The following is a 69,223-nucleotide window of genomic DNA, read 5'->3' as shown; positions in this document are numbered from 1 at the left end:
GCTAGGCAAGCTCTTTCTTGTGCATTATCATATTCATATTTTGTATTTTGCTGAATTAACTCCATCTATTGTATCTGCAATGTGAGTGCCTGCTGATGCTGTTACTAATTAATATGATGATCAGTGCCAAAATGATTCAGAAATGTGCCTTTTCACAAATAACCTTGAACTGTAACTGTTAGTGTTGACGTGTCCTTCAGTGCTGTGTCAACACGCTGAAAAGGTTTTAGACGTGTTTTCCGTAATGCGTTTACGGTGTTGCCGGGTTTATGAATCGTCTGGTTCTTTACCTACAGCTTGTGAAGTGCAGGGCTTTTTACAGTCTCCCTCTCTAGCCCGTTTCTCTCCTCACTCCTCCTGCTCCCTCAGGAGAATGCGCGGGTCATGGTTTTTCACGCGCTCCTCTCCTCACTCCTCTCATCTCCAGCCGCCCGTTTCAGCCTCGAGACCCCGTGCGATGCTTGAGAACTCGGGAGTGTTAAACTCCCCCCCCCCGCTCAGTAAACGGATAAGACAGCTGAATAAGGCTCTTTATTTTATTTTTACATTTTGGGTGAGAAAGCAAGTACCCGCTACAGGGTGAGATAAGGGATTCGTCTCCAGTGAACAGCCCGTTCCTGGGCTGTCTGATACCGTGCTCCTGAAACGATAAAGGTCAGCACAGAGAGGCTGCTCCACTGGATAAGAGTGATATACTGAACAAATATAACACGCCACACGTAAGCAGGCATTCAAACACACACGCACGCACCCCCTCCACACCCAGGCACACACACACACGTACACGTACACGTACACGTACACGTACACGCACACACACATTCACATGCATGCACACATCTCAAACCCACAAACTCCAACACATATGCCCACAACTGGAGATTTATTGGACTTGACTAGATTTTAAATACATTTATATATATATATATATATATATATATATATGGTGTTTTTATTTTAAATACACATATAACTGCTCTGTCCTGCCTCACAAAACGCCTTATCCTCCATTTGAAGCAGAAAATGAAAGCCTTTCATTTATTTTTTTGCCTGCTGGCATGGCCTTCTATAGATAAGGCAGATAGTGTTTGGTTCCTAGGGACTCATTAATGTTCCTGGTCCAGACTGGTCGGAGCAGAGCAGGCCCACTGGACTCTGGGGCAGACATTTCCTCACTTCCCCCGAGTCTTCAGCCCGAACAAAACAAACACGCGGGGAAGGTGCTGAAGTGGCCTTCCTGCTCCCATCACTGCACTCCAGGGTAATGTGCCAAGTTTATGGCAAGCATTGCACCAAAGTTTGCACTCTAATACTGATTCCACAGCGATGATAGGAAAGAGGAATTATGCTCTTGCGTTTACAATTCAGCTGGGATCCACTTAATGGTGCAAGTAACGATGCAAATTAATTTATAAAGTTATGGCATTATTCAAAATGTCATACCATCTGCTCGTGGTATAAACTGCAAATTTCCTTTGATTAGCTTGTAGTTTTAGTTTATTTTTGAATAATGAAATGTCAAAGAGTTGCTTGCCCCTCTCAAAATATTTACTCTGCACACAGAAGCTCATGTCAGCCAAAAATCAAATCCTCTAGTTCTTTGCCTGGCTGAGCATATGTTTACCTTCATTTTTAATCATATCCAAGCAAGTGTAAACATAACAGTAATTCCAAGACCACCTTCAGTCTTGGCAATTAATAGACTGTGACTTATGGACTGCTTTTACGCCTTTGTTACCTTGTATAACCTGGGAGTGCGTGTGTGTGTGTGTAGGCACGTATGTGTGTGGGTTGTAACAACTTGTAAATTAAAACAAACATCTGCTGCCACTTGAAAATGTTTGTGATTACCCCCCCCCCCCCCCCCCCACAATCAAAGTGCATGTGAGATTTCTCTTTTCAGACTCGAGATGTAATAATGGAGGGAAGTGTCTATGCTCTGGCTTCAACTTGGTCTCCGTTCAGTGTTATTTTCCCTGTGACCTCTGCATGACCTCACAGCTGTGCGCTGCCCGTTTGCTGGATACCTGTCAGACCCTGTCGAAGGGCTTGAGTAGCACACCAAGTCTCTCTGTAACCGGATTGGTTTCCTCTGAGAGGAACTCGTATCAAACCCTTTCTCGCTTGCTGTTGTGTGCTGTGGGCACTTCATTGGCCCCATTCGCAGAATAAACTTGGTTGAGAAAAATGCATTATGTGCATTTTTATGACCTGTTTAAGTACTGTGTTCTGGGATTGGCTGAAAGGGGACTTAGGAGGGGCATTTATTATTGGCTGTATCATACTTTTTACAACACACTTACTTTTTCCTTTGGCTTACAACAGCTGAAATGCAGCCCCACTCTGCACTCAAATTTCACAATGCACACCCCTCTTTAACTGCTCATAGTCTTTTACCTTATTGCCTTGGAATTGTCAGCTTTGAAAAATCATTAGACATCAGACATCATAACTGGGAGCAGTAAGGAGAAATGGCTTGATGGCGCTCATGGTTGATGTTGTATTGCGTGCAGTCTCAATGTTGTCACTAGAGGGAGCATGAGACTCCAGCCACCAATAAAGCTACCTCTCTTGAACAGTGTTATTAATACATGGTTAACTTATTTTACCTCTGACATCTGAGACAGCACAAGTATTATTTCATCTTCATCCTGTGGTATTCACTGGAGGGGCCAGCCTGATGCTGTTCTGGGCTGCTGGTTTAGTGTACAGATGTCCTGCCTAAGACACCTTTCTCATACAGTTTAATTTTACAAACTGCGTGTGTGTCTGTGCACATGTATGCAAAGGTGTGTATGTGTGTCTGCGTGTGTGAGTGTGCATGTTTGTGTGTAACCATACATGTCTGTGGGTCTATGTATGTGTGTGGGTGAGTGAGCGTGTGTGTGTGTGTGTGTGTGTGTGTGTGTGAGTACATAATCTTTAGAATTCATGCTCATTTGTCATCTCGTGTTGCTCATCTTGATGGCTGAGAAACAGTCTCTCTCCCCATCAGAGGAACCCTCGCCTGGCTAATCAGATTTATGCAGATCATTGGCTGTGCATCTGTTTGCGTTGCTTCTCATCAGCACTGGTGCTGTGCAGCCACCCGTTCAAGCGGATAAATAATCTCCTAAAATAAAGAAAGGCTCTTCCCTGGGTATAAAGGGGGGGAAAAACTCCTTTAAAGAGTCTATAGGTGTCTGAGCTGAAGCGGTGGTGTGGAGGGTCATTATAACTGAAGGGTGAAATTGAAGCTTCTCTGTTATGTGTTCTGTCTGAAGGACACGTCACTGTTGACAGGCCAGAAATATGTTTGGGGTTTCAAAGATTAAGAATCTTTATAACAGTCTCAGGCTGACGCCGGTTTATGGTCAACAAAATGGGCTCCCCCTGAAAAATGTACTTTCCTGTGTCTGTTGCATAACCCACTTTAGCAATGTGAACACTCCTGTGAAGGTAAGAGCCTGTTTCTAATACACAGGTCTTAAATCTTTCAGCATGATAAAAAAAAACTGTGCTGTCTTCTCTGTGGTGATGAAGGCACGAGTGTGAAAAATACAGGAATAGCTTCCCCTGATTTATGGTTGTCATCCCATCCCTGGACATCGCATTACAGCATGCCGCAGATGCTGTTATCCTGATGACTTGCACAGATTAGTTTTACATACAATCCTTTTATACAGTGGGGTATTTTACTGAGGAAATTCAGGTTAAGTGCCCTACTCAAGGGTGCAGCTGCAGCTGAGAATTAAACCTTTAAGTTACGAGCCCGGCTCCCTAGCTGTCTGCTGCCCCATCTCCCCGCACCTGGATCACAGCTGACAGGGTGTGTTCTGTTGCCAGCAGCACGGAATTAACTGCACCCAAAGGGTCAGGTCTGCCCTGAATCCCCGAATACTCCCAGCGAGCCGCTCTAATGACCCCGGATGGGAAAGAGGAGGGCGGCGCGCAATGCGGATCCGTGGCGTCATAAACAAAACCTGCTGGGAACGGCCGCTTTACGTCCGAGCTCGTTACAAAGCGGGAAGCGGCCGGCCGTTGCGGTTTCAGAAAGTTCGCCTTTTCCCCAGTCCCCCGGGACCAGAACATCGTGGCCCACAGGCCACTGTGTCTAACTTTGCTGCAAGTGGGTCACGGCACACTTTGTAACTTCTGACTTTAGCCGTGTTCACTTCTATTGCGTGCCAGGGCAAATGCTGGATTTAAAAATAGAAAATAATGAGTTAATAATTTGTGGCTCCGGGCTGCTCTTTGTTGAGGGACTTGTGTTGTGCAGACGTATGGCGGTCGTGCTCAGATGTGTGCTTTGTGCGCTGTTCTGTCAGTCCTGTGTGCTGGCTCAGGCCTCAGTCCCGTCTCATCTCCCTAATTAGATGGCCGAATAAGTCGTCTTTCCGTTTTCTATTTTACTTTTCTAATGAGGAAACATTTAGGCTGGTGAGATACCATATGGCGAGAGATCTCAGTTTACCTTCTTGTTTGTGTGTGTGTGAGAGAGGGAGAGAGAGGGAGCGAGAGGGAGAGAGAGAGAGAGAGGGAGAGAATGGGAGGGAGAGAGCGGGAGAGAGAGGGAGAGAGGGTTATTATAATTTATGTTCTTGTGCTTGGGAGGGAGAGAGAGAAGTTCAGCTGCTTAAGAACGGTGGCCCTTTCTTCTTAACTACAGGGACACGGGCATAAAAAGAGCGGTGTTTAATAATTTAGTTTTTATGATCCTCTCTCCTGCTGCTTTAAAGGTATATTCAGGATAAAGGATTGCCCTGTTAACGCAGGATGATCCTGCCGGAGTTTGGAGGCACAAGGTGGAACTGAGACTCTGCCCCCACAAACAGCCGCGGTCATAGAGACGCAATAATTATGGAACTGCAGCTCCACATGTCCACTCCTACCTGTGCTTATGCTGTGAAGATATATGTGCAATATTGTGAGTGTCAGTTTCTCCCTAACATACAATCTAGTATAGTCACGGTGAAATCAATAGCCATGCCTCAATTCAAAGTAAAAGAATGCGGATTACTTTATAATGTAACTTCAGATACCTTACATAACATCGTCATGTGCATGCTATCTAAGAATATTGAAAGAATATGCAAGCAACTGAGCTGTTTTAAAGAAGCTGTCGTAGTTGCATCTTGCCAGTAACATAAGATAATTATATTGTATCACATTTAAAACCTTTATGAAAGGTTTAAAATATTTGCTTCTAAATGGTTTACACTATGATTATACCCATGAAGGCACTATAAATGATGTACAACTGTTCTATGGTGTTCCACTTGACAATGTGTGACCTAATTTAGCCTCTGTAGCTACTGCCAGGGTCTTCCATACCATCTGAGCCAAGAGGCAGTTAATCCCTTGTACAACCCAGCTGCATCGCGCATGCAACCCTTTTAGACATTTTTGAACTATGCACTGGGATACCGGAGTTATTTCAGGGTCCACGTAAGGAGCAGATGTACTCTGATCAGTTGTCTCTTGACCTGCCACTAGGGGGCACTCCTGTGCCCAAAGCTGGGTGAGAGGAGGATTTGGTGCATGCTTATATATTAGCATTGCTATTTTATTAGCTTGGTGCTTCATCTGTGATGTTTTACTGTGTCTAGTTCCCTTTTTATGCCACTCTTATGTCCTGCGATGCCTGTAATTTTCAATTGTGGCCTTTAATGTGTTAGTTTAATATATTTAATATGCACACTAGCCAAAGTAAATGCATTACAATGTAGTCATTTGGCAAGTGCTTCTAGACAATGTAACTGTACAGATATGCAATTTTCATGGGAAGCAAGGAGCACAAAGTTACTATCAAATAAGTGCTACTTTCAATGTGTTAGCATCAAGACCCAGGAAACAGATGGTGACGGTTTTTTAAATAGAAACATTGTGTGTTTGTGTGTGTGTGTGTGTGTGTGTGTGTGTAAGTAAGAGACATCAAGGCCTGGTCTTACAGGCAGAGTCTTGGCCTGCTTTCTAGTGGGTGAATATGTCAGAACGCAGACCCTGAAGGAATCTGCCGTATGTGCATGAGTTGCAGTGAGCCTGAGTTGCACAAGCTAAGTTGGGTAATGAAGGCACGTTGGCTGCGTGGATGCACAAGGTGATGTGACTCCCACCCTGGGCCTTGTTAAGGCTGCTCTGATATTTCTTAATCAGTGGCAAAGCCCAAGAGCCCACTTAGTGCTCAGATGTTGAGCAGACTACCATCACTTGACATCACTTGGAAAAGCATTTTTTTCCCCCTTGGCTTCCAGCTGCAAGGTTATTGATGTTAACACAGGTTCCTCACATAGGAGGGGGTGTGTACACTTCTATTACTAAGACATAACGGTCACACGCATGAAGGCCTTTCTGTGCGTTGGGCTTTAATTGGCTGGCTGTGGGCAGAGGCTGTCATTCAGGAGCTCAGGTTGTAGATTCATCCGCATATTCACTGTGTGTGAGTGTGTGCCTGCATGCCTGTGTGTGTGTGTGCATGTCTGTGTGTGCGCATGTCTGTGTGTGCATTCGTGTATCTGTGTGTGTGTAAATGGTAAACGGTTGGCATTTATATAGCGCCTTTATCCAAAACGCTGTACAATTGATGCTTCTCATTCACCCATTCATACACACAATCATACACCAACGCCGATTGACAGCCATGCAAGGCACCGACCAGCTCGTCAGGAGCATTTGGGGGTTAGGTGTCTTGCTCAGGGACACTTCGACACAGCCCGGGCGGGGAACGAACCGGCAACCCTCCGACTGCCAGACGACTGCTCTTTTCTGCCTGAGCCATGTCGCCCCATGTCGTGTGTGTGCATGTCTGTGTGTGAATTCGTGTATCTGTGTGTGTGTGCATGTCTGTGTGTTTGTGCTTGTGTGTCTTGGGTGTCTGTGTGTGTGTTGTAAGTTGTGTCTCTGAACTGCCTGTGCTTGAGTTACTCTTCGGCTTGGGTTTCTTGCAGGCAGCATTTCATTGCGATATCATTATGCTTCACCTTTAGTTCAGATATTTAAATACTCTTCTAACTCCTCTCATCTCCATACAAGTTCAGTATTGTATGGATTCCCCTGAGTCTGCCTTTGGCAAACCCTGTAGTGCCATCAATACTGTACTGACACAACAATAACCCATCTGACGCAGTTTATTTACCCACTGACAGTTAAAAGTGATTCAGGATAGGACTTCTGTGAGTTGGTGACAATCGGGCATAATTTAGTTCTCAAGGATACTGATGTAAAATGTATTTCTGCCAACACTTTACCTTAGAGTGGCCTTGTGCCTGTGTAGTTATATTTGTTTGTCATTTGGGACATTGACTATTGAAAACCCTCAATGCTGAATATAATTCCATGTGTTGCAGTGATTTCTACTAGCGGGAACAATATGATTTTATAGTGACGTGCAGTCCTGCAAAGCAGAGTTCGCTAATATTCCTCCACAGCAATGTGAAAGACTGATAACAAATTATTAGAAGCGTTTTGCATCACCACACAGATGCAATGTCACTGTAATGTTAAGTACTGGCTCTTATATTTCTGTTCTGTCATAGCTGTCAGGTTGGGGTTTGACAAAATTGGCATCCTATGGCTTTTAACTCTTGACTTGTCTATTTGTTTTTAATGGTTGCTGTGAGGATAGTTGGGGTCCCGCCAAGGGATGGGGAACCTCTTTTAAGCATCAAGATAAACATTTTGCTTTTAGTAGAGCATGCCAAACATGCTCAAACAACTCATTTAAAGAGGGCATTGGAGGAAATCAGAGAAAACACGTCCGAGATGACATATGAGATGTCAGAGCCAATCAGGTGAAAGGAACATCTCACCGGAGGGAGGAGCTATTGACACAGGCCGAAATGAAGGTTGAAGTTTTGAGCCAGATCTCAACTGATATTAATTCACATTCTCTGGCTTATGCTCCAAGGGGATGTCTCTCTTAATGAAAGCAAGAATGAAAGACGGGGAGAGAGGAAGGGGGAGATTAGGGATGGAGAGAGCAAGGGAGAAAGAGGGAGGACGAGAGCGAGGGAGAGGGAGCGAAAAAGAACAAGGGAAAGGCAGTGAGAGTGAAAAAAAAGAGGGCTGCTTTGTTACATTGACTTCCCTTTGTGCTCCTAGCTGTGGCAGTGCTGTTTACAGTATGTGTCATGGGTTTGTTTGACGCGTACAATGCAAGTTTTTGTTTTGCAGCCGAATAATCAGTCTGGGGCCCGAGCTCTGGGCACTGAAGGAGAGGAGAAGAACTCCAGAATTCCAGCTGACACATTTAATCGGAATGCAAATAGACATGCCAGGAGCCGCCAGGAGCCTGGGATGGGGGGACTGCAAGGGGTGGGAGAGTAGGGTGGAATCAGAGCAAGGTCGTACACAGACCAGCACAATATGCCAAGGGCCAGGGCCTGGGGCCCGGGGCCATCTCTGTGTGTGATACGTGCACGTGACAGCCACTATGTTGGGAGTCCAACTGCCATACTCTATGCAAGATACAGCTTTACGTCTTAGTATCCAATTATGTTCTTCATATACAGTGCAGCCTTTAAGTATTTGGACAGTGGTAGATTTTATGTTCTTTTGGCTCTGTACTCACAGCACTTTGGATTTAAAATTAAACAATGAATATGAGATTAAAGTGCAGTGACTCACCTTTAACTTGAGGGTATTAACATCCATATGAGGTGATCCGTGTAAGAATTGCATCCCTTTTTATACATCGTCTTCCCATTTTAGGGGACCAAAATAACAGTTGGCTTCTCAGCTGTTTCTGTTTAGTCAGGTGTATTCTATCGCTTCCTTAGTGCAGATATATGAAAGCTCAGTACTGAGCTAATAAATACAGTCAGAGACCAAGGCCGAATGGTAAGTTCACCAAAATAAACCGTTTGGGACATCTTTAAGAAGAAAGAGAGCACTGGTCAGGTCAGTAATTCCAATAGGGCAAGGAAGACCTCTACAGTTGATGACTGAAGGATTCTTGGCATGATGAAGAGAAATCCCCAAACACCTGTCTGACAGCTCACAGATACTCTTCAGGAGACGGACGTGGATGTGTCAGGGACTCTGCAGCAGACTTCACAAACAGATCTACAGAGACAACAAGCAAGCTGCAAACCCAGGGTGGCCAGGTTATATCTTGCTAAATAGTGTCTCAAAGAGCCTGCAGAATTCCGGAAAAAAGGTATTCCACTTGTATCAGATAGATGGCAAGAGCAAAGTGTGGAGGCTAAAATAAATTATACATGGCTGCCACAGGTGCGGGTTCACTTGCCTTCATTGACAGCAGCAGCAGAATTAATTCTGAAGGCTACAGAAGCATCTGCTCAAGTTCAGTCAAATGCCTCCGAACTCATTGGACAGTGCTTCATCCCACAGCTGGGCAATGACCCCTTTCTTCTTAATGATGTCCAAACAGTTTATTTTGATGAGCATATTGTTAGGCCAATGTTTGTGTTTTATTTTTCTAATTTCTCAGCCTCATAATCACTTCTTTGACTGTCATTGGCTGAACTCTGGTCCTCATGTTGACAAATGCCAATAACTCCAAAGGCAATCAAAAGCCAACAGTTACTGAAACCTTTCTTATACCTCCATGAAAGACGTGATTGAATACACCTGATTAATCAGAAATATCTGGGAAGCCAACTGTCCAATTACTTTTGCTTTACCTAAATTGGGAGGACTCTATATAAAAAGGGAAATAATTCCTACACGGATCACCCGATATGGATGTTAATAACCTCAAGTTAAAGTCTGGACCTCATATGCATTATTTCATTTTAAATCCAATGTGTTGGAGGGCAGAGCCAAAAGAACAGACATTCTACCACTGTCCAAATACTTACGGATTGCACTGTACATTTGCCATGTATTGTCATTTCCCATACAAGCACCCACACACAGTGCTCTTAGCTGTTACTGAACTTTGTAATTCATTGTTTGATTGAAGTGATAACTGCCTTGAAGGAATATCAGCTTCAATTCTACAGATTTTATAATAATGATTATTACCTAAATATGTTTTTTTTATGATTGTTTAGAGACATAATGTAACTGTGTCTTGTACTACGACCTTCACATTAATACAATATGTTGCATGAAATGCATAACATGCAGACTTGAATGCCGAGGAATTCTGCCACTCTCGCTCTCTGTTGTGACCTCTGTCAATCCGGCTGCTGTGCTGTCATGCGCTTCAGATTCAAAGGGAACAGTTTACTTTGAAGTCACCAAATTCTCATCCACCCCCCGTGGGGCACTGTGTGGGAAGCAACAGACTCGTACCCCCTGAGGGTGAGAGCCGGGAAACCGAAACGCACAAACACTCCCACCCCTCATCTACAGAGAGACACGGTGATTAACGACATGAGGAGGACTCATCCCTGCAAGTGGCAGGCTGAGGCCACTGCTCAGATTGTCCCGGGCTGTACATGGACCGTATGGGGAAGCATAGGGCTCCAGACCAGTCAAAACCACACCAGAGAGAATGTGTCACGTGCTGAACCGAAGCAAAGTAAAATGTTATGATCAGAAGAAAGTGTTATGTGATGTGGTCGGTGGATATGCAGGTGTGAGAGACTAGGTTAACGTAAGTGTTGCGAAGAAACAAATATGTTTCACCGGCGGTGCATTCGAACGCCATGACACTTTGACATGCATTTTGCTCTTGAGTGGGGTGTGTAATAAAAAAGGTTTGCCTGTCAACATGAGTGTTGGCCTTGGCAGTGGAGGTTTGTCTTTAATGGTGTATTTAATGGTGTATTTTCATGCTTTGGAGTTGTTGCTGAGTTGTTTTCAGTGGGCAGGTGGATTTCATTTGGTCAAGAGGGAATGGTGCTCCCTGCTGGCTCACCAGCACCAACTCAGCAGTCCCAGGTCTAACACCAAGGCACAAAGCAGGCATAACACTGCATAGCTTCAGCAGTTTGACAAACGGGGTGTATGTTAAAAGTAGGTATAACCTGTTTGTAGATTTGATTGTTTGTCGCGGGTTGTATGTGCCACCTTCTCCACTGCAGTGCATTTTCTATCACCCTGTCACATCCTAAGGAAAGCTGTCAGTGCGGAGGGAACGATCGTGGCGTACAGGCATGGCGTACTCTGCGTGTTCAGGGAGGTGTGAGCAGAGTGCCCGGCGGCGTTGTCATGGTTACAGGCTGCGGCGGCCCTCTGACTCATCCGCGCGTTCCGTTTCTGGATCCCCCCGCCGGGGCTCAGAACCCGTTCAGGTTCCACTGCTTCATGGGAAATGAAAGGAGGGGGGGGGGGAGAGGCAAGGTGTCGTTCCAAATATCGTTCTGCTGACTCGTGCGGTTTGAGCTGTTCCGCTGCAGGCACTGACTGCAGTGTCCAAACCTATTAGTCAGTCCTGTTATACTAAACCACCGCTTTAGGGCAACAAGTTTCGCACATTCACTTTGCTCTCGCTACCACCGCGATTCAAAGGCTTTTCTGGCTGTGCAACTGCCCACTTCCATTTGACTGATTCAGAGACCTAAAAAAAAAAACAGCAGCTCTGAGCTCACATTTCCATTTAAAGCAGAACCATTTATTAAATACAAGAATATCAAACAAAAAGGGGAAAAAAAGGAAATGGAAGTTTCACAAGTTTGGCTGCAGTAACCTGCATCGCTTTTCACGTACAGCACAGAGGATAACTACTCGGCCTTCCACTCTGCCAAGCTCATGTCTCTCCATTTAATACAAAACTGTCCCGTTGACATAAGGGCATTAAAGGCATTTTTAAGAAGAATTGGGGCTGTCGATTGTAAAGTGCTTCTCCCCCCCCAAACTCCCAGCGACCCCTGCTGCCCCCCTCCCCCCCCAGGGAAGGGACAACATTACACGGTATCCCGCAGCTTCCCAATTACCCCCAGTCCACAGACCGGGCTGAGCCACCCTAGGGCCAGTCAAAGGAGCGCTTGACCATCCTGTAGAAGTTGTGGTTGTGGTCCTGGAAGTAGGAGCGCAGCTGCTGCAGGATGGTGCCGTTCACCACGGGGTGGGGCCGGCCCTTGGACTCGTGCAGGCAGCGCTCCCGCCCCTCGCTGCGGATGCAGTAGAACCCCTTGGTCTGGTTGAAGTAGAAGTTGGAGGCCGTTATCCTGGGCGGCAGCCGGAGGAAGCGCTCCACCTTCTGGAGCTCGGGCAGCGGGTCTCGGATCAGCGTGTCCCCGTCCACCAGGTGGATCTGCTCCAGGGGGAAGTGGCGCAGCCATCCGCGCATGTGCACGTCGTACAGGCTGCGGTGGATGGCCTTGTAGCGCGTGTTGAGGGCGCCGTTGCGCACCAGGACGTCCTCGATGACCTGCACGGGCTTGCGGCTCTCCAGGCGGTTGTAGTAGACCTGGGTGTAGTCGGAGATGACACGCTCCGTGGGGTCCCGCAGGATGAGGAGCAGCTTGGCCGAGCCGTTCATCTGACGGATCCGCTCCGGCGCCAGCGGAGACGTGAAGTACCCCGGGGTCTTCTCCACTGTGATCTGGTGCTCGAACGAGAAGGGCATCAGGTTGCGGTACCAGTCCAGGCCCTTGGCGTAGTTCTCGTCCCAGTCGAAGAAGTGCACCTCGGTGGCGGCCACCGCGATGTCGGGGTGGATGTCCAGCATCTCCAGCAGGGCCCTTGTGCCGCCCTTGCGGACCCCGATGATGATGCTCTGGGGGACCCGTTTGCTGGTCCCGGGGGGCCCCACCAGCGGAGAGTAATCTTCCGTCTCGTTGGCCAGGAGGTTCAGGGGCTCGGACCCCGGCCCTTCCCCCCCGGGGGTGTGGTCTGGGGGTGGGGGGGCCGCCTGTGTCCGCAGAACCAGGAAGAACACAGACGCGAGGAGGCAGGCCATGAGAGAGCGAGAGAAAAGAGAGAGAGAGAGGGACAGAAACAGACTGAGAGAGAGATGGATAGAGTGAGTAAGGGGGGGGAGCAATAGAGAGAGAGATGGAGAGAGGGAAAGAGAGAGAGAGGGGGAGATGGAGGGAGGGTGAGAGAGAGGGAGAGAGAGGAGAGACCAGACAATAGAGAAGATAGAAAGGGGTACAGAGTAGAGCTATAAAGAGAAACCCAGCAGAAGAAGGCGAGGATAGTGTGATAGGTTGCGCAGGCCACTGAGAGTAAAGGTGGGGGTTAGACAGGGAACAGGTGCTCCTGTGTGGATGCCGATTCCCTGAGATCAGACCAGGTGCGCAGGCCGTGTGGAGCCAGAGGCCACAGGTACAGCCGAGGAAGAGGAGGAACTGGGTGAGGAAGAGAGGCGGCCCATCCGAAGGACATCTGAAAGAAGACGGAAAGAACAAATGAATTTCTGATATCCCACTCTTTCCACAGTGACTGAAGACAAGGGGATGTGTTTCCCTCTTTAGCAAGTCACAGACAAGACCAGGCTCCCAGACACAGAGAGAGCTCCTCCAGAGATAAAGGAGGGATGTCAATCACAGTGTCAGCCTTCTTTCCTACTGAGCACTGGGCACGAGGGTCGACAGTGACTGACAGCTCTTACACCACGCTCCTCATGCAGGTGCAATTTAAAGTGCATTAGAGATGGTTACCTGTCTGGCACTGGGAGGTAATTGTGAAACCTGGGTTCATGGGGGCAGAGAGGCAGAGAGGACAAGCTGCACTGCCTCATTTAAAAAAGTTCAAGATCCTCATTGAAATAAGAAACTCAATCAGTCATCACACAAAAGACCCTTTATAACATCATAATGAAGGATCTGGCGACTAAGAAGAAAAAGAGAAGCTTTTATTTCTCATGCGCATACGTCACTGTGTCCTTATTTAACTATCAATCCATGGGGTTTATCCATCCATGGTAATATAAAGGACATTTGTTAGAGGTGTTTATGGGGTCTATAAAATATATTATTGAGAAGATCATGTTCTCCTTGACAATATAAGACAATACAAACGTGTTATGCTGTCATATATTACAGAAATTGGGTCGTATTTAGGCAGCAAGCATTGTCTTGGACCCAAACCAATTTACTACAAACGATGTAATATAAATGGCGGCAGTTTAAGGTAATGGTTGTGGAATTGTTCTTGTAGTTCAAAGGTTTGGTGTTTCATTCCCAGCTCGGACCCTGCCGCTGTACCCTTGAGCAAGGAACTTAACCTGAGCTGCTACAGTGGAACTCCAGCTGTAAAAATGAATTGTAACTAAAAAATGCAATCTGTGTAAGTCAATGTATAAGACCAGCTGCTAAATGTCAAAATGTAATGCAATGCAGTTAAAGTGACTAATAAAACAAGAATGATAACTAGCCAAGGTTGCTTTCTTGTTGTGAGGCACAGAACTGTTGTTTCAGTCTGATGAAATTAAATCCCCATAGTAGCCACAGGAGGCGCTGTAGAGGAGACCCAGGGTGAGTGCTCTCTTTGCTGAGCTGCAGAGAAATAAAATGGCTTTGGGCAACTGCAGCTCACCACAAAAGCAAGTGTGTAATATAAATAAATAAATCAAATTCAGCAAACACTGCATTATTATCTGCCTGTTTGTCACATCCCCCCTCCACCCCCCTATTTAATTAAAGGAATTTAAATGACAAGTAGCCACCTCTAAACCAGTCAAAACTCTGTTTACTGTTCAGTAAATACTACACAAAAGCCCCATAGGTCATTTTAATAATTAATGATATCTCATATTTTGCTTTAATCAAGCTGATTAAAACATATTTCCCTGTGGCAGCAGAGGATGCTGTGACCAGCTGGGCATCTCGTCTTCACTCTAGGGCCTGGAGAGTCATTTTGCTGCTAACTAATTTATGAAAGGGGCTTTGAAGGGAAATTCATTTGCAGCTCAGGTAAACGCAAGTAAGAGCGCGGGGTTACTTCCCTTCATCCCTTACGGACTACCAGACTGGATGCTTTATGAGAACAAGAACAGTGCCGGTGTGTATTCTATCAGAGCTGTGTGTGTTTTATGCTCTAACGCGGAATTAGCAGTGTGTGTTCTATCAGAGCTTTCTGTCTCCTATGACTGTTTCACCTGTGTGTGTCTTATTGAGAGTATTACCTGTGTGTGTCTTATTGAGAGCTTTACCAGTGTGTGTCTTATTGAGAGCTTTACCTGTGTGTGTCTTATTGAGAGTATTACCTGTGTGTGTCTTATTGAGAGCATTACCAGTGTGTGTCTTATTGAGAGTATTACCTGTGTGTGTCTTATTGAGAGCTTTACCTGTGTGTGTCTTATTGAGAGCATTACCAGTGTGTGTCTTATTGAGAGCATTACCAGTGTGTGTCTTATTGAGAGCATTACCAGTGTGTGCCTTATTGAGAGCATTACCAGTGTGTGTCTTATTGAGAGCATTACCAGTGTGTGTCTTATTGAGAGTAGTACCAGTGTGTGTCTTATTGAGAGCATTACCAGTGTGTGTCTTATTGAGAGCATTACCAGTATGTGGTCTATTGGGAGCATTACCAGTGTGTGTCTTACATTACATTACATTACATTAATGGCATTTGGCAGATGCTCTTATCCAGAGCGACGTACAACAAAGTGCATACGTGCGCTGAAAGACCCTAGAGGGAAGTACAATTTCAACTGCTACCTGCACAACAAAGATAAGGACCGGGGCCTATTTGAATTTTTATTTTTTATTTTTTTATAAACAAACAAATAAACAAACCAAAAACGAATAAACAAACAAACATTTGATGTTCGTTTGTTTTATTGAGAGCATTACCAGTGTGTGTCTTATTGGGAGTATTACCAGTGTGTGTCTTATTGAGAGCAGTACCAGTGTGTGTCTTATTGAGAGCATTACCAGTGTGGTCTAGTGAGAGCAGTACCAGTGTGTGTCTTATTGAGAGCATTACCAGTGTGTGTCTTATTGAGAGCATTACCTGTGTGTGTCTTATTGAGAGCTTTACCTGTGTGTGTCTTATTGAGAGCATTACCAGTGTGTGTCTTATTGAGAGCAGTACCAGTGTGTGTCTTATTGAGAGCATTACCAGTGTGTGTCTTATTGAGAGCTTTACCTGTGTGTGTCTTATTGAGAGCATTACCAGTGTGTGTCTTATTGGGAGTATTACCAGTGTGTGTCTTATTGAGAGCATTACCAGTGTGGTCTATTGAGAGCAGTACCAGTGTGTGTTCTGATGAGTATTTATTTCACTCCTTTTTATGCCTTTTGGGATTGGCAGCTCACACACCACCATTATGCCAGCAACCTCAATGCAAGGAGCAGGGCAGCTGAGGCATGTGTGCAGTACTCCCAGGATAGATCAATGACTGCTCTCCAGCCTCTCTGTTGCTAGACAGAGGAGCTGCTAATCTCTCACTGATGTCGGCTGGTTATCTGCAGGTGTCTGATGAGTGGCTAGGCGACTGCCGTCTTAAGTTCCCCCTCAAGCAACAAAGATATTGTTCTGTTTAATGAATTTAAAATTATGTAGTCCCACATTGTGCTTTAACAACGAAAGCTCTCAGTTTATGCGATAGCCTATAACCTCTGCTGCTTGGATGGCAATGACTCTTTTTAAAACTGGATGCTGAGCGGAACATTCCACTTGTGAGAATGGTGCACACTAAAAATCGGCAGAAAAAAATCTCAGGTTCCTGTCAGTGTGGTAGAAACAGGAAGCTACCGCATACAGTGCTAACATCAAGGTGCCACTTTAAATTACCGTTGGCTCTTAGCATCGCGATTACTCTGATTGGCCAATTATTTCTCATTTCTAAGGCCTCATTTCATGCAATCAGATGGAGTAACTATCCAGCCCTGATGTGGAGACATGGGGGAAAACTGGCTGGGAGAAGACGATGATTGGATGATTCAGGTGGTGACGGGGTGCCACAGCCAAGCATGGAAATGGGCTACAGGCCCACAGGTCCAGGTCTCTGTGATCTTCAGCGATCCTCTGAGATGGATCCTAAACTGAGTGTCAGGGGGTCATAGGATCATATAAATATCTTGCTGTACTCTCGACTCATTGAAAATCGTACCAGCCATGTCCAGCAATGCACCTTACCTATACTGCATACTAACATGCAAACTGAGTGTATGTTCAGTTGTTTAGACGTGCTAAATACTTTTGAATTCCATATATAAACATACACTCAGTGAACACTTTATTAGGTATTTATTAGACATACTGGTCTTCTGCTGCTGTAGTCTATACACTTAGAGGTTTGACGCATTGTATGTTCAGAGATGCTTCTGCATACCACTGTTGTAATTTGTGGTTATTTGAGTTACTGTCACCTTCCTGTCAGCTTCGACCAGTCTGGCCCTTCTCTCTGACCTCTCACATTAACAATGTGTTTTTTCCTGCAGAACTGCTGCTCACTGGATGTTTTTTGTATTTTGCACCATTCTCTGTCTAGAGACTGTTGTGTGTGAAAATCACAGGGGATCAGCCATTTCTGAGATACTCAAACCACCCTGTCTGGCACCAACAATCATTCCATGGTCAAAGTCACTAAGATCACATTTCTTCCCCCTTTTGGTCCGAACAATAGCTGAACTTCTTGACCACGACTGCATGTTATTCTGCATTTATTTGCTGCCACATGATTGGCTGATTAAATATTTGCATTAACACGCTGGTGTGCAGGTCTACCTTATGAATTGCTCTCTGAGTGTACTTCAGGTTCTGTTTTCCGTAAGGGGTACGTGACAGAAGATTCATTTGCTCATTACCCTGCTCGTGGACTCAGAAAGGTTAGGAAATGCTGATACAGAGGGATCAAGTGCTGTGTTTTAACTGTCCAGGGCAACCCTGTCCCAATAAGCCTTTCTGTCTCACACAACGGGGTGCTGTCAGTCACGGATCGAGGCGCCCGGCATTCTTCCACCATTGATAGATATCGGCCAATGACAGTCTCCCGTCTGCTCTCTCCCCGTTGGCCCGCGCGATCAGATTCATCTTCATCAGCCGGTGAGTCACAGGGTTCCCGGCCCCACTGGAGACCAGACGGGTCCAATTACTCAAGCGCACCTTTTCTCCTCTCCTGTTTTTAATATCGCTGAGCGGAGACAAAGGCTCGTTAATGAGGAGCAGCAGGTATCTCAATGCATTCTGCTTACCAGACCTCATTAGAGACACATTAACACAGAATAATTATGAAATTAACCAAGCTTGTTATGATAATCTGCTATCGCCCCGCTGTCCATTTATTTTTTTTAGAAAAGGCCAACCTACTTTGTTTACCGTGTACGACATTGTTTGTTTCTGCGCTGCACGCACGTACACGCACACGCACACGCACACACACACACACACGCTGACTCGTTATTCAGTGTAGGGTAATAGCAGTTCCACTCGGGACCATCCTGCGGGTTCTTGTTAGGGCGAGAGGTGCACGGGTTTAGCGTTATTGGAGCAGAGAGCTATTTGCAGAGGAGGGAGGATGCATGTTTGGATGCCCTGGAGCCAGGCTCCAGAGTCTTGTTACCACAGCAAATGAGCGGCAGCCGGAGCGGACACAGCCCCATTGCCATGATAGATTATACCAGAGCAGTGAAGTCAGGAGCCCAGTCATTTACACAGACACTGCTGCTGGTGAGCTGGAGAAATATTAATGGAAATCAACTGATGAGAGGCCTCTGAGTACAAGCATTCTCACAGTCTCACTCCCTCTCTCCCTCCCTCTCTCGCTCTCTCTCTCCCTCTCTTCTTCCCTCTCTCTCTCCCTCTTCCTCCCTCTCTTGCTCTCTCTTTCCCTCCCTCTCTTGCTCTCTCTCCCTCTCTCCCGCCCTCTCTCACTCTCTCTCTCTCTCTCCACTTCTCCATTCTGTCTGCTCCCCACCGTTCTTGCAGTCTGACAGCAGCTGGCAGAGGGAAGCTCTCTTTCTCACACTGATGGTCAGATGTGCAGCTTAAGGTGCTTGCCTCTCATTGCTTTATCACTTTCACACATCACCCCGTGTCTCCTTAACACCCCTGACTCATTCTTTCTTTCCTTCCCCGTCTACTTTTCTATCCGTCTGTCTCCCTCTCCCTTTCTTTCCCTCACTCTGTGTCTCTAAATCCACTTCCTTTCATTCGGTTTTATTGGCATGACAATCATTTGTTCATGTTGCCAAAGCAACAGAATTGAGAACTACCACTTATAATTTGTAAGGATAACTAGCCATTTTTTAAAAATAAGTACAATGCAAAAAACACTCATTCAATTCATTAATAATGTGGCAAAACCGTCCAACTCTCAAGAAAGTTTTCGGAATGTATGCAACATTAAGGCATTCTGGGCCAACTTAATGGGTTGTTTACATATGGAAAATGCAGAATAAAAACTAATTGGACAAAAAACTGTCATATATTTTTAGCATGATGCAGTAATGGGGGAAATAATTGTTATGTATTTTTGATAATATACGGACAGAGTTCCACACTGTGGAACATGAGCTTGTATAATAAACCTGTGTGTATGCATGTCATGATGGGACAAAAAAATTAATTGGTGCCCTGATATTGCAGCCAGGTTCCCTTTGTTGATGAAGCTTCCCTTTCAGAGGGACCTGACCCTGGCACTGTGAGCTGCCAGGTTATCTGAAGCAGTACACATGCCCAGCCTATGGGCCTGAAGCTTCCAGAGAGACCCATTCTCCAGAACTCATCAGCATTCCTGTCAGCGTTGGCCAAGCCTGGGCACCTCGCTCCATAGCGTTTTACCCAGCTCGCTCGGGGTGGGAGGAGAAGCACTCTGTAAGACCGTGGAGCCAGTCCCTCACTGTACAGGTACAGATCATTCTACTCAGAGCCAAAGCAGGGAATTATTCATCAGCTTATTGACTATTCATTCATTTATATATTTTTTTATATTGTTTTCCTTCCAATTGCAAATTGCTCATTGCTCTATGCTCTTATATCATTTTTACGAATAGTATTTTTTTAAAACTAGGAACATAACCATATTAGCTTACTATTTTATTGTGTTTTGAGTATTTTTTCCATCAGTTCATTGAGAGAATGGTGGAATGCCTGCCACGGTGCTTGCAGACAGAAGCAAACATGAATGAATTAATGGTTATACAGGTTTTGGTCACTGGTTATTTAAGATACTACCTACAGTAGTTTTTCCATCTCAGCCATGACTATAAGGTGTACCAGAGCTGGCAGTGTTCCTGAAGCCAGACTCTCCTTGGCAAGAGCTGGATTAATACACTGCAGCTGGAGAAGAGTCAGGGTTTGACTGGCTTATCCTCACAGACTCAGGAATCATTCTCACATCATTTCACCAGCAGAGAAGCAAATATAGCAGATGCATATCAAATACCCTGCACAGCAGCTTCTCTGCAAACACAGGGCCGATATTAAACTGCTTTTCAAACTCGCTGGATCAGCTGAATAAACTCATGACAGTGCTTTGTTCTACACACTGATGGACTGTGTGGGCTTAGGTCCTTTGTAAATGGTCTGCATTTATATAGCGCCTTTATCCAAACTCCTGTACTTTATCCAAACTCCTAAATGCTTCTCATTCACCCCGTTACACACGGCTACCATGCAACCAGCTCGTCAGGAGCATTTGGGGGTTAAATCTTGCTCAGCGACACCCAGTGCAGGATCGAACCGGCAACCCTCCGACTCCCAGGTGACTGCTCTTACCTACGGAGCCAATGTTGCCCCACGGACCATACCTGGCAGCTCATTTCTGCGCATCAGCCTTCTTTTGCTCAACCTCTGTCGGACAAATACGAATTTTCTTGGCTTGGCACTTTTGAAGGTGTCAGCTAATGGGTGGTCTAGCAACAAAATCTAATAGGTCATGAAGGAGGAGACTGTTATTTTTAGGTTTGTAAATTGGGGAATGTTTCACAGACCTATCTTGTAACTAGCTCGCTTGTCAGACTTTGCTGTCTATCTAGCAACTTGAGGGAGATATCTAGCTAATTAGCTAGCTGATAGGCCACAAGACCAGATTTTCCAAAAGGGATCACATTATGTTATGAAGTTGTTATGAAGTTATGAAGTTATGAATGATTGTTTCATTGTTTGTCCTTTTTCTTTGTCTTCCAGTGCAGCATGCGTGTTCAAAAACTGTGTATATATCTGTCATCGGCATTCTCAGCCACAACAGCTGGGTGTTAAAATGTCAGTGTTGCGATGATGAGTCAGCATACAGGATATAAGAAATACTAGAATTTGGAACATTTATCATTTACCTTCATTCATATTCACTTCACAGGTTTCTCCATGCAGAAGCTGAAGTGTATCCAAGCAAAAATGCAAATTTCTTACTTTGACTGGCTGAGCACTTTAAAAACTTTTTGCTAACCCAGCCGGCCCCCATTGCACCACAAGATACTCCATTTAGAACTGGGAGAGGTCTGGACTGTGTCTGCTCAGAGCCAAGTCCCATGTTATACCAGGCGGTATGTCTGGAGCAACCATCTGCTCTCCTGTAGTTGGCTCTATTTGCCCTGGCCTTAAGAACACCCTGTAGGACTGTCTGGCATTGAGTGCCACTACGCCCCAAAATACTGACTGAATTGCCACTTTTTCTTATATATATTGCAAAATAAAACTGTACTCTAATCTAATTTCTGCTACTTTGCTATGGATATGCTTTAATGATGAAGAATATATTCTTCATTAGGCTGGGAATTGATCTCCGTCTCAGAGTAAAGGCTTTTTCATTTAGATACAAATGTCCTTATTTTATGTTTAACTGCAGAATGAAAAAAAGACGAATGATGGAAATGAGGCTGTGCAATCAAAAAGACTACTTTTCATTTTCAATTCTTTGTGGGGCCCTGACCTCCACAATTTGTATTCAGCGTATTCATAAATCTATCGCCTCCTGGTGGCGCTGACTGCAAATTGCTATAAACAACTGCCGATCGGACACAAACGGCATAACACTGCCTTAACTCGGTGCAAGGTGATCCAGGAGGTCAGAATGCCTTGTAAACACAAGATAAAACACACACACACAAGCACACCACACCTCTTCAATGTTTCAATGTGTTAAAATATTAACAAGCCGAGTGGTGAGCTCCCACTGATGTCAAAAGGTTAAATAGCACCCGACTGAACGCAGATGAACACAGATTCCTCCATGTCAGGCCGTCTGTAGACTTCAGAAAAGGCCTCTTCCGTGACTGCCTCTTCAGGAGGCACGCTCCTGAAGATGAACTGCTCAATTGCGTTAATTATGGTACTACAGCGTGGTATCAGCAGGTGTTTTCGATACAGGCTGAAAGAGCTTCCAGAAGGCAGCTGGCAATGGGAAAGCGAAGAGGGTGATATGGAGACTATTTTCGGAGCAAATGAATTAGACCTAATCTGTGCCCACATCTCATCCAAAGCATTCATTATCTCTGTCGAGCCTTTCAGGCAATCTGGGTAATCTGCCATTAACTGCTATGGTCTAACGCGCGTGCAGACAGCACTCAGACACTGATTGTAGGGTTTTAACTTAAATCCTTTCTGTCCTGCTGGGGTGATGTCAGAGGAACGGAAATGACATTTTGGGCGAGGTTGCGCCTTTCTCTGAAGAGGTCTCCAAGTCAGGAAGTCCATGCCGCCCCCCAGTAAGTGTCTGAATGCTGAAGGCTTTGAGGTTTTGGAGTGTTTGGAGATGTTAGGCTTGGACCACCTACGCACCCCGTGTATGAATGCCTTGTTACATCTCGCTCCTTTCTTTCGGCCCAGGCTGCCGCACGTGCAAATGCGGTGAGTGGCTTTAACTGAGAGTGGACAAGGTGAAGAGGGTTTTCAATAGGGCTAAAATCGGTTGGTTCTTTTGAAAAACGGTTCGCCCAGGCCCTAGGCTGTTTAGGGAGACTAAACCGTGCGTGGTAGAGGTCACTCCAGAGTGGTGCTGTCGTTCGGATATGTTCACCTTCATCCGTTTGATTTTATCAAAAAGTTTGTTTCTTTTGTTTCATTCTGAATGCTTCCTACCCTCGCATGACTTCTGCTGTGTTTCTGAGCCTATCTGCTCTGCTTGGGTGCATTTATTCTCTTTTACCAAGTAAATAACAAACACAGACTACAAGCAAAGCACCACATCACCCACCCACCAGGAGGCCTGACAACTAGACTGGCCCCTCTGTGGAAGTGTATCTACAAAGAAAACCTCACACTGTAAACTGCACTTGTCCTCAGTACAAAGTTGTCAGATGGTAGAGCAGGGTAATTAGGTATCATTATATTGTGTGTTAATGCCAAGGAAATCTCAGGTTTGATGAGTGTCAGGTACTTTTTCCTGCTGCAGGAGAGCGGAAGGGATTATATACTCTGCATCGAGCTGTGGACTGTGAGCGGCGTGAAGCTCTGTGAAGTTTGACATCCTCTGCAGCAGAGCCGTCACCCTACCCATCACAGCCTAAATAAAGCTGTGGATGCAGAAAGGCTGTTTGTAGCAGTGTTTGCTTCTTCCTGCTCCCGAGTTTTGCTCTGTTTCTGTGGTCAGGGTTGGTGCACTTCCTGTACCTGCCACCCATCATCCAAACAGCACTGGCAGTGCAAACACTGTTTTGATGTAGGTGATTTTAGGCACAATGGTTCGCCTCATGGACCTGGCTTGTCACAAACTCAAAACTCCACTCACTCACAGTGTAATACATACACTGAGTGACCACTTTATTAGGTAGACCTGTACACCAGCTTGTTAATGCAAATATTTAATCAGCAAATCATGAGGCAGCAACTAAATGCAGACGTGGTCAAGAGGTTCAGCTGTTTTTCAGACCAAATATCAGAATGGGGAAGAAATGTGATCTAGGTGAAACTGCTGATCTCATGGATTTTCTCGAGAGTTCACAGAGAATGTCAAAAACAGAAAACATAAAGTGAGCAGCATTTCTGTGGGCAGACACGCATTGTTAATGAGAGAGGTCAGAGGAGAAGGGCCTAACTGGTCGAAGCTGACAGGAAGGTGACAGTAATGCAAATAACCACACATTACAACAGTTGTATGCAGAAGAGCATCTCTGAACACACAACGCATCAAACCTCTAAGTGGATAGACTACAGCAAACTTAATAAGTCTAAAAAATAAGTGTAATAGATACCTAATAAAGTGGTCACGCAAGCACACACACACACACACACACACACGCACGTGCGTGCACTCACACACACACACTCACACACACACACACTAAATGCAGCTGCAGTCTGACCAGAGGCTCGGTGCTGGATCTTTTTTGGGGCAGATTCAGCACAGCTCTGCAGAACTGCCAGATCTGAAGTCTGACATTTCTCAAGGGCATGAACTCAAGGGGAACTGGGGGGCACTGAACTGGCACGGCGTTTACGAAATGCAGCCTGCACACTAAGTACAACAAAAGAAAACCTCACTGCCTTACTGCCTGAGAAGACCCTGTCTTAATAATAAGGACAATAAAAATCTAAATGCATCCATGCTCTTGTGTAATACAAATGTCGCTTGATAAAAAGGCAGTCAACTCGGTAAGAGTTGGTCAGCACTCAGAAATGTACTATATGGAGTGGGGCTTTCTGACCTTTTTGCATTGCATTACATTACATGTTATTTGGCTGATATTGTTATCCAAAGTGACTTACAGTTGATTAGACTAAGCAGCTGGCGATGAGCAGAACTGCTTTGAATCCTTTTCTGAGATTAGGGCTAGTGGCAGAGCATTTTAAAGGAATATGCTGTGATGAAAGAACTGGTCATTGGTGTCTCATGAGCAGAAATTACAGCAGTATATTTTTATCATATAAGACATATGGTGAAAATGGTGAAAATAATTGAGGCATGCAAATGAAATGCGGACCCTTGCATTTTGTATTTACAAAGTTTTAAGGTTTAGTGAACAACTAACAAATCCAATAAAAAAAGTATTTGTTTTTTAAGCTAAAAAGAAACTTATGATGCCACTTGAAGGCACAAATGCATTCAGAAAAAATATGCAGAAAATTACCATACTAGACAATGTTTTATGATTCATGGTTATGCATGACTGTAGAAAATACAGAACACACCTTACAGCCAGAACAGCCAATAAATATGAAATATGCCTGGTGAGAGCATGTATTTGTATAAAAAATGTGCAAAGTTGCCTTCATAGATGTAGCAGAAAATGAACAGCACAGGGACAATGGTTAATTAAAACCTTGTCAGCACATTAAACAATTGATTTCCTTTTTAATTAGAGCAGATTATATTAGAAAAAGGAAGGAATGTTACTTAAAATAATATTTATTTAAAAATGCATGATGGGAAATGTCCTTCTGCTGAACGACATTCAATTTCCTCTCCCCTCCAAGAGGTTCTGTGACATTAATTTAAGAAAATGAGTAAAACATTAAAAAAACATAATTTTACACATTATCTCGCTCATCCCATACCGTCTTATGTGTATAGCTATTTGTTTTCAGCGGAAAAAAATGGTTTATGTAAGTCACTGGATTTAATTCCTGTCATCGCTTGCTTAGATTAGTATGGCATTGAATTTTACATCCTGGTAAAAAAAAAAAAAGTACTAGGAAGAAAAAGAACTCCTACATCCTGAGTCTTACAGAAATCCCTGGTGGTTTTGCCTCCCTTGCGACTGGTTATTTCAGTCAAACACACCCTGAAGAGCCTCAAAATTTTCGTATCGTTCTGTTTCAGCTCTAAAGTTCCATTACCTGTCCTGCTGTCAAATTGCCAAATACAACTCAGCACATTCATTTTATATAGTTATGTTTGCATTTTCTTTCTTGCTATTTATATATAGCCAAACACGGTGAGCTACGCTCTAGTGTATTTATCCCATCTACAGTAATTGATGTTAAAATGGAGAAAAGCCTCAATCGTGTATCTGTGTGAGCAGTGTGTCATTTTGCATATGGTGTGTCATTAACTTATTGCATTAAAGTAGCAATCTAAGATGTCCTTGGTTTTGTTTGATTTAGCGGCCACCCATGGCGACTGGAGGTCATAACAGGTCTATTCTATACTCCAATTCCCATAGTTCCCCCGCTACATGGAGACACACTCTGAAACACAGCGGCATAGTTTGCCTTGCGAGCGCAAACCAAACAACAGAAACAAAGAAAACGGAAGACAGAGACAGTAAGAGAAGATCATGATAATAACAGAGAAGCAAGAAAAGAACTGAAGAGAGACAATAAGCGATGTCGTCGACACGGAAACACTGGAAGTACTGGAAACAAAGACGGCTGTGGTGAAACTCCTCCTCCTCTTGTGTTTATGCGGCTCAAACTCTCCCGTGTCACTGCCAGAAGTACGTGTCAGGCAAACTACGCCTCTCCACACTCGCAACACTCCTTTCTCCTTTCTCCTGTAGCTTTCCTTTCTGAGCGTATTTTTGTGCCATACAGGCGTGAATGGCGGTCCCTCCACTAGGCTAAAATGTCAATTTACAGAAATGAAATTAAACAATGTTAATGGTCTTAATAGTTATTGCTCTAGAAATGCCAGTGGGAATATGTTTCAGATATGGTATTTGCTCATATGAAAGAAATCGCAGCCACTTTAAAAAAACACTAATACACACAAAATGTGATACGCACAATACCTCCCCACCATTGGCTGAGATAACAGCCAAGTATGGCTCAAACTGCCCACCAAGAGAAACAGCCAAGTAGACTGCTAACTGGTCTAACTGTCACTGTTTCTGCTTTTCATCCCAACCTTTGGCCTGAATTATTTAATTGGCCCTATGTCATCTGATATTTTGGCTACATTTCTAAAATGACAGCCAGACTGTCCTGATATGTAGTAGTGATCTAATCTACAAGTGAACCAGTGTTGGTGTGTACAGCCAATGAACTCATTTAGCCTGGGTAATTGGCGGAAAGAAAAACCTGCATACACACCAGCCCTCCAGGACTGGAATTGGGCCCCCCCCCTGAATTAGACAATAAGCCAATTCGTTCAGCAGGGGTGTGAGGCGTGGACAGCCAATCAGAAAAGCACACCCGCTGACCTCAATTCTAAGTCTGACAGTGTTCCAATATTGCGAATACGATAAGACCCATTTACGCTGTGGAATTAAAATAAAGATTTATGCAAAAGGAAAATGATTCAACATTTTCGGCATGTTCAGAGTTTCCTTTTCTCCATATTATTTCTAATCATTCCAAAGCAAACATAATAGGCCTATGTGGTCCTGACAATTGGACTTTTTGTGCAGATGAAGGCAGAAGACTACATAACCGCAGGCCACTAATGAGGTTTTAACACATTTAAAAGTCAGTGCAAATCAAATGCAAAAAACATCTCATTTCTTTCCCCTCCATTAAAGGAAATTAATCTTTTTTCGCTTTTGTTTTTTACACAAATTCAAAACGCGCTTATACGTAACGGATGGATGATATTAAATAAGGATAGAATATCTTGAGGAATCGGGGAGATGTGATATTATGATTATTAATGTGCTTGTATGTAATAGTTTAATGATGAGCTAGAAGGCCTGTTTGTTGATCTGGCTCAGATATGCCCGATCCTACTGTTTGGCATAACACGCTCCCTCCGACCATAGTGCCAAGTGTAATGTAGCTACACTCAGAAGCATAACAGTGTTAAATTGCGGCAATGTTATGAATTTGTTTTTTTCTTTGAAGCCACCAGAGATGCCATCTCCCACAGCTTGTGTTTACGTGCTATTCACCACCGGGCTCCGGCAATCATCCTTGTACGTCTGCCAGGAAACGCAACACACTACCGCAAATCCGGCTGCTATTTCTTTACGAGGATAAATATGTGTTTATGAAACTGTGCTTGTTGCCTTCTGCAAAGGGCTGATCTGCCAAGTGCTGGAACACTCAGATGGTGTTGTCGCGGTGCCCGTTGCTACGCCAACACTTCGGGCATCTGACAACTTATTTCAGAAATACAAAACTTGATGCATCTGTCGCTCCTGTCCAAAGGCAGTTTTGGGCGGGGGACGTGGAGGGGGTGTTGGGATTATGTGGGTGTTTTTCAGAGGTGGAAGCTGCTAATTTGACTATTTCATATATACTGTTCATTTGTCAGGGCTCTTTAATCACAATGTTATCACTGTGTTGACTGCCCCCAAATCTACGCCTGGTGCCCACAGCCCCCTGTTGCTGTGGATGAGAGATATGCCTCTTCTCTTATCGGCGCCAAGTCTACTGTAGTCCTGTGTGAAATGCACAATGGTCACAGGCACTCGGGTGAGAGATTGGAGGTGTGCATGTGCTCATGATCAAAAGGAAATAATACAAATATAAACATAATTTGCATGTCACTACGTACAATGTTGCATATTTTATTAATTCTGCATTTATATGCAATCTGGCATAAGCAGTAAAAGCACCATCTGTGCATGAAGAAACAGGAGACAGCCACAGTCTTCTCTGAAAATCAGGATGGAAAATCATCAAGGAAATCAGGCAGGTTATTTTAAGGAGTTGTGGAATAAAAGCGGGATGCCTTCTGAAGTGTAAATTCCCTCTTTGTCACATTAAAAGTGATGTGCAGGGGCCCCAGAAGCAGAGACGGGGGGTAATCCGGCGGTGCGTGGGGCCTACCTGTCCCAACATCTCTCCTGACCTCCCACATCCCACAATCCTCCAGCCCCCCTGGATGAGCTCCTTCTGCGCACCTGAATGGACGGCTGTCGGATTGACTCTGCGAACACCCGCATCCCCACGGAGCTAACTAACGGTGACTAAAAGTGCTCTGTGCTTAACCTGCATGAGACGGTTATGTGATAGATTTACCTCTCCAAACGCGTGCTCCACTTTGTCATCCTGAGAGTACCAGAGTGAATATGCATGAGAGGGACATCTGCTCAAACTCACAGAGCCAAGAGTGAGAGACCAGCCTCCACACACTGCCCTCAATCATAGACACGCACACACACACATATTCACAACCCCACAATTACACCTTCACCCTAACTCACCCACGTACCACTTACATAGAACACTTTACATCTGCTGTCTGTGGCTCTTAAATTATTTGTGTATATTCATTTATATATGTATATGCTATACAGAAATTATTTATATAGTGAGCTTGTCTGATTGCATGCTACAAATAATTGGAAAATTATTTCAAAACCAAGCCGCTTGTCATCCACATAAATGTGTAATAACCTCTGAATTTCAAACCTAAATCATACCTACAAATACAAAAAAAAAAAGTACAACACAGCAAAACTGCCAGCGGAATAAAGACATGAAGATGGCTTTGTGCTGCTGAAAAGAACTGGGTCATGTCTGTGATGAGAACATAAGAAGAGGCTGTCCTCCTGTTTTCTTCCAACAGACAGGTCTTCCTGTCAGAGTCCTCCTCTGGGATCAGCATACAGTAGGGGTAAGGAGTGCGCCTATCACAAAGTGCTTTTTTGTCAGCTTGGAGCCAGACTCCATTTTACAGAGGGTGGAAAATCTGTCTCGGTTTCACAGTGCCAGGTCAGTTTTAAAGCTGAAGCAAAATGGGGCCATGCCTGCAAGGGAGATCTTTAGGGAACCAGACTGGTGCTTAAAGTAGTGCTGGAAGGGCAGTCTTCCCTCTGAACCAACCACAATCCCTGGCCCTCAGCTGCCAAAAGGCACAGTGCTAGAGGACATGGTTATGAAGGGTCAGATTACATTTGTAAATCTAATTTGTTGTCAGACTGTAGGATGTTAATTCCAGTCTTGCTAAGATTAAATTCCTGTTTGAATCTTCCTTTTCAGATTTCTAGCTACACGACAACTTAAAAGCAGCCCCTGAAAAGGAGAAATTAATTGTGACTCACCTTCCTATTAAAAAAAAGATCAAAATAAACACACAAAGGTCTATGTGCACACTAATGATGGGGTTGTATAGAGACATTCACTCACCCACACACACACACAAACACACCATGAAGTTATGAAGCCTCTGAGCCAATTATGGGATTAAATGTCGCTCCGCTCACGAAGGTGCGACACCACGGCAAATCTCAACTTCTGTTCATGGGTTTTAATCAGCCCGCCATTACCGCGCACTTAAAAAGCGCAATTATCAAACGCGTTATATACTCCTGCCTTCACTTTTATCTGCTAGCACTTCCTCCGTGGGTTCATGAATAACCCATCAGGCTCGCCGGGCCCCACCAGCTCCTGCCCTGCTCCTCTCCTCTGCCTCCGTCTCTGGGTAAACTTGAGCAAAGTGTTTATGGGAGATAAGAAGCAATCAAGGCTGCTGTCCCAATAACACTTTTTATCGGCCCACATTTCCGGCCAGGAGCGCTTTACGAGTGACGCCGGCGAGGATGAATGGCTAATTAAGGGAAGTTTGTAGACTGTACATCAGCGGTGTAACACCAGGATAATAACGCTTTTCTCAGTGTGCTTGTCTGTGGTCTGAACGAGGCTGTCTGCAGCCGCTGCGTGGAGACCTGAGTTCTGGCCTCTGCGTCAGCAAGGCCTTGTCACGTGTCAGAGTCTTTCCATATGAGTGTGTGCTGCTCACGTTGAGACTCTATTCTCTATTGCTTTACAATCTCAGAGAAAACGCGTCTTTGGCTCATCCTCATGGATGACCCCTTCTTTTTTTTATGAAACCCTCTATCAGAGGAAGTGTGAAAGCTCCCAGACAAAGAACCGTTTCTCCCTAACAATGAACGTTCAAACTAGACGGAGTTTTTCTATGGAATCAAAGGGTTCATTTTGGAACCATTTCTCTGAGAGTCTACTGTGGGAATGAGAACCCCCCCCCCCCCTCCCCTGCCTCCTCACCAATACCTCCTACAATGTTTGGAGCTTTTCATAGCGTAAGGAGGTTTTTCGAATTCATCTGAAAAATGGAGTTAATGGCTGGCTGTGGGTGACTGAACTCTGACCCAACAGTGAGTGGAGAAAGTGGAGTGCTGAACCAATGCCACAGAGCCTCTCTCTGAATGTCAACAGGTGAAATATTTGCATGTAAAATAAAATTTAAAAAAAACCTTCCGCGCAAAGTGGCACCGTGCTGGGAGTGTAATAACTTCTATTATCAGACTGAGTGCAGTAATTTGCCCCTAACTGTGGGCTTGTGAGAAAGTAAATCAAACGTCTGTTTGTTTTGGGCGGTTTGATGGGGAGTGAAGAGAAAATGGCTGCCCCCAGCTGTGTATGGGAACTGGCATCCCATGGGGATGAATCTACAGGTGAACCATTCCCAGGAATTGGCTTCCCTAGGGGAATTGAAAATGGCTCCCCCTATTGGTTAGACACAGATGGGGAACTGCCGTCACAGGGTAACAGAGGTTCGAGTAGGGAATGGCTCCCACCGGTGTTGACGTTTTTGAACAGTGAAAAACAAGGAGTGGCACTGAACCTGCATGATTTTGTTGTAGAATCCACACAATTATCTTTGTGATTACAGGCTATATTTTGCCCTGTCAACAAAATAAGCAGGAAGGAATTACACACAGACTGGTGAGCTGTCAATGAAATATAATAATCTTGATTCCATTTTTGCAAGATTCTTACTTGCTTTGTTGATCTTGTATTCATCTTTGGGTGTTTCATGTTGTAGCAGAGCGCTAAATATACTGCAGCTTGTCACAAAGACTTTTTGCTTTTCATATTCTGCACTGTAAAACTATCATAATGTGCACTGTCTTTGAACCTGCGAGAAGAGAGCACTAGGGATTCGCTATGTGACGTTCAGTTCACTGAAACATGCTTACATGCCACATCAGTTTATCATATTTTCTATGGCGAAGCCCATCTCCTGTCTCAAGCCTGTGTGATGATGCAACCTTGAAGCCTGAAGGCGTCACCTCCCCTCTCCCAATCTGCATATTAATACACATTTTGTTGCTTTTACTTTTTATTTCTCCAGCTTCGGGCTACCACTGCCTGACCAGTGCATCTGCTTGCTCCGATAGGCTCCATATTTGCTGTAAATGACCATTTAGCTTATCTATGACTGTTGACACCAAGGCAGCCAGTGGACCATGGTCTCCCCCGTCCATACCCAGGTTCGTCCTGAGCTCTCTTCCCACCGGGGAGTTTCTCCTCACCGCTGAGTGCTTTTTCACCCCCGCAGGGATTTCATAAATTCACTTGCTGGTTTTTTTAATTTTTGGGTGTTGAGGCTCTGTCTCGCCTAATTGCTCCCGTTGCTGTTCTGTGTCTCAGTTAAAATCAGTATGCAAATGAAATTTAATTGAACTCAATTGAATATGGAACAGAAATACTTGAGCATTACAGCTGTTTACACTTTAGCGTGCGGGAGGTAATGACACCACTCAGAACCGCGCATGCGTTCACCGCCGACTGCACTGTGCTGGGTCACCAAGCATACTTTACTTGTCAGTACTGTCAAACCCATTACTGATCCCGAGAAGATAAACACACACATCAAACAAACACAGACTGCCCTCCTGCACCAAAAAATAACAAAAAAATCCATTCAGGCTGTGGCTTTGGAAAAGCCCCAAATCACGCACAGGCTTGGGGCCAGAGGCTCCCACTGCGGAACATTCCAGAGCAGTCGAGTGTGGGATGACACAATTATTGTCCGGTTCAGATCCAAAGCGCCAAGATTTTTGGCCGAGCCAATCATGCGTGCGCAGCTGGGCTTTAACGCAACCCACAATCCCCCCAGGACACTGCTTCGTGCTCGTATAACACGCCGGAACGGCGTCTAGAAGGGCAGGGCAAAACTTTAGGAGATACTGAGTGACATGAGTGATGTCTTCACTCATGTCTTCATGATGCCAATCATAAATCAAGGTTAATTTCAGAAGCATACACTCACCCGCTTATGACAGATTATGTTGATGCTGTAGGGCATGCAACATCATAATTTGTCCTGCTGTGCCTCGTTGTTAGAACCTGATGCCCAGACCCTTAGTAATGTCGCTACAAAGTTTTCAATTGCAGTTAGGTCTGTAAATGATCTCTTGAAAATGTTAGTCCGTTGCATCAACCAAATGAAGTGGCAAGGCATTCATGCAGACCAGATTACTTCCCTTTCGTACTGAACAAAAAGCAATTCTCATTTTCTTGCAAGACCACCCAATCGTATTTCTTATTTGTTTTTCGGATTGTTCCAGTCTCCCCTCCCCTTTATCCCCCAATTGTGTGTGGCTGTTATGTGCTAAATCCACTTTCCACTACTTTCTGGATGAATACTGTATTACTGCTTACAATTTGTTTGTAGAGCAATACCAGTCAAGCAAGGAGTTACTTACCTCCTGGCTACAGTTTTTCGTCAATGATAATGAAAACAATAAATACGACATATGGATAATTATGAATATTGAATTACGAATATGTTATCTCGTGCAGTTTGTGGAAGGTCACAATCATGATGAACATAGCATTCATCTAGCCAAAGCATGTACGTATATAATACTGAATAAACAATATATACCAATTAATAACTCATTGTGTGAGTGACAGAAAATAAATAATGAGTGACAGAATTAAAGCATTAGATAAAAAATAAATTAAATATTATGAAATGGAATAATTAATATGACATCGTCTTTCTTAAATCATGAGTTCCAAAGTGATTAAGATGTAATGTGCTTGCTGTCCCCAGTGGACTCCCAGTATCTCTCTTTCTTTATCTTTCTCCCTTCTTTCTCTCTCCCTCTCTCTCCTCTCTCTCCCTGTCTGCCTACCTCTCACCCTCCTTCCTTCTGTCTCTCTCCCTCTGTCTTCCCTCTTTCCTCTTTCTGTCTCTCCCTCTGTTTTTCTCTCTCTGTCCCTGTCTGCCCCCTTTCCCCTCCTTCCCTCTTTCTCTCTCTCCCTTTCTCCATGTCTCCCTCTTTCCCTCCTTCTGTCTCTCTCCCTCACTCCTCTCTCTCCCTGTCTACCTCCCTTGCTCCCTCCTTCCCTCTTTCTCTGTCTGTCTCTCTCTCCCTCCCTCTGGGTCCAGAATTGGTGTTGTGGGCTGCAGCCATAAGAGGCACCAGCTGAGAATGGGAGTAACTACAAGAGACACAGCGGGTGAGAAAGCCTGACAGATGATTTAAACATGGCCCCTGTGAGTCACACTCCCTCCTCTGCCTTCACATCATCCGCAGATTGAGCTCGCGCAGCCCAGCAACTCTCCACACTGCAGCCCAGTTACTCTCCACACTGCAGCCCAGCCACTCTCCACACCGCAGCCCAGCCACTCTCCACACTGCAGCCCAGCCACTCTCCACATTGTAGCCTAGCCACTCTCCACACCACAGCCACTCTGAACACCACAGCCCAGCCACTCTCCACGCCATAGCTCAGCCACTCTCCACACTGCAGCCTAGCCACTCTCCACGCCACAGCCACTCTGAACACCACAGCACAGCCACTCTCCACACTGCAGCCCAGCCACTCTCCACACCACAGCTCAGCCACTCTGAACACCACAGCACAGCCACTCTCCACACTGCAGCCCAGCCACTCTCCACACCACAGCTCAGCCACTCTGAACACCACAGCCTAGCCACTCTCCACGCCACAGCTCAGCCACTCTCCACACTGCAGCCCAGCCGCTCTCCACACCGCTCCTCATTACGCCCCTGTCTGCCTGCTCCGCCAACCAAAGGGCAAAGAGGATCAGCCGTTTTCACAACTCACCGCACATCAAAGGGAGGAATCCAAATCTCCCCTTTTTAGTTTTCCTCTATGAAAACCTGCAGGTCGTAAATGAGTGCTAGCTGGAGGTCTGTGGGAGTGGGGATGGGGCGGGGGGTGGGGGGGTGTGATCTATATCCTTGAGCAGATAGTTTTTAACAAATGGTCACAACAAATATTGATTTGATGAAGTTTTTAACAGCTCGCTGCTCTTTATCATACTGTACATTTTTCCATATATAAAACTGCTCATATCATTATTTTTGTAAGCGTATGGATTTTTTGTGCCTTTGCACAGTACTGTAGACATTGCACAGCAAGTCTGGCCAGGAAACCCATACAGTACCTTCCCCCTGTTGAGAACTCAGGCCCTAAAGCAACAGAACAGCCAGACAGAATATTCCTTCCATTCCTTCATCCGCACCATCATCATCATCAGTCAGTCCAGTGGTCGGGTTGTGTCTAAGGGCTAAAGCTCTGTTACGCTGGGTGTTATCCTTTGTCACTCGAGTCGTCTGGGTAAAAGCCTCCTCAGTCACCTCAGCAGCAGGCTTAGCACACCCATTCTCCCTGCCCTGTAACAAGGTCAGAGTGGAGGCTGAGTAACAGTGTCCCACACCAGGTCTGTACTGCCCTGCTTTAGCCTGTCTCAGCCACAGTGTGACATCACCAAGGCTTACGCCATCACCCGGCCTGTGCAGTGGGACTGTTCGGGGTTTGACAGCCACTAAACACAGCCTCTCTGGTGTAACTATGGGCCCTTGTTTTCGCTCCAGGCCCCGGAAGCGTTGTGTATCACCGTCCTGGGTTCTGGAGGGATGAGGTCCCTTGAAGGCGCGGTCCACTCTAGCCCTGAAGTTAAGTGCTGAAGTTGTCCTTTCAGTAGTTGCAAAGTTTAGAATGCTTGGTTCACATTAGTGATATTGGCTCAGGCGGTAGGAGCAGTTGTCTGGCAGTCGGAGGGTTGTCAGTTCAAAGTGTGCCTGAGCAAGACACCTAACTCCTAAATGCTCTTGACGAGCTGGTTGGTGCCTTGCATGGCAGCCAATCGCCGTTGGTGTGTGAGTATGTGTGTGAATGGGTGAATGAGAAGCATCAATTGTACAGCCATTTACCATTCATATTCCTAGATGGACTGGTTTAATCATCACACGTATCACTCCTGAAATGCTACAATTTTGTGTCTAAAAGTGCTATTATTCGCTCGCTATTTTCCTCTTAACAGTGAAGGGACTAGGAATAATTTTCTTGTATTTCCCCCGATTTTCCGATTCTGGTTGTAAAGTGCCACAAGTGGAGCCGTGACAAGAAAGGCCTGATTGATCGGTTCTGTGCAGCGAAAGTTTCAGCTTTCCGTGTGTGAACTTTTACCTCCATTTTGTGTCCTTTCAGCACATCTTGGCACAGTGCTGAAGTGACAGGACTTGCCTGATGACTAATCGCAGAAAAGCTGCCGCACCATCATGCAAGGGTAATTAACCTCAAATGCTTCACTAAATATCCAGCTACTTATATAAATAGATCCCATGTGAAATCTAAGCAGGGAAAATTGCTTTGATTCTGCTTGATTTCCAATGGGCTTACTTCTTCATTTTCAGTAACCAAGATACTGTAAATATGCAGATGCTTTTTTTCAATGTTTGCTTCTTAGTCAACAACGCTTATCATCAGATCTGCAGACACCGTGATACTGTGTATCAAGCTAAAAAAAATAGATTATTGTAGGGACCAATCGATCATTTATTTATTTAGCACATTTTACGAAAGATACTCTTCAAAGTTTACCTTGGCCTTAAGCAAAGCAAAGCTAGAGGTGACAGTGGCAAGAGAGAACATTGGGGGGACACGGACCCATTGGGGGGGGTCCACTGGCACTGTTACTGATGTGATTACAGAGACTAGATTGGAACCGAATGCATTAATAGGGTCACCCAGGTACCAGGTTCTATCAGCATTTCATCTCAAGTCCGTAATCAATTTAAAAGTCATGATTAACCCCTGTAATCTGGCGGGCACACTGAGAATAGCGCTTTTGTCTTTTGTGCTGCGGTTCGCTGAAGCCGAAAAATCCAGCTTTAATGTGCACTGAGACTTTATGGCTGGAAGTAAATTAGGCAGTTTTATCAGACACTGTGAGTAATGAAAATATATTTCAAGAACTGGGACTCTTATTAATAAAACTGAGCGGGTGGGGGAGGGGGAGCAGAGAGAAAGACAGAGTGAGAGAGAGATGGAGAGAGAGAAGGAGACAGAGACAGAGTGTGTGAGAGTATGTTAGAGTTAGAGATGGGAAGTGGGAGCTTTTGTATCTTTTAATACACTTTTGGTTCCTACAGATCATCACATTTGCATGGCCCCACTGCAAATTGAGCCTCATGGAATGAGAGAACAATGGAATTAAAAAGAGGAAGCCCGGCACTGCCGTTGTTTACGGCTGCATTAAAAAGTAATCAAACCTTAAATGAGTCATTTCTTCAGCTTTAACTCTGGCTGCGGAACTAAGGGTTTAATTTGCTGGGTGACGGCTTTCCCTGGAGGGTCTCCTCTGCTCCCGCTGGTTCAGTAAATCCCACAGCCACCGAGGATCTGTGTGAGTCCTTTACAATGTCTGTCCCACACCACGCATCCAAACACAGGAGTCTGGAGTGTGTGCCTGCGTGTGTGCGTAGGTGTGTGTGTGTGTGTGTGTGTGTGTGTGTGTGTGAGGGTGTGTGTGTGTGTGTGTGTGTGCGTGTGTGTGTGAGTGCGTGTGTGTGTGCCTGTGCATGTGTGTGTGTGCGCGTGGGAGCGTGTGAGTGCGTGTATGTGTGCCTGTGTGTGTGTGCGTGGGAGCGTGTGTGACTGCGTGTGTGTGTGTGAGTGCGCGTGTGTGTGCGTGTGTCCATGTGTGTGTGTGTGAATGTGTGCGTGTGTTTGTGTCCGTGTGTGTATGTGCGTGTGTGCTTGTGTGTGCGTGTGCATGTGTGTGTATGTTTGTGTGTGTGTATGTGTGGGTGTTTGTGTGTACGTGTGGGTGTGTGTATGTGTGTGAAAGTCTGAGGTGTAGGTGTGGGTGTGAGTGTGCAAGTGTATGTGTGACAATTACATTTTTGGTGTTATTGCATAAACCTTTGATAATAAATAAATAAATAATTTGAGAAGATCTGCCAAACTTCCAGATTTTAGTATTTGCTATATATAGCATGATGTTGGAAAAACAAAACATTACGCTCAAATATAATATTAAATCTAAATATAATTAAATAATAAGATTTACATAAACTTTTGGTAATGATTCTGTAGTGTAAGTTGGGGGCGGCCTGTAGTAGCTAAAATACACAACTGAGAATGAGAAGGTTGGTGGTTCAAGCCCCAGTTTAGCCACGATAAGATCCACAGCTGTTGGGCCTTGAGCAAGGCCCTTAACCCTGCATTGCTCCAGGGGGGATTGTCCCCTGCTTAGTCTAATCAACTATGAGTAGCTTTGGATAAAAGCATCAGCTAAATAACAAATTATAAATGTATACATATATAACTATAGTTTATATGCACGCTAGTATGCAATTTTCATCCCCCCAAGTATCTGCAAATGCATCTGGGGAAATTACTGTATATACTGTACATATTAGAGATGCATTTCAGAATGGTACTGAACTCAGTGCTGCTGTGTATCTAATTACTGGGCCAATAGTTATTCCCTTTTTAAATATAATTTTATATGTTTACAGTTCAGTCAAATTGTGAAGACATAATTACATAATTGAAATAGCTAAAAGATTTGCAGTTACCTAGGGAGAATTACACTGTTTACATGATTTGTTTGTTTGTTTGTAAGTCAAATCTGCTAAAGCAATGAAGTTTCCTGCTAAAAGAACAATAGTATTTCACGCTGCTGATGAGGATGATGATACTTTGTCCCCAAGGCGGGTCCATGGTATGGGGGGGTAACATTTTTGATTTGTTATAAATTATATTTGGGGAGGGGGAGAGGGGGTCCCAATATATTTCCTCACGGGCCTGAGAATTCATAGCTGCGGCCGTGGAACTTCACTATTAAAGGTTCAAAAATGTTCTCTAATCATATCTCCCCTCCGTCTTTCAGAAGGTTGCAGGTTCAAAATCCAATGCATATCCCAGCATATCATGCATATCCCAGCATATCACGCATTTCCAACAGCGTACCTTGCATGGCAGTGTTTGTAGACAGGAAATGTTTCATATGTAGATGAATGAGAATACATTGACAGAACAGGAAGGTGTGGAGTGACAAAAACTATTCAAATGTTCTGTTATGAGAAGGAACGGAGTCTGATGGGCCATACACAAGAAGTCTTTTAAAAATGGCCAATGAGGGCCAATTCTCTTGAATTTAGAATGCACATTTGTTTGAGAGCATCTTACAGTATTTGCATGAATGTGCAAAAATAAAACCCCAACAAAACTCCAATTCCCATGCAGCAATATCTTTCCTGATACCAAATCAAGTCAATCAGATAAATACTGCCCTCGTTATCTTAAAATCTGCTTGGAGCATGAATCAAAGAAAAAACAACATTTGTACTGAGCCTCGTTTCAATGAAATTTAAATGAATACAACCTTTAAAAATATATTGCTTAAAATTATACTTGGAGATCTGGAGATGGAAGAGGGGCATATTAAATAAACATGAGTCAAATCTAATCTCAGTGTATCATGCATGTTTAAACCAGCTTCATTTACACTAATTTACAAGATTTCAGGATACATCTCAGCGAGACTATCTACACGCACAAACACGTGCAGAAATACACACACACACACATATAAAAATAGCATAAACTGGAGGTACATGAACGAGCAGCAGCTGCACACACACACACACACACACACACACACACACGCATGCTGCACTACACCCTCAAACTCAATCGGTTTTGAACACAAAGGTAATGGTGCCGTTTATGACGGGCAGGACCTCTCAAAGACAACTCCCTGGGCTGGGCCACACCAGTGTGCACACAGCTCATCGACAAACAGGTGCCGCACACCGAGGGCTCTTCCCAATAGGAGCCAGCTTAACCACTGCTAATGAGAAATAAGAGTGGTGAATAAATTACCAGCTTTTCGTTAAACCGCAATATTAGCATGACATCAACTTATTCACATTCACATTCGCTTGGAACAAATAAAAAAATGCCCACACATCCAATCCTGCATTAGATGTCTCCTGCCATTCCAAAATGACACTAAATTCAGCAGAACTGAGTGACGCTCTTGTCACCGAGCGGGGAACATCTAGGAAGCTCGTCGGAATGGGAGCGCCACTCATTCCGTCTCCTCAGGCACATTTCACATCCACGCCTTTGATGCCACGCGGCGTTCCCAAGCCTCGGGAAGAGCCGGAATCAATGCGCCTTTTCCGCACCTCTCCCCGATTCACCGTGCGGCGGGCGGCCTGGTCCTTCCTGCAAAAACAGCCTTGTACACGGCAGAGCCCTACCACGCTCATAAATAATGGAGCCAGGCATAAATATGCAAATCTGGGTATTAGCCTAGTTATGCCCTGTACTGTAAGTTACAGTGGCTTATCTATTATGTATGAACCTATGAGAAAGAAGAAAGAGTCATAACCAGCCAAGTGTTGAGTGTGACTTTAAAGTCAGCCCTAAAAGAAATAGAGGGGGGGGGGGGGGCAATAACATGGGAAAATGCTCCAAAATGCAAGCAATACGATCATGAATGAGATCTCTCGAGAATGACTGTGCAAGCTGAGGCTCTAAGTGGCCACATGACGCTAAGAAGCAGAATAAATGAGTGAATAAGTACAGTGTATGGAAATTTCATCTTTACAGGGTCCGGGCGGTTTTTCCGACAGAAGAGGGATGTGAAATGCAGCCGGAAAGTTGTGGGAGAATCACGGAGGTGTAGCGGAGGGCTACTGCCGGAGCTCGAGCGAGGCTCTCTAACGAGACCGCTCTGAGACTACAGTCCCCAGCGCCGGCCCACATCCCCTACTGAGCGCGCTCACGCGAGGCCGGCCCAGGTCAGGGACCAATGACAGAACAGCAGAGCCCTCTGTTTGAGTCTAACCAGGATGGTGGCATGTAACAGACCAGCCCATGAAGCCACAATGCCTGTTCACCACTTCATGTGGGCAGGGTATCGCCAAGAAAAGCTTTTTCTCCAGACAGTTGTAGTTAGAAGTGGGTAAACTTATCTGGCACCAGGTCTAAAGGGCTGAAAGTAGGTCACAGTGACAGTGCCTAAAAGGCCCACATCACATTCTGCATTCCAACTCTCTTCAGAGATTGTTTACAATATGCATTCTCCATTAGAGGAAAGGTCTGAAGATAGCAGACGTGGAGGAAGAGAATATTAATTAACTCCCTGATATTGGGGCAGGATGATTGAGCCTGACACGCATTAGGCTGAAAATGCGCCACTTTAATGACAGCTTATCAATCACCGGAGGGACTCTGAGTGTTTCGCTTCTCCCCCAAAAAAACTGAAATTTACATTTTTAAAATGGCTTTTTAATTTTGATAACACAATCTCATAAAATATTAATGACTCATGCTGCATTAATTACAAGTGCTGAGAAAATATAATGGAAAATTAAAATGTGCTCTGATAGAGGAAGAAGGGAACAACAAACAGGTCTTAAAATAATATGTTTGATATTAACCATAAGCAGAAATCAGTTCTGGGTTGTGAATAATAGATCTCTTTTGTACTGAGCTCTATTCAATGAGTACAAAATGGAAAACTCTGATTGGTTGACAATGTGAACAGGGCATTGGCTAACCTACAGTATGTACATTTGATCAGATAAAGACCCCACTGATAAGCAGTCTGCACACACAGGCATGTTTTGGCCTGGTGCATGTCATCTATGCTGTCAAACCAAACATCTTGTCCATTTTGCCGCCTGCTGGCTTTTTTTAACTGAAAGTATTTGCCTGCCCTTACAGGATAACGCAGGGAAGATGTAGTGATTTCGCACTTGGCTCCAAACAAACGGCATACCAATCATGCCAATCAGTTCAGCATGAAAATAATGAGCTTTCCCCACACCTTCTGCTGCTCATTCCCCACTGCACATGTCAAACCTCATCCTGGCCTCCAGACTCAGCACAGTGTTGGGGATGGGCTGCCCAAAAGGTACTCTCCACGCCCAGCCAAACTGCCCAAATAAACGGGTTACTTTCTATTTGGGACTATTTTTTAAGATCATTCACTGGTGGTTGTGCGTGCACATTTGCATGCATGTCTTTGTGTGTTCATGTGTGTGTGTGTGTGTGTGTGTCTCTTTGTGTGTTCATGTGTGCGTGTGTGTGTGTTTGTGTGACTGTGTGTCTGTGTGTGTTCATGTGAGTGTGTGTCTGTGTTCATGTGCATGTGTGTGTGTGTGTGTGTGTGTTTGTGGGTGTGTGTATGCAAGCATGTCAGTCATCTCTTTTTCTTTTGCCTTTTTTCAGTGTGAGTGTGTGTCTGTGTTCATGTGCATGTGTGTGTGTGTTTGTGTTTGTGTTTGCGGGTGTGTGTGTGTGTTTGTGTGTGTGTATGCAAGCATATCAGTCATCTCTTTTTCTTTTGCCTTTTTTCAGTGTCTTTCAATAAGTGTGTGTACATGCATGCGTACGTGCACAAGTGTGTGGGGCTAGAGATCAGCTCTCACTTTCAACTGAAACTGGCTGCTTCTAATAGAAAAAAGCAATCAAATTACTGAAATGTAAAATTGTTATTTCTTATTTTTTATACAAATTTATCCAGACATAATGCTTTGTTCAAGACAGGATGTAAAAAAGTAATAAAAAAATAAACTAATAAATAAAAAAATCTAGAAAATGAAGAGAACAGATGAAAAGAGTATATACTGGCAGCAATTTATAGTTTTGGTTTTCACATTATAAAGGTTAACCAATCTTGCCATAGCTTAAAAAATTACTATTTATTAATGCTAATACAATCTGTACACTGCTGTGGACCTAAGAAACATTAAAAGTTTGTGGACATCATAGTAAGAGTCATACGTCTATATCAGCAGTATTTCATGTCAGATAACTCATAAGCGCTGGAGCACGGCTCTTAATTTTAGGAATAAACCAAATAAATGCATGTAAACAAATGAACAACATCTCAGCGTTGTATTTTGGTGGAGGTTAACAGCGTGCCGATGCAGGTCAACCTCGTGATGTGTTCTCAGTTCATTGGCACAATGTGTAGAAGAGCTAATAATTCGGTTCATGTCAAGGTGCTAACTTGTAAGAATTAAAAACAGATCAAGGGTTTGCGTACAAACACATACCCTGTGGCCAATGCACCCGTGCAAAGACATTTTGCACGGCATACACTCATTCACCCCTTTTGGACCAGCTAGGGAGCGTAAAATGTGTTGCTGTTCCAATTTTGTTGCCGAGAGTGTTTGTGCACAGATTACACATGGGCAACAACTCGAACATATAGCGCGACAAAGGAACAGAGACTCAGATTGATATACCACGGTTAAGATGTACGCACGTTTTAACGTTTTTAATTTTATACGGTGTAGTTAATACGGACAACTACCCATGTCAGTGCCGCATCTGAATTATTAAGAAGTTTAAACCCTTTGTTTAAAAATGCAACGATGTCAGGGTTTCAGCACAAACCAACAAATAGCAAAGGCATCAATAACTGGTTATCGTGGGTGCATGTTTGCATGTGTGTGTAGCCTACTAATTTTGCTGACTGACATTCAAAAATAAAGTAATCTATTATCAATACGCTATTGGACAAAAGATGAGACAGGCGATTACCTTGCCGTGACACAACACATATTGTACTTTGATAACTGTTTAATCGATCGCATATTGAATACGTTTGCTTCTATAGAACACGTGCACAGTTGTAATGTTCGCCACACACAGGGTACAGTTACTTTTAAACTACATTATGCTCTCCTATGCTTAACCTGGACCTGGACCTTATTTTGTAGAAGACTGCTATCTAGGATGACATGAAAACCTTAAAACTCCTGGCTCTTCAGGCATGTGTGTCCATTTTTTAGCATTTCAGTTTTAATCTCATTCAATTAACATGGTTGCCGCGTCCTTCCTTTAGTTAAATCACTGATAAACGCGGGCAATACCGACAGGCGTCAATAATAAAATGCGGTTACCTTGCTTGAAGTCAGCATAAGCGATTGAATATGGGGGGGTCATCGTTCCTGATTTATTCACGTCGCAGATGGACCGGGGACTTCACTTTTAAGCCCAGCCAGCTAGAATAGATAAAACTGCCGTCTCTGCTCAGCCGCCGTCTCTCCAACAAAAACGCATCACCAGACTCAGTGCCTCTCATCACTTATTCATTTGGTCAGTTGGTAACGGAGGGAAAGAGCCCCTCTTTTTTCTTCTGTAAGAGTGGTTGCTTTGATTCCGTTCATTTGCCGACACTCCGCGGAATATGCCAACGGTCTCGTTTCGCGAGCCGATCTCTGCCTGGCGCAGCTGCTGGTGGCAGAGCTTGTAGGAGGAGCTCTGTCAGGTGACCAGGTAAATTGGCGTGATGCGAGTACAGTTGTTTCGCGGGCAAAATGTTTCACCTGGAGCCTTAATGGATTAATGATAATGTGTTTTATATATTTTCAGAGATGTATCCTCTGTTGAGTTGGAGATGGTGGCTAGTACCAAGTACCAAGGTAAGAGCCTATATAGGAGGGAGGGAGAGGGCTGTCTTGACTGTGCCAGGCTTTATAAGATGCATCGTTTCAATATTTAAAACAGCATTTTCCTATATAATGTAGAACTGTAAAATGTTTTTCTACTTGTTTAAAGACATATACCCTTTCATTGCAAAGTCAATGGAGTCACAAAGCACATTACATTGTAAATACATATTTTAAAAGTAAAATAGAGGCTTGTCTTTGAAGCATTTTGACACTGGTACATCAAATCTCTTTCAGTCCTGAGTTCCCATCCTGCAATTACACAGGGATTGATGCTCGGGGAGAGTGATGGGGGGTAAATGCATCTTAAGAGGTGGACACCCTGGGGAAATCCGGCAAAGAGGATCAGGTACAGTGGGAGCTACATCCCTCAAGTGTATCAAGCTTTTGGGGCCTCCCAATAATGTTTGGAGAACATCCCATTTGCATGACCATTTATTCATCAGAAAGTGTTTATTTGGAAAAAATTAGAAAAAACAGTCTTACAACATGTTTATTGCAGTGGTTTTAGTCTAAAAAAAACATTGCATATGCTATGTGCCAATAACAGGTTCAGGCCAGGTGTTTGCCCTTCTGTAAAGTGGCTTTGTGATAATCTTTTTTCATACAATTCAATTTTATTTGTATACTTTTTTTTTAACATAAATACACTGAAGAACAGCAGAACAGCTAGCCCCGGCCCTGAACCCCAGTCACACCTGGATTAACCAACCTGAAGAACATTCTAAGACTTCTATACTGTGTATTACTTGTGACTGAAATCCAGCAAGTGAACTAGAATCGTATATGTTTTGGCAGCATTCACATAAATCTTCTGGGAACCAACAATTACGACACCATTATGTTACTTTTCTCTGACTCTTTTGCCCGGTTGCCTGTATTCCTCTGTTGTTCCCTCATCAGCTTTGCTTGTGTAAGGAAAGACTGACATGTCACAGAGACTGCCTGTGATCAGAGACAGAGTGCTCTTTGCTTTCTGTAATTGGTGTTTGTTTTTCTAGAAGTGACGCTTTTCTTCCACATTTGTAATCAGTTGAATAATATGTCATAATTCCAGGAAAGGGCAGACTGAGAATTATTACCAGCTTTTGTTGTCGTACGAAGCATTTTTTTATTCCTAGATGAAAGACATCACCGATTCAAGTGATTCTTTTGTAAATCGCTATTATTGAATTTGTTTGGGGCACGTATTTGAGCAGAGAGCAGAACTGTACCTCAAAAACCAGCAAAATGAATCCAAACCGGAACAACATCATGGATTCCTTAGCATTCTGGAAAAATAATGTTTGTTTTCACCCAGTTAAGGTTTTTTCACGGAAATATCCGTGAAAAAACCTTAACTGGGTGAAAACAAACATTATATATACAGCAGTTAATATTACACATACCTTGCACACAGTATTGTAACTATAATTATCATTTTTATCACCATTTCCAAGTTCAGTGGATGCCAATACTCAATGTATATTGTGATAAGTAAATACATTTAAATAACTGCCAACCAATTTGTGTACAGGATACCTAATGAGGCATTCATTCTAAAGAGCAAAGAACAATATGCAGGATTTTCTTGAGTAAAGAATTGATTCAAATGTTTGCAATATCATCTGCAAAATTAATTTGTTAATTTTTGTTTTCAGTAGCCCTTAGAGTGTATACTTTTTAGAAATTTGTGATTTTGCGATAGAGATTTTGACGATTAATTTGGTGAACTGATGGTCTATATTGCATTGCTGAGAAAAGGCTGACATTTCCTGGAAATGTATTTCATTTGACTGTTCTCAACTCACATAAGATTTCATGTTGTTAGTTATTCTACAGACACCTTACTTCAGCAGTGCTACATTGAGACACTAGATTGCACTTTGATTCTCATACTGTTGTACCCTGGAGCATAAGTACATAACCTGGATTGCTTAAGTAGAAATATTCAGCTCCTTAATTGATTTTATATGTAAAAAGATCTAAGGTGAGCAGGGTAAGAGCATATGCTAAATGCCTATAATGTAGTCAGTCACTGCTTTCCCCTATCGGACAACAGTGTAAGGATAGAGCTGTGGTCTATCTATCACCAGCCAGGCCATTGCTGTCATGCAACTGAGCAGTTTCTATAATGGGCGGTATCTGTCACACTAATAATGTAGTTAGAATAGGCCTTTAATGTAGATACGTACCCAAAAAGTAGTTCTATATCTCCTTATGGACATGGCCATGGATACACATATTGACAGGCTGCCCAAGGCCTTAATTCAATCAGTTTTTGTTATTTGCTTTGATATAAAAAATAAATAAATGAATAAATGCTGTATGTGTCACATTTTTCTGCATGTTTTGTAATGTCAGCATTAATCTGTGTTTGCTCGCTAAGCTGTATTGAAAAGACGTGGCAAAGTCAGTTAAGATCAAACATCCATTTATATTAGGCCATAGTTCCTGGTAATTAATGCATTTTGACTTTTAAAAACCCACTCAATATAAAACTGCAGTTCTCTGCAGTGTAATGTAAATATCCATGATTAGATCTACATCTACATCACAGGTTAATGCAATGGCAGGGCACATTTTATGGTTACCTGTAATAGCTCTAATAACTGCTGGATTTTACATTACATTACAGGCATTTTGCTAATGCACTTATACAGAGCATCTTACACCATTTCTACATCCGATCCATATTTACTGAGGCAATTCAGGTTCAGTACTCCATTCAAAGGGACAGCCTGGGAATTGTACCAGGAACAACCACTGGGTTACAAGGCCTGTTCTCTAATTACACGACCCTGCTGCTCTTTTGCTGCTGAGCCTGGCTGTCGGTCAGCCTGCAAAATTTGACTGAAGCCATTTTTCAACAAACCACTGCTACAAGTGCTCTGACGACCAACTCTATCAATCATGGAATGGAGTCCTGAACTCACTCTTATGTCTCCCGCGTGCTCATTTTCCCCCCTCAGGAGGTGAGTTGTGATATGCTTAACCCCACCTACTGTACCGCTGTCTACAGTAGTCCGCTTTAGCGCCTAATGTTTGCTGCATTATTACCTTTTAATTGGCCTCAGATGGGAGGGAACCTGAAGGTTTATGAAAATACCGGCTGTGCTTCCCAGCTAATCTAAGTTTGTGCTTGAGGAAAACATAATTCAAGCCTTCATAAAATCCTGTCTCAGTGAGGCTTGTTACCAAGGGTTTTACAATGGAAATCATTTTACAAAGCACTACTGGACCTGTCTGTGTGTTCTCCTCGGTCTCTGAGGAGACCAGAAATGTATTTGTTGATCTGCAGTGTTGAATTTAGTTACATTTTAATATTTTTAGAAACATCTGTCATTTCAAAAAGGGTAACATCTGCGTATATTTGTAGGCTACACAATCTTCACAAGGAAAGAAGGTGCTAATTTGTCTTTTATTTGACATTATTATTCATACTTCTTTTTTGTATGGGTGTGATCAAAAAATCTTTAGTTCCACACTCCAGTGAGCTTCTCAAACCACAAAGGAAGAATACCTCAAAGGGCAGGGTCAATCATGACCCGAGGCTTACATACTGCACGGCACTCTGGGATTGATCTTTTCCACACCACAACTGTGCTGCTTGCTCTGAGCCTGTGAGCAGTGGGAGAACAAGGGCAGGCAGGCCACCGCCTAACCATCACACACAAGAAAGAGTGAGAGTGAGAGAGAGAGAGGAGAAGGTTGTCAGTCTATCTGCATGGATGAATATACAGTATGTCATGTTATTTGACTAGCCGAGCGCTCACGCCATAGAACAGAAAGAGAGGGCATTCACAGGCCACATCTATATTTCAGCAGCTCAGAGCTCTTGGGTGGGGGGAGGGGGAGGGGGAGGGGGAGCAGGCTAGCCAGGCAGATCTGATTTTTGAAAAATGCATGTTGCTTGCAAAGGTAAACTTCTCACTCTGAATGTTCTGCTGTTACTTGAGTGGATGCTCTATAGAACAAAATTGATCCTTGCCATCTCATTTAATGGTGAAGTTTCTATCAATCACACAGGGGGCATTTACATTATACTAATACTCTAATCTTATCCTGATTATGGCTATACTCTAATTATAGAAATGGTCATGGAGGGTCATGGAGGGTCATAATCTGCATATTCAAAACCCGATTAAGATGCCTGCAATTTAAAATCTTTTGATTTTTTTGGAGCATATAGTCATTGGGCCTGAACTGTCAGGCAGGTTGAAGACTGGATGGGAACAAGCTTGGCTGCAGTGTGTACAGTACCATTCCAAATATTGAAAGAATAATGTAAACGCAGCTTTCAGAGTAATCACATTACTACTATCCATGTGTACACAATAATCAAAATGTTGGCATGCACTGATATAGAGTGATCAGGGTGTTGGATGCATGTAAACATATCCATTGTCACAATAATCTTGGGTTACATTATACGCCGATAGGACATCCTCATGCTCGCATGGCTACATACAGTACGCTTAATGAAGGCCTGGTACATTGTATATTTCATTTAATATTTATAAGTCTGGCATATTTAATGAAATCATTTGGGTTACAAAGGAATTCAGAAGTGAGCAGTACATTTTCACATTCCAAATATTACCTACCTGCATTGATATGGTTGGGGACAGTATCAATTTTTCTTGGCAAATCATTTCAACTTCAACTAATATGGCATATTAATTAGAAACAAATCCCAGTCAAGAGTTGCCATGATGATGACGATGATGATGATGATGATGATGATGATGATGGTGCTGATGACTCTGATAATGCCAGGCAGTCTGCTGAAGGTTCCCCCGTCCTGACCTGGTACCGGGAAGCCTGCAGCTGATGAATCTTTTATCAGAACAACAATGCTGAGGTGAGTTTTATAATACCTCCAGGAGTGTGCTGGGTCCTACAGTATTAATAGCCTTCTATTGAAACACAGCATTGACAATCAGCAAATGAATACACCGACTGAGCTCACTGACTGTAGTAAATAGTGGCATATGATTCTCTGTGTTTTTGGCAGCTCACAGTTTGAGATAAATTAAGTCTCATCAAGATGACTCAGTGAAGATATACATGTCACATTGTGACCAGACGTGTTGCTATCACAGCTAATGATAAATAGTGCTGTAGCAGAGCCTACGTGTCCATTGGGATTTACCTGGGAATCTTTTCTGCCGCAGAACAGGGCGAAGCGGCTCCACAGAGCAGCACTGTATTTAACTTACTGCAGGGTCGCTGCTGCATCAGCATTAGACAAACCTCCACTCTTAGATTTTATGTAAGTGTAAATCTGAGAGGACTTTAATATCCGCTCTGTTGCTGTGAAGTCCAATGAGAGGAGAGCCCCTTCGTGTTTTTCGAAAGTTCATTTTACGCTTTTATGTGTGTGTGCATGTGTGTGCGTGCACGTGCATGTGCTTGTGCTCATGAGCAGCCAAGCTTTTTGACATACGAGTCCAATTAAAAGTCAATTAAAAATACATGGTGCAGGCTACCATCTCTAACTTTTATCTCTGAGTTCTTTCGAATAATGGTTTGAAGTTTATGTTTATTTAATGGCTTACATTTGGAGTTCAAAGTAAAACTTACATTTTTATGTTCTCCCGAGCTGCAAATAAAAACATACAGGCAGGGCAGAGATGCGAAGAAACATGCCTCTCCAGTACTTCAGAGATAAGGCCGCAGTAGTACAGCTTCCACAGGTCTAATTATCCCTTACTTACACTTTTTCACTGGCCAAATAGTTTCAATTCCCACAGAAGAGAAGATAGTTTAAGACCTGCGATGCTCCTCACTGCAGTTTTGATTAATGCTTCATTTTTATTACGTGTTGGTAGTGCCACAGTATATGCCCATTTCAACACATCTGTGTTATTTCCATTATTCAAAAGGGGGGAAGCAGAGGTTACTGTTACTGATACTGATAGAGATGGCTGTGGAACGTAACTCCGTTAAGAAGAGTAAATGTGTAATTCCTCTGAAGAAGGTTCAAATTGGTATGTAGTCTTCAGGGAAAGGGTTTGGGAAGACAAAATGGATGCCAGTGTTGTCTGGATGTCAGTACAATAGAACATCAGCAGTTCAGCTCAAGAAGGCAGATCACATGAAACGACCAAAAATAATTAAGAGCTTGGCAAATTTTTGTTCCCGATGACTGGTGTGCTCTTCAGGAGCAATGATACAATACCATAAGGAGAGTCATCTTAATGACCCGAAAATCAAATGTCATTTATAAGTGTCATTTCTAAAGCATATGCAGTAGTTATGTGTATGTGTGCATAATATATACAGTGAGCTTCATAATATCTTGGATAAAGACACTTTTTTTATTGATTGATTTGGCTCTGTACAATTCACAAATGGTTAAAGTGCAGTGCTTAGCTTTTATTAAAGAGTACTTTTTATATGTTTTGGTTTCACCATGTGGAAATTATTGTACTTTTTATGCATAGTCCCGCCATCTCAGGGCGCCGTTTTACTGTATTTTTGGAAGTAAAGAGTTGTAATTCACATCAGTGGAAACAGAATGAGAAAAAAATGGAAAAAATCCAAGTTAAAAAATAACGTCTTACAAGAGCAGATTGGTTGCCACAGCTGGTGGGCCATTTGTAAAGCCGTAGCTGATTAATCATGGCCCACTTCCTTTCTGCAGGAGTGTGTGCATGTGTCAGGAAGTCGGCCCTCCAACTTGACATCACAGCCGGGGAGCCTTGGGGGGTTAATGAACCAGTTGCCGTGGCAGCAAGGTGCCAGTCCCATGGTCGCCCGACTGCAAGGCTGCTGGGTCTGAAGCCACAGCCTTACCCCCCCCCCGCCCACTCACACACACATACACACACATACACACACACACACACACACACACACACACACACCACACCACACTCACGCACACACACACACACACACATACACACACACATACGCATGCACACACACATGCAAATACACACATGCACACACACACACACACACACAACACACAAACACACAAGCGCTTTGGAAAAAGATCATAATGCATTCTGCCCCACCTCCACACAGAAATATACACATGTACAGATGCACGCATGCACACACACACACACACACACACACACACACTAAAAGTAATTTCATTGCACCCCACAGGGATCCAATACCCAGAACACATATAAAAAAATGTAAAAACCTGAGAGGCATTTCTGTCTAATTTAGAAACCATTTATAATTAGACTGCTGACAAAGTTGAGAAAATGAAAGTCTTTTTCCTGTGGCCGATGTGGTGTGTTCAATTCATGGGAAGACGCAAACCTCTCATCTGTTACCTTTCAGAAGCTTTTAGGGTGCACTACAACTCTGCATCAGACATGAGGGCAGCTATTTATACACACGTTTCCTCAGTGCCATTATACTTTCAACTTCAATTATTCATATCTGTGTGAGATGTGAAAATGCTGTGATTTCATTCCACTACACTAAGGACATGATCACCGCCGAGCTCAACAGTAGGTCAAACTTCAAAATCTGATGGAAATGTCTGATTTGTCACATTATCTGCAGATATTAGTTAGGAGAGGTTAGGAGAACATGACTCTTTGGAAATAGCTCCCTTTGCCTGCTCAGAAGTCAATCATACAGAGGAACATGTTATGACGACATTCATCAAAGTGAATATATTAATTATTCAGGATGTGCAAACAGACAGATTTCTGGCCAGACCCTCGGGCGAAATGAATGGGAAAACTTATTCGATTTGTTCATTTCTTTGTACTATCTGTTTCTATCAAATCAGATCCCTTTGTCATACTGTCAGCATTATGCATGTCTTCTTGGATAAACCATGTGATTGGTTTGCTTAGCTATTCTCCAGGCTTGGCTGGTTGAATTATTTTTCTCCACCTACAAAAAAAATGTATGAATCAAAGTTATTGACAAATGTTTGTTGAATCCAAGCCCATTTTTCTGTTGCAGGTCTGTGGTTAAGAATGTTGTTCTCATACTGAAAAACTGCCTCGTCGACATAAAGTTGTTTCGGTCCCTGGGGCAAGTGTAATTAGCGGGTGTTTCGCATCTGCAGATTTCTAATTTAATCCCACTGCAGCAACGGTAGCAGCATCTCTGTGTGTTTTACTTTCACCCCACCTGTAAACATGTTAATGTGTGTAAAAATGTGCAAAAATAAAACCCACCGCGGTAGAGCAAAAAGGCCTGTGGCTGACATCCAAGATGGAGGGCTTCTAATGCCTCATCTCATCACTCTTTTCAGCTCACTTCTTTTATTAAAACTAATCCCAAATGTGTTCCAAATTAATATGCCCCCCTCATTAAAATCTGGTCTCAAACCTCTATGCGTGATATTACAGTACCGCCATTTAGCAGAGCCTTTTTTCCACAGTGACTTGCACTGCTGTGGTGTGAAATCCAGTTATGTCCAGCTTGATATTCCAGCTACCAGCTGTTTCAAAACATAGCTTGAGCTGGTCAAACCGCGTTGAGTAAGGAGCAGGTCTGAACTGGTCATCCAGCCACCAGCTGTTTCAAAACCTAGTTTGAGCTGTTTTTTTCAGCAGGGTGCTTTGATATTTTTTCCTGGTCCATTTACAATACAAGCACAGAAGCCGGTCAGGTTCAGCACCTTGTTTAAGGATAAGACAGCCGTGTCGTACTGGGAATCAAACCCACATCAGCTCTGTAAAATCAGTTTCCAAACCGGTATACGCTGGCATCCGCGAATAGCTTATGGTCTGTGCTCGTGTGTGTGTTCTGTATAATCCTGTACAGGTGTGTCTGTGCAGCTGCCTGTGTTTGTTTAGACTTTAGAGGGAGCCCACTGATCGCAGACGGCTCTGAAAGAAGTGTCAGGTTACATATGTACGCAAAGTACGCAGGGACAAGTGTAACGGACGAGGAGAGGAGAGATTCCTCTGCAGATCTTTTCTCTTGAGACCGCAGCACTCGTCTGCTTTTGTTGTAGCTAACGCTGGTACATTTACTGTAATGTATACACGGCTGGTGGCCTGGGTAATTCGAACAGACAGCCGTATGTACGTAGTTCTCGTGTGTCACTAGTGCTCTGACCAATCAAACTCTCAGAAGGCGGCTGGGCACCTGATCTACATTCATATTTATGGCACTGGGAGCAAAGTAATCCACACAGGACTGCCCAGATTATCTGATGATGCTGATGATGATAATAATAATTATTATGAAATTATTAAATCACCAATTTAAAAAAACAAAAAACCTCTAGGCTGCATGAGGGATTGAGATGTTCAGAACTCTGCAAAGTTTGTAGCTTTAAAAGTGATTTCAAAGTACACCGATTTAAATTATTTTGAAATGGATTATGTATTTCCATTTTTAAGCAGAGATCTTATACCACAGATAAAGTGATAATCATCGGTTATAATTATGAGCTTTGTAAATGGTACATCCATTTTCAGTGGTCCTTCTTCTCAGCCTCTTTTATAAACCATCCTCGTCCGTTTTCATATTAGCAGCTGTGGCAGTATACACCCCTTTCTGAAATTATAGTATTGTATTTTTTCATGGAAAATGTGTCCTTTTGGTTTAATATTCATGTAAACAATGTTATTTATGACATTGATTAAATGTGAACATTGTTTAATTTCACAAATGGATTTATCTTTGAAAGCAATAACAGTAAATTTATAAATGACATGGACATACACATTGGAACAAGTCAACTGATGTTTCTCATTATTACTATTGATCTGCTCTTCCACACTTCTGATGGCCAAATCACTGTTATAATTTCGGCATGATTAGCAGGAGCTGTGACATTCAAACACACACACACACACACACACACACACACACACACACGCACACAGACTGCACAGGCACATTTTCCTGACTGGAGTGAGTGGAGTGGGATTCTTGGAGGTGCTAGGCTGCAGCTTCGGATTACTGAGAGACTCGTCACTGGGATTTATGGGGAATGTGGAAGCACTCCAAAGCAAAGGCTTTCCTCTTAAACCCCTCATGAACAATTTACACACTGACAAGCAGCAAGAGGAAGAACCCCCCACCAGCCGCTGTGTTAGAGCAGCATCACGTTTCTATTTGCCCAGAAATTAGTCTTAGGAAACTAGGTCACCGTCTACGATAAGGAAGTGAGGGCTAAGCTCCTTACACAGGTAAAGCTAAATTAGAAAAATGCAACACAAACTGAGGAGGAACCCAACCAGTCACGTACATGCAGCGGAGGGCTTTCACGCTAAGGCTAAATTAGCAGCATGCGTTTCAGTTCTGCTTTGTTTTCTTCACGCGTCGTACGTTTTAATGGAGATATTATTACATTTGGTGGTAAACGAGCAGGTGTAGCTCACAATAATTGCAGCATTTAAATTTAGCAACCGTTAATTACTGTTTTTTTATTCAACACCTACCCCCTCGTCCTCACCCCCAAGTCTCCGGTCCATACTAATTGCCAATTAATTTATGCACCTGTTTTCTGTTGGCTGATAAAAAAACTAATGACACATGACCCCCGTGAGAAGCGTTACAGTAGTATCGATGTGAAACCGGGCTCAGAGGTCCAAAGTCCTCTGGCACCAGAGCTGGGCTTTAAAGATCAATGAGAAGATCCACAGCAGAAGGTCACAGCTGACCCTCAACTCACATCGTACAAAAATAACATGAATCAGGAGGAAGAGATGAATCTTCTCTGGTTTCTTTCATTCGTTCCCCTTTTTTCATATCACACTGTAAAGTGTTGTGTAGTCAAAAGGATGTGAGGGAGTGATTATGTGGCCAGCTGTACGGAGCAAGTACTGTTTTGTACGAATACAAAACAGCCCCCTTGCTTTGAAATGTGTAAGGACCTTTGTAAGTTTAATGTCCTCCAAAATTATCCCAACCTTGATGAAGAAGAAGAGAAGTGACTTTAACATGAAATGTTTTACTTTAATAAATGAAACAACCAAACACTTTTAGCACTTTTCACAAATTATAAATGATAAACTTTTAAATTTTCAAAAAGCAAACTGTCAGACATATTCATACCCTTGGTTTTTATGTTTTTTTGTTTTGGGCTGGGGTGTGTGGAGGGTTCATGGCAATTCTGCCATACCGAATCTTTCAAGATTCCTCAGATGCAAATAGACATTATTAGAGGTGTGTATAATTGTGATATAATTACATCAAAATGATACACATTTTTGAGTATACCATATATCTTGCTACCTGAATCTTTAAATCTTTATTTGATACAGCCTTCTTTGCTCATCTTTATTAAGGCTGTGAATAATAATGATGCTATATAGAAACTGCCGATAACGAGGTCTGCTGGTGTTTATGTCTTGGGTGGTTTTCACCAGGTTTGATCCAAAAGTAGCATGATAATATTGTCAATTGTGCTTTCCACACTGGTCTCCCTCAAATAACACACAACCTGACACAACCTGAGCCTTAATCTCAGCCTTCTTCGACTTGCACTTACACTTGAAACACGCTGCGCACGTTTCCATGAGTTTCTCAAGCCGTGTCTGCTCTAGACCTGAATCTGTTCTCCTGGAGAGGCAAACGGTGGAAAGTCACCTGCTCTGTCTCCAAAAAACGGACTTTCTGGAAAGAGAACACCAAGGTTTGGCTTGAGAGGTGGGATGTGTAATTTCTAATCACTAGCATTGATATTAAGGTATGCTAAAATGACCTAAAGCTAATTCTGAACAGAAAAGTTATGTGGTTAATCTCAGCATCACCATATTTGGTGACAAAATTGTGTGGCTAGCAATGCTGGGGGTAAACTGCTTGGCCCTGAGGATTGTGGGAGCAAACTTTACAGCTTTTAAAATTTATAACAATAATATTTTCCTCAATGAGCAATAATGGAAGCTAAGGCTTTAGAACATTGTCATTAACATTGCCGTTATAAAGACAGTCTCTAGTATTGTAAAAATTAATTGCTTGGCAAATTAAAGCCATCATCTTTTAATAACATTTTTGGGTTCTCAAATTAATCAGGAGAATTACAGTAAGGGGGAAATGTCACATCCTGTGTTAAGAATGTTTATTTTTGGACAGTGGATTGCAGGATTCATTTTCCTATTTGTGGAGGTCTGACCTTTCCAAAACAGGGAGGGACATGCAGGGAGAGAGTGAGAGAGAATGAGACAGAGAGAGAGTGAGAGAGAATGAGACAGAGAGAAAATGAGAGAGTAAGAAAGAGGGAGAGAGTAAAGGGGGGAGAGGGAGGCAGGGGAGGACTGATGAGAGGAAAATCAGTCTCAATCTCCGTCAGTCTTTATTGATCTTCATGTGTAACGACTTGCTACCCTGTGTTTCTGAATGGATATTTCCCAGAGGGAAGTAAAACACACTGCAAAACATTGAACGTCGACAAAGCTTTGAAATTATTCTGATCAATTTGAACTCTCCTCATAAAACCTCCTGTTTTTATTCTATTCCGAGCTACCGCACTGTGCTGTCACCTCACACTGAAAGACCAAGCCTATCACCTGACCCCAGAGCTGCTTCGGGCTTCTGGGTATTCATATTTCAACTTGAAAAATAACCGACTTCTGAAAACCTTAAAATAGGCAACACTCATTAATGCGCAGAAACGAGGCAGAAGAGGGGTGTGTGTGTGTGTGTAGGTGTGTGTGAGGGATGTGTACATGCATATGAGAATATGCACGTGTGCACAAATGCACACACTTATATTTCTCTGGCCATTTGTTTTTGCATAGAAACGTATGTGTTTGTGTGTGTGTGTGTGTGTTTGAGGGAGGGAAAAAAAGATATATTAACATGTTGGCGAGTTACAAGTTTTCAGTCTGAGATCTGATGATCAGACCAGCGAGCAGTGAATATGTCTGCACGGATCCACGTGGCATATTGCACAGACGTCACACGGTTCTCTACTTCCACGTTCACAGCTGACGTGAGGTTTTCCACAGCTGTTCCACAGTTGTCTGTTATGTGTCACTTTACAGTTATACACGACCCACTCACTTCTCCATGGGAAGACCATTTCCAATTAGCGCCAGGTTACAGGACTGATAATGACTGCGTTTTGAATCACTTCTGGTATGCTGAATTATTCTTTCACACAAATTGAGATCTTGTTAGCGCTTGAGGCTGTCCATGCAGGCTTTGATCACAGTCGTAGGATTAATTTTACAGGCACTGACACCAAAGCGATGGCTTCCAAAGAAAACAAAAGACTTTTCCTTCTGCACTTTTTTAATTTCATTTTTTGTTTTATCTCGTTGCCGGGAACCATTTGCCACTGATTTTCACAGGAGGCGTTTGATGTTATTCATGTCTGGTGGTGCCGGGAGAGACGAGAGGGCAGTGGCGGCTGCCTTTTTTGTTTTTTGAGACTGCAGAGTTTCGGTGTCGTGGAGCATTTCGGCGGGGCCTCTTTGATGAGCGCGTGGAGCTCCGCGGTGTCTTGGCGGCCTCTCTGCCAGTCCACTTCACCGCTTCGGGCCACCAGCACGGAGACTCGTCCCCAACGTGTCATCCGTTTACGACACTTCAGTAACACGGTTCGGAACGAGCGGGGCTCCTTTAGAAGTACACCACTGTACATTTCTATGATGCCCTAGTATAGTGCATTTACTATCTAGGAAGTGTGAAAATTAAAGGCGAAAACTCAATAGAGTGTTACAGTTTGTATTCCTAAAACCTAGAAGTGAGTTAGATTTCCAATGCTTTTTCCCCATAGGGTTTTTGATGCAGAAAATACAGTAAGGTCTGTGGTTAATATAAGCCTAAGAGAGTTTCACATTTCGACGACATAAAATACACACTTTAATATCAGAATTTTGAAGCTGTTATGCACTTTAAAAAAGCCATTTGCTTACAATTTGGTTCCCAGAATAATTTCACGCCATTATGTCGAACACGACATCCTTGCCGTCTGGTGTAGCTAGTCATAGCTTGTGTTCGCACTTTTTTCCAACGTTTCCACATGAACGGAATAATAGTGCTTTTCACCCCACACAAAACTGTTTTGGTTATCTTAAAAAAAAAAAAACAATGTTACAATGCTATTGAGACAGGCCAGGGAGGTTATAGCAGATACATCTAATACAGAGAAACCATTGGCTTGTTCAGCATTGGTGGACTGGGGTGAGCTAGTCTGAAACTTGAGTGGAGACATCAGTGGAATGTGACTAATTGCTGTAGTTCACTTTAGCCTAATGTTAGCTTTCTGCATCCTATATATTAACTGTATATGTGAAAAACTGCAAAAAGAAAAAAGTGAGTGGATTTGGGGAGATTATCTTGTTGAACAAAATGTGTGAATATCGTAAGCCTTTGTTTGCAACAGAGCTTATTTTCTAAATTTCTCCAAAACTCCATGGCAGAAAAACTTCCAGATGCAAAAAACATGCAAACTGTCACACTATTACTGTGCACCCTAAAAAAAATATCTTAACAGTTTAAGTAGTAAAAAGATGTGCAAACTTGTTTTGAAGTAGGTGTGTTTTTTAATGACGTCTCGGGGGATGTTGGGGTGAGATTATTGAGAGGTGGTGTGACAGAAAGGATGCATGGCTTGGGTGGGTGTTTTCGCAGACAGGCTTGGGTGTGTCTGGGCCATGTCGTTGAAGGAAAGGGGAACTGGCATACAACACAAAGCTTTTTTTTTTTTTTACTTTTGATCTCCTAACTGTTTTAGGAGGTGAGTTTATGCACACTAGAAGCCTGATTCACATATGTACAGTTGTGCAGCGCTAAAGCATGTCGTGGCTGCTCACTGGACAGTGGAGTCAGATCTGAGTGGCGCACTGGAGGTCAAAGTTGAAACTGTGCAATTCACTGGAGGTCTGAGTTAGTTACCCCTGTGTAGGTCACAGGAGGTTACAGCCGTTCCTGCACTTACTGTACTGCTGGAGTGTGAAGTCACACCTTTGAAGGACATCTCAGGTCATTCCTCTGTAGGCCACTGGAGGTTTTCACACCTGGGCAGATCGCTTGAGGGTGAACTCTACCAGGCACTGAGGTTTATCTACTTGACAGTAGTCGAACTGATTTCTGAGCTGCCAAGGCAGCTGGGTATAAAGGTTGACTGCATCTTTCCAGAGAAAGGGGGTAATGATGTTCATACAGACATGAGTCAAAGGAAGGCACTTTGTGTGCAGCTCAGTAGGAGGTCTTGCAGGAACACAATCACCCAGCAGGGGTCGCTAATGAATGTTGAAGATGCTGTAATCTCCGCTGACCGAAGCCCTACTAACCCCGCACGGGCCCAGCCTCAAAGCGAGACGGCGCATTAGCAGGATGAGCTACCCAGCTGGGCTGTAACATCTTTCTGAACAGACACAAATGTGTAAGTGTTTAAAATGACTGGTGGATGGGTAGCCCAGAACAGTTGGGATATGACAGTCATCGGCTTCCACAGATGAAGGCGTCCTGTGGGTGCAGTTTAAATCACCAAGGGTATTTTAAAGGGAAACATTTAAATACTCTTTCCGTCTCTGTTCCTCCATTTGCTCCTTCATTGCAGAAAAAAAAAACCCTCCTTTAAATTGAAGGGATATTTATGAACCATGGAACACAAAGGACTCTTTTTAAAGGAGTTAATATATCATTGAAATGCAATTCGCTTTACTGACACGCTTTGTGAATCGTAAAACATTTGTCTAGAAGACTTCCCCGTCTGAAGCCCCGCGGCGTGGGGATGACAGAATGGGAATCGTCATGCCGTTGATGGGACCATAAGGCTTGCCGCACCTGTCTCCCCCGTTCGCCAAACGCTCCCGCAAGCCCGCTGCGAAACTCGCCCATCGCTTTGTCGCCCGTGATAAATCTTCAAATGATCCAAAACCTGAAGGAAGGGCTCCCTTCACACTCCATTTGCCGCAGTGCTAACATAAATCACGTCTGAAACAAACGCGCCCAAAGCCCCCCCCCCCCCCCCCCCCCTCCTTTTCCCACAAGGAGAGTTTCTCCCCTTCATTATCACTTACATTTCTTTGAGCACCATTTCCATTTTTCTTCCTTTATTCTTTTTTTTTTTTTTTTTGGAACTGGAAAGCGGAAGTTTTGGCGGGCTTTAATTGTGACAGGGCTGGTATCTCGGAGGAAGGAAGGGTGTACGGTATGATGTCATGGAGAAGGTGCGGTGTGTTCATTGTGATGTCACAGAGCACGTTCGGTGACCTCACGGCTGCCTCTAAGCATTGGGCACAGCAGACTCCATTTCATATCTCTCTCTGTTTCAGCAGAATGAGTCTCTGTCACGGCCCTGTGGAGCGATTAAAGATAAATAGCAATTAATCTCCTCTGCCTAGCAAGTCTGTGTGTTTGAGTCACAACACCATCATAACCGTTTGCTACAAGCAAGTATTATTGGGGTCTTGTTTTAGCATCAGTAAAGTTCACTGACTTTCCCAAAGGGGGCCATTTCATTATTAGCTTTGAATGAATTGAAGGAAAGGTGGTGATTAGTTGAGGAGATCACTCTTGTGGCTCTCAGAATGATTTTATAACGCTCTAATATTTTCCCTCTCTCTTGTCCGCACACTTGAGATCCGGTTTCCAGGGTCATCGTCTGAAAGCGCCTTTATTGCTTCTCAGTTGGAATAAAGGGATGTTTCTCTTTGTTCATCAAGGGTTCTTGTCTCTTCTTTCTTTTCTTGGGACGATTCCTGGCTCCACTGAAGTCACATTCTGGATTCATTCAGTCCCCTCCTCCACCCCCTCATGATCTCTGCAGCCTGGCCTTGAGATCTAAGAGAAAGAAAACATTATAAAGAAAACAGTAAGCATTATTGAAAAGGAATGATGGCTTTTCATATTCTTATGAAATAAACATAGAGATGCTCCTCTTCATCAGTACTGCCAAACATTATTCTGCTTATATCCACGTTGTTGGATCAGAAATGAGATGAAAAGCTAATTGAGCAAATTAAACCAGGTCAAGTAAGACTGTACTTTTAGGCAAGACAGAAATACTGCATATTTTGCTAATACCAGAAGATTACAAAAATTTTGGAATTAACCACACCAGCTATCTACTTGACAACATGGTGGAAAAAGCATCATCTAGCATGTTGCCAAGTCATCTACCATGCATCACTGCCGATTTGTGTCAGAAAATCTGATTCATTTCTCATTTCCACATGTTGCGGTCACATGCTGAGAGTACAAACGTACTGGCCAATCATCTGCCAGGCATGTCCCAATCTAATTCTAAAAATGAAAAGATACAATTGGCCAGAATGTTGGAAAAATGACAACAAGCGACTAATTTCTTACTGCACATAGTGATTGGAGAGCTGCAGTTATTATTCACAAATATTTCATCAGCTCACAGTCCCTGGAGCAGGGTGTTCCTAAAGGTGGTGGAATTTTAGGGTAAATAAACCAGCTCTTGATTTTAACAACCAGCAGATAAACCTAGTCAGCAATCCAAGTGCAGAGACCAACACGATGTTCTTTCGGCTGAATGAGCCTAATTCTTTTTTTATGATTGCAAGATACACTGTGTCGTACTGTAGAAATTGACTTACCGCAATATTCATATTTTACTACTGTTTACGATATTGGTGTTTTATTCATGTTCATTTCCATAATGACATAGAGGGGTAGTTTTCCTTCAGGGTTTTTAAAATATTACTTCAGTTATAATATTATGCCTGTTTTAAAATGGCCCAGACAGTTTTTGTTTGTGATGAAAAATACTCAAGATACTTACAGAAGTTTGTGATGATAGGGCATTTGGGGCTTTACAGTAAAAAGAAAATGCTATAAGTAATATTTAATCTCACTTTCGGTTGAAATGTTTTATTATGGAACATACAACCTAAGGCTGATGCAGGCGAGGAAAGACGTACCGGCATAGTAAGTAGATGCAACCATGTGTTCTTCAGATTTCATCCTTTGCTTTTTTGGCATACTAAAAATCAAATTCGCTCACAGTGCTGTGTGCTGTCATCGTGTAAATGCCATCAAAAAAAGACATATACTAATAGACTGCAAAACAATACAACAATAAGCCCTCTGAAATGGCAGTTTGTGTGACTCACACTGACCTGTGCTGCAGATTATGGAATCTGTGAGACCGTTTAATGAGCGTAAATAAATGAGAGCTCTGCTCTGTGTGAAAGATGGAAGATGCCGCTTGCATTGTTCTCACCAGCCGGTAGTTCAAGGTTTCAATGTCAAAAGACCGGTTTTTGCAGTTTCCTTGGGAATAATAAGACCTGCTTCGTGATTTCATACAGTGGCTGCTCAAATCTTCCGTTGCACACGTGGCCACACGCTGCACTCACTACAAGGTTCTGCTGCGCTTTTGGAATCGTGAATTATTCATGTTTTTTTCAGGGTTTAATGATTCGCACATTATAGTGGATGGACAGAGGCATTCTGGTCAATGTCAGGGTTCCAATTCGCACCCAACAGCATCGGAATTCAAAACAGGGGACTCTGGGAAGCGTGGGATGGGGGTGCAGGCAGAAAGGAGTAGATCAGAAAGGAGGAAACGCAAACAAAATGAATCTTTAATATCGGTGAAGTTTCCCCTCTCCCCTCCCCACACGCGTCCCTCTTCAAGCTGAAATTCTCAGACGGTGAGAAACCTCTGTCTTAATTAGCCGTATTTCAGATGTGGGCGAAGTGGAAGGTGCCGCTCGGCAAACATCAAAAGGTCTTAATAACGGCAGCCGTGGATATTACACGCAACTGGCATCAAGGGCTCTTCAGCCAGCTCATTTCCTGTAGGTGCAAGGGATGTTTGTCACAATAGCAGGGGGGATCCTAATATAGTCACAAGTGTGTGCGGTAAAGTAGGCAGGTGAAGCAGGCAAACATGTGACCGGCATCATGAGGCCTGAGGACTCTCGTACGCTAACATTAACCTGCTGGACATTATGACTCCATTAACCATTAAACATTAACCATGTCGCCTGCTCTTTTTGCTAATGATGTTTGCAATGCACTTTTACTTCCCCCGTAGTAATATTTTGGGACCCTGGCATGATTTGATGGAAAGGGCAATCCAAGCAAATAGGAAATGTGATGAGCTATGCCATATTGTGAGTCTCTTGCATGAGGAGGTCACAAAACCACAAATTCAACGATTAAGTACTTACTGAAAAAAGTTTTGGAATGACTGTCACAGTTCCTAAACTTGCAAAAAAAACTTTGGAACCTGGTGTAGGTTTATCAAAAAGATGTTGAATTGTAATTAATAATAGTAAAACACTAAAGCTGACAGTAAAAGGAGCTCCAGAATGTTTGGGACACATTCTTTTTGGCTGCCATACTTTGCTCTTGCCATCACTCTGACTCTTAAGCTGATCTTGGTCTCATCTGTCCGCAAGACCTTTCTCCACAACTCTGCAGGGTCTTTTCGGTGTGTTTTTAAAGCAGCAAGCTGGCCAGCCCGTTTCTGTGGCTAACTACTGGTTAGCATCTTTGTCGTCAGTGTTGCCTTTGTAGTTGTCTTTTGCGGACAGTAGTCATTGACATTGACATTTCCTTGCCTACTTCCTTCAGTGTTTCTGATCTGTTCGACTGGTGCCTGGGGGGGTTTTCTTCATAATTATTTGGCCTGTAGGTCTTCCTGGACCTACCAGGCCCTTTGTGATTGCTGTGCTCACCAGTGCTCTATCTTCTTAATGATGTTCTAAACATCTGATTAGTAGGCCTAACCCAGTGGTTCCTAACCTTATTGGAGGTACTGAACCCTGCAAGCTTCATCAGTGCATTCACCAAATCCTTCGTAATTGGAAAAATAAAATATGATTTCTTCAAAACATAGGTATATATTTTATTGGAAAATAAAATATATACCTATGCTTTTATCGAACCCCCTGGGTTTAATAAGGACTTTTTTTTTCTTCAGCCTCAGTTTCCTTGACTTTTAGTCCTCCTGTTGACAAATGCCAATAACAGATTCAAAAGTCAATTTGAAGACTAGATACTGAAAGCTCTCTTGCACCTGCAAGGAGAAAGCAACTGGACACACCTGACTAACATGAAATTCTGTGAAGCCATTTGGTGCGCTGAAATGGGGGAACTATGGATAAAAAGGGCTTTAATATGGTGAAACCAAAAATGTATACATATACCCTTTAATAAAAGGTGAGAATCTGCACTTTAATCACGTGATTTGTTTGATTACAAATCTAACATTTTAGAGCACAGACCCATATCACCATATCAAGAAAAAAAAAGAGATATATTCCTTTGTCCCAAACATTATAGAGCTCATTGGATGTTATGTTTAACTATGTACCATGTTGGACTTGCTGTCAGCTTCTGTTCACTTACAGATGTACTGTGACATACCCTTTGACCAGGGGTGCACAGACTTTCACAGAGTACAGTATTTTCCCAGTAAACTTGTAGAAGGATACAATTACTTCAGGACTTTTTAACCGCTCCATACAGAAATTTGATTAAGATGAATTCAAGCTAAGCAAGCAATTTTGGGAAGTTGGAAGCGATTTCCTTTTGCAACAATGCAGAATAGACACGTTCCGCACTGAAGTCACAGTAGTACTGCCAATAACACATCTTACCCCACTCTTTCAATAAAAAAAGAGTTCAGTGCTTAAACTTCCCAGATGACTGAAATCATTCATAAGCCTCTGTTAGATAAAACATTTTAAATATCCCAATTATGTTCCAGTAACAGATTTATTACAGCTTCTGCTTGAATAAACGAGTCCTGTTACAGGAATTTATTTGACGTGCAAGATTTAATATGATTCCAGTACTGAAAAATCAGTTGTGGCAGTCACAAAATTACAGTATTTGTACTGTTTGTGATGTGTTCGCTCAGTATTCAGTCTGTTTATGTTGGAAAGGTCATGACTCAAGATATTTTTTATCAAACCGCAGATTAGGAGTGCGTCTCCGCCTTAAGCCATTCATTAACATTTTACTGAGCTAAAGGCAAGTGGAAATAAATGTGTGTAATCGTCAAGTGCCATTCTTTTCAGAACGGAGTGTGTTATCTTTATTTTAAAGCATGTCCTCTGGCAGCTCTCTTATCTCACAGGAAATCCTTCCAACTTTATCAAAATCCATATGGCAAGTATCAGAGAGGTGGATTTGAAAAAGTGCGCTGGAGGATCTAGAAATCATCAAAGCAAAAGCTGTTTTTCTCCTTAATTCATTTTTAAGGTGAAGGTGGGGGGGGGAGGGGCAGTGCCAGAATGATCTTAGTTTCCGGAGGGGAATTGGGCACGATTTCAGAGGGTGCCAGAACTGGAGGGGAGTATTTTTCTGATCAAACAGGATATGCTTTTAGGTATGGTGGTCCGGTGAGAATACTGGACAGGTGTGAGTGGGGAGAGACTTCAGAGGGTCATTAACTCCAGTGCCTGGAGCAGAGTGGAGTCATTTCTTTGCTGTTGCGAATGGTCACTTTTGTTGCATGAGTCTGGCACACAGGGCGATTTGGAAATTGGTGAAATGGCTATGAGAGACATACAGATGTAGTCAGTATAAACCAGCTCTTATTCCTTAGTTGTTTGTCTTTTTGCCAGAAGAGTTGCCAAACGGGCACGGATGGTGCAGTGGGTAGCACTGCCGCCTCACAGCAAGGAGGTCCTGGGTTTGAATCCCGGTCGGCCGGGGCCTCTCTGTGTGGAGTTTGCAAGTTTCCTCCGGGTACTCCGGTTTCCTCCCACAGTCCAAAGACATGCAGGTTAGGCTGATTGGAGAGTCTAAATTGCCCGTGGGTATGAGTGTGTGTGTGAGTGAATGGTATGTGTGCCCTGTGATGGACTGGCGACCTGTCCAGGGTGTATTCCTGCCTTTTTCCCAATGTATGCTGGGATATTCTCCAGCCCCCCTGCGACCCTGTTCAGGATAAGGGGGTTAAGATAATGGATGGATGGATGGAATTGCCAAACGCCAAATCAATAAAGCTTTGGGTATAACTAGGTTTGTAGAATGAGTTTTATCTCTTTTACCCTATAAAATGAAGTGTTACCCTATAAACTTTGGCTCTGTGTGCTATTATTTTCTGTTTCCATAGGATGACTGCGGAATGTTCATGAATAATTTGTAACAACCCCCCTAGCTTATTTTTAGTGATAATAAAGATACACCACCCAGTCTTACAAAACACCAATGAGGATTTCTTAAACACCACTCCGCCTTGGTGGCATCATCTTTCAACTCTTAACCATAAAGTGCAAATCATACACACATAAGGCTCTAGTTTATGTATTTTGTGGTTTACTCCATGAACACATTTTTCAACAAACATTTCATAAAACGGTTTAATAATATATAAAAATAAATCTTTTTGTAATGTCATGACTGTACATTTTATTAAATTTGAATTAGACCTCAAAATGTAATTATTATCTATAGACTTAACATGGCAAGACACAATGCTAACATAAATGCTAATCTGAAGTTCTTAAAGGACCGTTATGTTCAGCAACGTTATCATGTGCAGGTAACTTTAGTAGCCAGATGACATTCCAGGCAAGCAAGCACTCAATTTGTGAAAACATGTTCGATACAGTGAAGCATGCACTGCCAAAAAGAGACCAGCTAGGCCAGCGTACATAAACAGAAAAATGTACAGCTAAATTGCCAGCTATGTTAGTTAATTTCACTCGTGATAAAGACCAACAAAGTGAGTTCACTAGGCTAGCCAGCTAGCTCTAGCTACATGGAAAAATGGCAGTGACAGTGTTAGCCTTTATACTTTTAAATCATGCATTGTTATATATGCTAGCTAACTATAAAAACAAAACCTTTGATTGAGAACTCACTTCAACCAAGAAAAAAGTCAAGGTCTCAGCCAAAGGTTTTATTTTTAATGCATATTTATAATGACCTATCAAATATTAATTGAACCTTCCGGTGTAAAAACTAAGGAAACTAATCACAAAAATCACAAATGTTTTAAATGAAATGTTTTCATTTGCTGAAAGCCTCAAGACAGGAAATTAAATTGATCAGCCCTAATGCTAACAACATTAATTGGTCAATTACTTTTGGACAAACATGAATAATTATGTATAGGCCCGTATGTACATATAGGCTACTGTAGCCTACAGTATATTGTACACCTGCTTCTACACTTCCAGAATGACATACAGTAGGCCTATATGAAATAGGACACATGGGCATGGTGGAAATAAAGCATGCTTCATAAAATTATAATAATTATAATAATTTATATAATAAATTTGTTGCACAAATAATTTATAATAATTAGATTGCCTCTGATTAAATATGAAATTTTGCCACTACACTTTACAGGTGTATTTTGAGGCTTTCAGCAAATGCTAACATTTAACTTAAAACATAGTTTTTTTGTGATTAATAGATATCATGGACAGAACACAACACATATATGAGGCTTACAGACAACTTAACACCACACATTACACCAAAATTGCCGGACATGGACATAACTATACACATGGAACAACATCATACTGCCACTCTTAAAAAAAAATCCATCACAAAGAAAACAATCCTAAACCTAGGATTTTCTACAGGAAGTCCTGCACGAAAGCCACCGCAGTCCTGGAACATACCATACGAGGTCTCATTGTTTCGGACTGCAACAACGAATCCTACAGGATGACTGAATACACTGACTACTTTCTCACTCCACTATCCACAAAACACAACAGCTACGACTTTATACCCAAAATAAAATTATTGGTCTTCTACTGCTGTACCCTATCCACTGAATCCTTATTCAGAGATGCTCCGATGACTGTTGTAATGTGTGATTTTTTGCATTACTGTCACCTTCCTGTCAGCTTTGACCAGTCTGGCCCTTCTCCACTGACCTCTCTCATTAACAAGGCATTTTTGCCCACAGAACTGCTGCTCAATGTTTTTTGTTTGTTTTTCGGCACCATTCTCTGCAAACTCTAGAGATTGTTATGCGTGAAAATCCCAGGAGATCAGCGGTTTCTTAAATATTCAAACGACCCTGTCTGGCACCAACAATCATTCCATGGACAAAGTCACTTAGATCATATTTGTTCTGAAAGACCGCTGAACCTCTTGAACATGTCTGCATGCCATTATGCATTTAATTGCTGCCACATGATTGGCTGATTAAATATTTCCATTAACGACCTGGTGTACAGGTCAACCTAATAAAGTGCTCAGTGAGTGTATAATGTAAATATACAACTCTATGTGTAGCTATTGGAACATATGCAGGAACTGTAGACCCTTAATGGCTCTATCAATACTTTCAACAAGGACTGAATTAATATACCTGCAGGAATTGTAAGTCCAGTATGCGGAGTTCTCAGCAGAACCCAAGTTTAGACCAAATCTAAAGTTTGCAGAAGAATAATAATAAGAATGGGTCTTCTTAGATCAAAACTTCACAGCCATGGTTCCTGGGCAGACAATCAGCAGCTTTCCAATGGCCTCTCCACACCCATTGCCAGTGCATCAGAGATTGAATTAAGTGGTTAATTCAAGTTTATGATAAGTTGATTCTGGTCCTCCCAGAACAGACATCAGTGGCATCTCTCCAGAGTACTGAGTTAAAGACCTTTAAAGATTAAACATCATGTTGTGTTTGTTTGTTTGTAGCTCAGTGGGTATTTATTATGGAGAAGAATAATTTTCCATTTGATTATGTTATCAGGGGTACAGGCCTGCACTCATGGGGAGATCGGTAGGTTTGCAAAATATCTGTTAGCTGCTAGTCTCAATAGTGATTTCAGACACAGAATTATATCATTTTCTTTTTGTCTTTTAGAATAACAATGCTGTTCATTTCAAAGGTTACAGTGATTAACCTTGCCTGGATCAGTTGTAATTCTCAGTAATGGAACCATGTTCTTGCAAAAAAGAATAATGAAAAAACAAAAGCAAATAGATTCTTTCAAATTTGTCTGTGAAAAGAAACATATCCAAACAACAAGTCTGTTATTGTAAGATTATGGAGTGTGCAAGTATATGGGTAGGTGACTTTTGGCAGAAGAGGCAGTCTAAATGCTTAACTCTGGGCTGAGATTAAGAGAACGAAAGCAATGTTAGACCACCAAAAAAAAAAAAAAAAAAAAAAAAAAACTGGCCTTTGTTTGTTTTTGCCCGTTTTGCTTTGATATATTTCATGCAGAACCATCTAAGTGTGGGTGCCGTCTATCTGTCTGTCCATGCATGCATGTTTGTTATGTATTTTGTATTTTAACGCCTGTAGCCTAGTGTCCAAGGTACATGACTTAGACCTGGAAGGCTGGTGGTTCAAGCCCCGATGCTGCCGCTCAGCTGTCAGGCTTTTGAGTAAGGTC

At 43.1% G+C, this 69,223-nt stretch overlaps 1 protein-coding gene and 1 long non-coding RNA gene across 2 annotated transcripts; one reads left to right on the top strand and one right to left on the bottom strand.

Annotated features, from left to right (window-relative positions):
• Window positions 1-11,481: 11,481 nt before the first annotated feature.
• On the bottom strand, window positions 11,482-43,975 carry hs3st1l1 (heparan sulfate (glucosamine) 3-O-sulfotransferase 1-like1). The gene is made up of 2 exons (XM_061228464.1): window positions 43,491-43,975; window positions 11,482-13,221 (listed from the first exon to the last, which is right to left on the bottom strand). The coding sequence occupies exon 2, from the start codon at window positions 12,791-12,793 to the stop codon at window positions 11,855-11,857; it is 939 nt and encodes a 312-aa protein (XP_061084448.1). The 5' UTR covers window positions 12,794-13,221; window positions 43,491-43,975; the 3' UTR covers window positions 11,482-11,854.
• LOC133118442 (uncharacterized) lies at window positions 43,602-44,477 on the top strand. The gene is made up of 3 exons (XR_009706401.1): window positions 43,602-43,866; window positions 43,963-44,012; window positions 44,277-44,477. It is a non-coding gene; the product is annotated as an uncharacterized LOC133118442 (long non-coding RNA).
• Window positions 44,478-69,223: the final 24,746 nt, after the last annotated feature.

This window comes from Conger conger, chromosome 18 (genome assembly GCF_963514075.1).
Source record: "Conger conger chromosome 18, fConCon1.1, whole genome shotgun sequence".
Classification (NCBI taxonomy): Eukaryota; Metazoa; Chordata; class Actinopteri; order Anguilliformes; family Congridae; genus Conger; species Conger conger.
Note: the sequence above shows the minus strand (reverse complement) of the source record. Positions and strands in the feature narration are given on the sequence as shown.

Coding starts and splice junctions, on each gene's coding strand:
- hs3st1l1 (XM_061228464.1), bottom strand. CDS start 12,793: ATGGCCTGCCTCCTCGCGTCTGTGTTCTTCCTGGTTCTGCGGACACAG.